The 72,089-nt window shown below is 43.7% G+C and overlaps 3 protein-coding genes across 6 annotated transcripts in view; all 3 read right to left on the reverse strand.

Annotated features, from left to right (window-relative positions):
* Window positions 1–26,593: 26,593 nt before the first annotated feature.
* Window positions 26,594–31,297, reverse strand: LOC139548198 (small ribosomal subunit protein mS23-like). Of its 2 annotated transcripts, XM_071357702.1 has the most exons (6): window positions 31,074–31,296; window positions 30,561–30,740; window positions 30,395–30,472; window positions 30,178–30,301; window positions 27,199–27,390; window positions 26,594–27,061 (listed from the first exon to the last, which is right to left on the reverse strand). In XM_071357702.1, exons 1-5 carry the CDS (start codon window positions 31,115–31,117, stop codon window positions 27,253–27,255), a joined length of 564 nt encoding a protein of 187 aa, XP_071213803.1. In that variant the 5' UTR covers window positions 31,118–31,296; the 3' UTR covers window positions 26,594–27,061; window positions 27,199–27,252. The 2 variants fall into 2 exon arrangements, with proteins under 2 accessions (XP_071213803.1, XP_071213804.1); XM_071357703.1 differs by lacking the exon at window positions 30,395–30,472 and having other exon boundaries at window positions 31,074–31,297.
* Window positions 31,298–32,004: 707 nt separating this feature from the next.
* LOC139548187 (nitric oxide synthase, inducible-like) lies at window positions 32,005–42,224 on the reverse strand. 3 transcript variants are annotated; one of them, XM_071357667.1, is made up of 21 exons: window positions 41,990–42,224; window positions 38,838–38,979; window positions 38,555–38,694; window positions 37,768–37,942; window positions 37,446–37,547; window positions 37,001–37,195; window positions 36,785–36,867; window positions 36,446–36,590; window positions 36,072–36,176; window positions 35,920–35,969; window positions 35,409–35,583; window positions 35,032–35,164; window positions 34,823–34,901; window positions 34,501–34,691; window positions 34,200–34,369; window positions 33,767–33,977; window positions 33,498–33,585; window positions 33,230–33,346; window positions 32,994–33,142; window positions 32,630–32,824; window positions 32,005–32,486 (listed from the first exon to the last, which is right to left on the reverse strand). In XM_071357667.1, exons 1-18 carry the CDS (start codon window positions 42,043–42,045, stop codon window positions 33,244–33,246), a joined length of 2,343 nt encoding a protein of 780 aa, XP_071213768.1. In that variant the 5' UTR covers window positions 42,046–42,224; the 3' UTR covers window positions 32,005–32,486; window positions 32,630–32,824; window positions 32,994–33,142; window positions 33,230–33,243. The 3 variants fall into 3 exon arrangements, with proteins under 3 accessions (XP_071213768.1, XP_071213769.1, XP_071213770.1); XM_071357668.1 differs by having other exon boundaries at window positions 41,911–41,996; XM_071357669.1 differs by lacking the exons at window positions 32,005–32,486; window positions 32,630–32,824; window positions 32,994–33,142; window positions 33,230–33,346; window positions 33,498–33,585 and having other exon boundaries at window positions 33,865–34,000.
* A 22,912-nt stretch (window positions 42,225–65,136) lies between these two features.
* LOC139548196 (serine/threonine-protein kinase NLK-like) overlaps window positions 65,137–72,089 on the reverse strand; it is a 168,632-nt gene continuing 161,679 nt past the window's right edge. The window contains exons 8-11 of the mRNA XM_071357700.1: window positions 72,064–72,089; window positions 70,707–70,905; window positions 69,125–69,218; window positions 65,137–68,553 (exon numbers count right to left, since the gene is read on the reverse strand). The exon at window positions 72,064–72,089 is cut by the window's right edge and continues 61 nt beyond it. Of these exons, the coding sequence (XP_071213801.1) occupies window positions 68,499–68,553; window positions 69,125–69,218; window positions 70,707–70,905; window positions 72,064–72,089 (374 nt within the window). The 3' untranslated portion in view covers window positions 65,137–68,498. The remainder of the gene's footprint in view (window positions 68,554–69,124; window positions 69,219–70,706; window positions 70,906–72,063) is intronic.

Genomic DNA, 72,089 nt, shown 5'->3' on the forward strand with positions numbered 1-72,089 from the left:
CCCCAACTTTGGGGAGAAGGCTGTGATGAACACACACAAAGGCCTGGCAACTTTATCTCACAATACATCTCAAGATTTAAATCTCCAATGCCTTAAGGAGCAAATCAAATCAAAATAACATTTTATTAGTCACATGCGCCGAATACAACAGGTGTAGACCTTACAGTAAAATGCTTACTTATGAGCCCTTAACCAATAACGCAGTTTAAAAAAACAATAGAAAAATATATATATATATTATTACAGATAAGAATAAGAAATAAAAGTAACAAGTAATTAAAGGGCAGCAGTAACATAACAATAGCGAGACTATATACAGGGGGGTACCGGTACAGGGTCAATGTGCGAGGGCACCGGTTAGTTGTGGTAATATGTACATGTGGGTAGAGTTATTACAGTGACTATGGATAGATGATAACAATAGAGAGCAGCAGCGTGGAAAAGAGGGGGGGCAATGGAAATAGTCTGGGTAGCCATTTGATTAGGTGCTCAGGAGTCTTATGGCTTGGGGGTAGAAGCTGTTTAGAAGCCTCTTGGATCTAGACTTGGCGCTCCGGTACCGCTTGCCGTGTGGTAGCAGAGAGAACAAGGTGGCTGGAGTCTGACAATTTTTAGGGCCTTCCTCTGACACCGCCTGGTATAGAGGTCCTGGATGGCAGGGAGCTTGGCCCAGTGATGCACTGGGCCGTTCGCGCTACCCTCTGTAGTGCCTTGCGGTTGGAGGCCGAGCAGTTGCCAGGCAGTGATGCACCCAGTCAGGATGCTCTCGATGGTGCAGCTGTAGAACCCTTTGAGGATCTGAGGACCCATGCCAAATCTTTTCAGTCTCCTGAGAGGGAATAGGTTGTGTCGTGCCCTCTTCACAACTGTCTTGGTGTGGTTGGACCATGTTAGTTTGTTGGTGATGTGGACACTAAGGAACTTGAAACTCTCAACCTGCTCCACTGCAGCCCTGTCGATGAGAATGGGGGTGTGCTTGGGTCCTCTTTTCCTGTAATCCACAATCATTTTAAGGTTTTACTCACATCGGCTGTGGAGAGCTTGATCACACTGTCTTCCAGAACAGCTGGTGCTCTCGTGCATGTTTCAGTGCCATTTGCATCGAAGCGAGCATAGAAGTAGTTTAGCTCGTCTGGTAGGCTCGTGTCACTGGGCAGCTCTCGGCTGTGCTTCCCTAGTCTGTAATGGTTTGCAAGCCCTCTCACATCCGACGAGCACCAGAGCCGGTGTAGTACGATTCGATCTTAGTCCTGTATTGACGCTTTGTCTGTTTGATGGTTCGTCGGAGGGCATAGTGGGATTTCTTATATGCTTCCGGGTTAGAGTCCCGCTCCTTGAAAGCGGCAGCTCTACCCTTTAGCTCAGTGCGGATGTGGCCTGTAAACCATGGCTTCTGGTTGGGGTATGTACGTACGGTCATTGTGGCAACGACGTCTTCAATGCACTTATTGATGAAGCCAATGACTGATGTGGTGTACTCCTCAATGCCATCGGAGGAATCCCGGAACATATTTAAAATTTGTACTAGCAAAACAGTTTTGTAGCTTAGCATCTGCTTCATCTGACCACTTTTTTATTGATCTAGTCACTGGTGCTTGCTGCTTAAATTTTTGCTTGTAAGCAGGAATCAGGAGAATAGAATTATGGTTTTATTTTCCAAATGGAGGGTGAAGGAGAGCTTTGTCTGCGTCTCTGTGTGTGGGGTAAAGGTGGTCCAGAGTTTTTTCCCCTCTGGATGCACATTTAACATGCTGATAGAAATGGATTTAAGTTTCCCTGCATTAAAGTCCCTGGCTACTAGGAGCGCCGCCTCTGAGTGAGCGTTTGCTTATGGCGGAATACAGCTTATTCAATACTGTCTTAGTGCCAGCCTCTGACAGTGGTGGCATGTAAACAGCTACGAAAAATACAGATGCAAACTCCCTAGGCAGATAGTGTGGTCTACAGCTTATCATGAGATACTCTACCTCAGGCGAGCAATAGCTAGAGACTTCCTTAGATATCGTGCACCAGCTGTTATTTACAAAAATACATAGCCCGCCGCCCCTTGTCTTACCAGACGCCGCTGTTCTATCCTGCCGGTACAGCGTATAACCAGCCAGCTGTATGTCGATAGTGTCGTCATTCAGCTACAACTCCGTGAAGCATAAGATATTACAGTTTTGAATGTCCCATTGGTAGTTTAATTTTGCGCTTAGGTCATCTATTTTATTCTCCAAAGATGGAAGGAAGTGGGGGTTTATTCGATCGCCTACTAATTCTCAGAAGGCAGCACGCCCTTTGGTCCCTTTTTCTCCGCCTCCTCTTCATGCAAATCACGGGGCTCTGGGCCTATTCCTGAGAAACCAGTATATCGTTCGCGTCGGAAAAAAAGGATTCTGCCAGTCCGTGGTGAGTAATCGCAGTCCTGATGTTCAGAAGTTATTTTTGGTCATAAGAGACAGTAGCAGCAACATTATGTACAAAATAAGTTACAAAAAACGTAAATAAACGAACGAAAAAACACAAATCGGTTGGGGACATGTAAAACGTCTGCCGCCTTCTCCGGCGCCATTTTTATGGGTTAGGGGGAAAGAGAAAGGTGAACACATGGCAAAACAGGAAGATGCGTGTTAAGCAGTTTGCATCAATAAGCTTTTATGGGGAAATAGTAAATCAGGAGCATGACCATTAAAGGAAATTGATCAGACAGGAAGACATACATACAGCCCTTACACTCTGATTAAACAACGGGTGTATAGCACATTTCACACATTGTTTATGTGTATGTACAAAAATGTTTGCCACGTCTCCTATAGGGGAGAGACTATCTTCCAAAAAATTTCAGTCCTTATTATGTTCATAAAACTGCACTCTGTTCACTTGTGTGCTTGTGCATGGCTCATTACAGTTGGATAACAATGTTGAACCAATTTCTATGTCCTGTCCAGGGGTGAGTTTGGAAGCTGCAATCATCTAAACAGTCAGGATGCCATTCAATCTTGACCTTTAACAGGCTCTAGCGAAATAAATTAAATACTTGGTAATAATTTTGTCCCAATGCTGTTAATCGAGGACAAAAGAGGAAAAAGTAGTTGGGTAGAGAACTCTCTCCCACCCAGGAAACAAAGTGGAGCAGTGTCATCAGAAAATCTCCCTGTCGTGTCCTTGAGGAATTGATCAGTCGTGGAGGAAAGGATGGAGCGCAGGAATGAGAAAGAGGACAGGAGACTAAAAAAAAAGACAGAGGAAGAATGGATCCAGACGAGGCCTCATTATTTATTTAAAACTATAATTATTAAGGGCTGCTTTATCGCCGCCTTCCTTCTCTGGTTTGAATTTTTTATGTTATTCATGAGAGAGAAAAAAAAACTTTAGAAAAATCTTCCGTTTATTACTGCGGCACAACACTGTCGCATTACTTATGAGATGATTACTGTGCTGGAGCCCCCAACTGTACACCAACCAACACTGTATTTGGGAACACACAGGAGCAGACCTGAAAGTGCTAGCTACCTCTCAGGAATAGACAAGCGGGCGATGGAAGACTTCTGTATCATCCCTCCAAGGTTATTATTACCCAATTCAATGAGGCCGAGGCTTCACAACAAGGGCAGAAATAACTATTGCCCTTCCTCTGTAGAAGAAAAGAAAAAAGAACTGAGACGCCGGCCAGCATGCATGTTAAAAAATAAATAGTATTTTATCTCATAGCGGGAGTTTAGCAGGAACAATCTCATCCGCAGCCAAGTGAGACAGGCCATATTAAAGATTCTCATTACTGGGCCTCTCAGAGTGGCCCATCCCCACCAGAGACGGCCGGACAGCCTCTTGACAAACATTAATATGGAATGAAAGTTGAAGGATGTATTCTCTGCTGCCACGTGGAGGGGAACGGTGGGCTTTACTGGGAGACCCAAGCCCGTTATTGACAGCTCCCCAGGGGCAAAAAATTGTCTGGCCAGCCCAAGCTGTGAAGGTGTTATCATATTAATGGGTTGGCCTCGGTTGCATCACAGAAGTAGGCCACATGGCTCTCAACAGGGAAAAGGCCATCCCAGAGATTGGCAACTTTCTCATCCCACTGGCCACATACTCCATCCCTGTACCCACTGGCTATTCACTACTACCCCATCACTGTACCCACTGGCTATTCACTACTACCCCATCCCTGTACCCACTGGCTATTCACTACTACCCCATCCCTGTACCCTCTGGCTATTCACTACTACCCCATCCCTGTACCCACTGGCTATTCACTACTACCCCATCACTGTACCCACTGGCTATTCACTACTACCCCATCCCTGTACCCACTGGCTATTCCATCCCTGTACCCACTGGCTATTCACTACTACCCCATCACTGTACACACTGGCTATTCACTACTACCCCATCCCTGTACCCACTGGCTATTCACTACTACCCCATCCCTGTACCCACTGGCTATTCACTACTACCCCATCCCTGTACCCACTGGCTATTCAATACTACCCCATCCCTGTACCCACTGGCCATTCACTGCTACCCCATCCCTGTACCCACTGGCTATTCACTGCTACCCCATCACTGTACCCACTGGCTATTCAATACTACCCCATCCCTGTACCCACTGGCCATTCACTGCTACCCCATCCCTGTACCCACTGGCTATTCACTGCTACCCCATCCCTGTACCGACTGGCTATTCACTACTACTCCATCCCTGTACCCACTGGCTATTCACTACTACCCCATCCCTGTACCCACTGGCTATTCACTACTACCCCATCCCTGTACCCACTGGCTATTCACTACTACCCCATCCCTGTACCCACTGGCTATTCACTACTACCCCATCACTGTACACACTGGCTATTCACTACTACCCCATCACTGTACACACTGGATATTCACTACTACCCCATCCCTGTACCCACTGGCCATTCACTGCTACCCCATCCCCGTACCCACTGGCTATTCACTGCTACCCCATCACTGTACCCACTGGCTATTCAATACTACCCCATCCCTGTACCCACTGGCCATTCACTGCTACCCCATCCCTGTACCCACTGGCTATTCAATACTACCCCATCACTGTACCCACTGGCTATTCACTACTACTCCATCCCTGTACACACTGGCTATTCACTACTACCCCATCCCTGTACCCACTGGCTATTCACTACTACCCCATCACTGTACACACTGGCTATTCACTACTACCCTATCCCTGTACCCACTGGCTATTCACTACTACTCCATCCCTGTACCCACTGGCTATTCCATCCCTGTACTCACTGGCTATTCACTACTACCCCATCACTGTACCCACTGGCTATTCACGACTACCCCATCACTGTACCCACTGGCTATTCACTACTACCCCATCCCTGTACCCACTGGCTATTCACTACTACCCCATCCCTGTACCCACTGGCTATTCCATCCCTGTACTCACTGGCTATTCACTACTACCCCATCACTGTACCCACTGGCTATTCACGACTACCCCATCACTGTACCCACTGGCTATTCACTACTACCCCATCCCTGTACCCACTGGCTATTCACTACTACCCCATCCCTGTACCCACTGGCTATTCCATCCCTGTACTCACAGGCTATTCACTACTACCCCATCACTGTACCCACTGGCTATTCACGACTACCCCATCACTGTACCCACTGGCTATTCACTGCTACCTCATCCCTGTACCCACTGGCTATTCCAACCCTGTACTCACAGGCTATTCACTACTACCCCATCACTGTACCCACTGGCTATTCACGACTACCCCATCACTGTACCCACTGGCTATTCACTGCTACCTCATCCCTGTACCCACTGGCTATTCCAACCCTGTACTCACAGGCTATTCCCAACTACCCCATCACTGTACTCACTGGCTATTCACTGCTACCCCATCACTGTACCCACTGGCTATTCCATCCATGTACCCACTGGCTATTCACTACTACCCCATCCCTGTACTCACTGGCTATTCACTACTACCCCATCCCTGTACCGACTGGCTATTCCATCCCTGTACCCACTGGCTATTCACTACTACCCCATCCCTGTACTCACTGGCTATTCACTACTACCCCATCCCTGTACTCACTGGCTATTCACTAGTACTCCATCCCTGTACTCACTGGCTATTCACTGCTACCCCAGCCCTGTACTAACTGGCTATTCACTACTACCCCATCCCTGTACCCACTGGCTATTCCATCCCTGTACCCACTGGCTATTCCATCCCTGTACCCACTGGCTATTCCATCCCTGTACCCACTGGCTATTCACTACTACCCCATCACTGTACCCACTGGCTATTCACTACCACTCCACCCCTGTACCCACTGGCCATTCACTGTTACCCCATCCCTGTATTCACTACTACCCCATCCCTGTACTCACTGGCTATTCACTACTACCCCATCACTGTATCCACTGGCTATTCACTACTACTCTATCCCTGTACCCACTGGCTATTCCATCCCCGTACCCACTGGCTATTCACTACCACTCCATCACTGTACCCACTGGCTATTCACTACTACCCCATCACTGTACCCACTGGCTATTCACTACCACTCCATCCCTGTACCCACTGGCTATTCACTGCTACCCCATCCCTGTACCCACTGGCTATTCACTACTACTCCATCCCTGTACCCACTGGCTATTCCATCCCTGTACCCACTGGCTCTTCCATCCCTGTACCCACTGGCTATTCCATCCCTGTACCCACTGGCTATTCACTACTACCCCATCACTGTACCCACTGGCTATTCACTACCACTCCATCCCTGTACCCACTGGCTATTCACTGCTACCCCATCCCTGTACCCACTGGCTATTCACTACTACTCCATCCCTGTACCCACTGGCTATTCACTACTACTCCATCCCTGTACCCACTGGCTATTCCATCACTGTACCCACTGGCCATTCACTGCTACTCCATCCCTGTACCCACTGGCCATTCACTGCTACTCCATCCCTGTACCCACTGGCCATTCACTGCTACTCCATCCCTGTACCCACTGGCCATTCACTGCTACTCCATCACTGTACCCACTGGCCATTCACTGCTACCCCATCCCTGTACCCACTGGCTATTCACTGCTACCCCATCCTTGTACCCACTGGCCATTCACTACTACTCCATCCCTGTACCCACTGGCCATTCACTACTACTCCATCACTGTACCCACTACTACCCCATCCCTGTACTCACTGGCTATTCACTGCTATTCCATCCCTGTACCCACTGGCTATTCAATACTACTCCAACACTGTACCCACTGGCCATTCACTACTACTCCATCCCTGTACCCACTGGCTATTCCATCCCTGTACCCACTGGCTATTCCATCCCTGTACCCACTGGCTATTCCATCCCTGTACCCACTGGCTATTCCATCCCTGTACCCACTGGCTATTCCATCCCTGTACCCACTGGCTATTCCATCCCTGTACCCACTGGCTATTCCATCCCTGTACCCACTGGCTATTCCATCCCTGTACCCACTGGCTATTCCATCCCTGTACCCACTGGCTATTCACTACCACCCCATCACTGTACCCACTGGCCATTCACTACTACGCCATCACTGTACCCACTGGCTATTCACTACTACTCCATCCCTGTACCCACTGGCTATTCCATCCCTGTACCCACTGGCTATTCACTACTACCCCATCACTGTACCCACTGGCTATTCACTACCACTCCATCCCTGTACCCACTGGCTATTCCATCCCTGTACCCACTGGCTATTCCATCCCTGTACCCACTTGCTATTCCATCCCTGTACCCACTGGCTATTCACTACTACTCCATCCCTGTACCCACTGGCTATTCCATCCCTGTACCCACTGGCCATTCACTGCTACTCCATCCCTGTACCCACTGGCCATTCACTGCTACTCCAACCCTGTACCCACTGGCCATTCACTGCTACTCCATCCCTGTACCCACTGGCCATTCACTGCTACTCCATCCCTGTACCCACTGGCCATTCACTGCTACCCCATCCCTGTACCCACTGGCTATTCACTGCTACCCCATCCTTGTACCCACTGGCCATTCACTACTACTCCATCACTGTACCCACTGGCTATTCACTACTACTCCATCACTGTACCCACTGGCCATTCACTGCTACCCCATCCCTGTACCCACTGGCTATTCACTGCTACCCTATCCCTGTACCCACTGGCCATTCACTACTACTCCATCACTGTACCCACTACTACCCCATCCCTGTACTCACTGGCTATTCACTACTACCCCATCCCTGTACCCACTGGCTACCCCATCCCTGTACCCACTGGCTATTCACTGCTACCCCATCCCTGTACTCACTGGCTATTCACTACTACTCCATCCCTGTACCCACTAGCCATTCACTACTACCCCATCCCTGTACCCACTGGCCATTCACTGCTACCCCATCCCTGTACCCACTGGCTATTCACTGGCTATTCCATCCCTGTACTCACTTGCCATTCACTACTACCCCATCCCTGTACCCACTGGCTACCCCATCCCTGTACCCACTGGCTATCCCATCCCTGTACCCACTGGCTATCCCATCCCTGTACCCACTGGCTATCCCATCCCTGTACCCACTGGCTATCCCATCCCTGTACCCACTGGCTATTCACTGCTACCCCATCCCTGTACTCACTGGCTATTCACTGCTACCCCATCCCTGTGCTCACTGGCTATTCACTGCTACCCCATCCCTGTACTCACTGGCTATTCACTGCTACCCCATCTCTGTACTCACTGGCCCACCCTGTATACTCACCAGGGATGTAGAGGTATAAAAATAAATTGGTGGGTAAACCCTAATACAAAAAACATGTTTATAGTATTAAGTGAGAAACTGCTATTCCAAAAATAAAATGTGATTAATCTGAGTTAACTTGAGTTTACTATACTATACCACTGATTTTCACATGGGGATTATCTTCAATGACGGGTAGAGCCGGCAGGGACAGAGAGATGATAGAGACAGAATAGAGACATACCCCTTTCTACCGCCATTCAGAAATGACATTTGCTAAAGTTACGACAAGTAGACTAGCAGGCATTTATCAAATCTGCACTGCTAAGATTTGAAGGAAAAGACAAGCATATAATTGATATTCACTGAGCGTTGCTGTGTAGTTCATCTCAGAAATAGCGAGAGGCTAGCTCAGACATGGGCAAACTACGGCCCGCGGGCCACATACGGCCCGTTAGGCTTTTTAATCCGGCCCGCCGAACTTGTCCAAATTATAGTAAAAACCTCCTTTTTTTCCCCTTTCCCTGCAATGCCCACGTTTCCCCAATAGATGGCGCACTCAAAACACATTGACCGTTGTTGGAGTGGCGCGTATTTCTCTTTATTTCACTTTAATTTTCACTTCGTTTCACGTCACCATTAAGCGAGAATTGCCACAACAAAACTAACTCCAGACTTTGATGCACTGGCAAAAAAGGGAGACCAACAACACTGTTCCCACTGAAATGGTGAGTTTTTCTGCTGTGTTATGAAAAAATGCATATGGAAAGTTTGGAAGTGCGTCTTTTAATTAAGAGCAATGCGCATTTACGCACAGCAGCGGTACAGTAGCTTTATTAACACGCTGCACATCGCTCTTAATTTAAATTTAAATTTTCAGCTGCAGGTAGGATATTTAATACAGCCTATGTCTGTGTGCTTGGCAACGATACACGTGTACTGTTTGCGCGTGAAGGCGAGGGCGTCCGTGGCGAGTTTGTAGAGCGCGCGGTCAGGACAATCCATCCATGATTTTGCGGAGTTTAACACAAGTAGATATTATTGAGCTTGAGTATTTCGTTGTGTAATAATATGTTTTGAATGTTGAAAGTGATTCCATTTTTCAATAAATGTTGATTTCTTTAACTTTGCACCTTCGATTGAAACTTATTAAAAACAGACGCAATCTTGATAAATCACAGTGCGTATGTTATTTTAATCTATTTACATTTCCTCATCCCGGTATCTGCGAAATAGTATGTAAATGCCATATCTTGCATATTCCTTGAGACAAATGTATTAACTGATAAGGGCTATTTTTCACATTTGAAAGACAGTTAATAAATTGGGTTGTAGTGTTCTTACTGTGCTATGAGGTTTGCACACACTACATTTAATGCTTTAGTATATCCGGCCCAAACACTCCCTCCAAATTCTCCTGGCCCGGCCCCTCTGTCAAATTTTAGAACCCATTGTGGCCCGCGAGTCAAAAAGTTTGCCCACCCCTGGGCTAGCTGCTCCTCTTCCTCTCCACCGTGACCCATAGGGTGGGGATACAGTATATTTGAAGAAGAACCCTCCAGAGCCAAGAGGTCCTTGTAGACAAAAAGCAGACCTGACCATGGTATTTAAACAAATCTAGTCCGGATCTTTAGCCTCTTTATCTGCTGGGAAGGAAGGGTCTCTCACCACAGCCTGACCACTCATGGCACAACTAAATTAGGGGCACTGAGGGGAAACACACAATAAACACACACACCCACACACAGAGCTCGCTCGCTCAGCAGGACAAGCCATGGCTGGCTACTGCTTTTCACTGCAGCTTTGTGGAGAGAAGTAGGTGCTTGTAGGAGCCCCTCAGAGGTAACATCAAATCCCTTCCCAGTCAGAGGAGTGGGAGACCTGGAGCAGGTCTGGGTGTACTTTTAGCTGCGATGCCAGAGGCAGCAGCTGCACTCTTTACTTGCGCTTATGGCATCAATATAAATGACAGATAATTAATTTTGTGACAATGTGACAATTAAATTAGTCTCAGCAAAACAACATAATGGCGATTTGTTATGCTCTAGAGAGCAATAACACACCAATCATAATCAGCAGCTATGGCTGCACAGAAATCTGCATGTTGTTGCAAACACAATTCAATTTCCCATTTAAATTTTCCTCCCACGCAAACTAGATCTAACTCTGGTTAAATATATTACACAATTTGGCCTCCCAGGTGGCGCAGCGGCCTAAGGCGCTGTATCACAGTGCTTGAGGTGTCACTACAGACCTGGGTTTGATCCCAGGCTGTGTCACAGCTGGCTGTGACAGGGAGACCCATGAGGCAGCGCACAATTGGCCCAGCACCGTCTGGTATAGGAGGGCTTGGCCGGCTGGGATTTCCTTGTCCCATCGTGCTCTAGCAACTCCGTGTGGTGAGCTGGGCACCTGCAAGCTGGACGGTGTTTCCTCCAACACATTGGTGCGGCTGGCTTCCGGGTTAAGCGAGCAGTGTGTCAAGAAGCAGTTGTGTTTCGGGGGATGCATGGCTCTCGACATTTGCCTCTCCCAAGTCTGTAGGGGAGTTGCACCAATGGGACAAGACTAACTACCAATTGGATATCACAAAAAAGGGGTAAAAAAATGGGGGGGGAAGGGCTAGTTGGGACTGTGTGAATAAAGTTAAGTTGATGATGTTGTTGTGTACGAGGGGAGAGCTAGTTATTGAGAAATAAAGCAGTAAGATCTGTATAACTTTGATCTCACTTTATCAAGAACAAAATAGAACACAAACTGTGCTTTTGGCTTTGAAATGGTTACAGCTCTGGACAAACAGCAATTACCTGACAAGGGAGGATGTGATGTTATCCAAACTGAAAATGTGCACACATAACTTCACGAAGGCTTCAATTAAAATGTGTCTCTGTATAAAGGCTTGGCACACAGTGCCGTCTGACAAAGAGAACAAAGAGCCCAGTGGTGTATTGTTAAAGAAATGTCAACATCGAGTCTGGCAGCAATACACTGTAACAGTTCCCTTAAAAACAGTCCTTCTCTGGTGCTGCTTCTTAACTCATTACAGCAGTCAGCTCCCATTCTTCCCTCCCCGCTGTCTCCTGCTTATAGCCTCCAGCCAGCTCCCATTCCTTCCTCCCCGCTGTCTCCTGCTTATAGCCTCCAGTCAGCTCCCATTCTTCCCTCCCCGCTGTCTCCTGCTTATAGCCTCCAGCCAGCTCCCATTCTTCCCTCCCCGCTGTCTCCTGCTTATAGCCTCCAGCCAGCTCCCATTCCTCCCTCCCCGCTGTCTCCTGCTTATAGCCTCCAGCCAGCTCCCATTCTTCCCTCCCCGCTGTCTCCTGCTTATAGCCTCCAGCCAGCTCCCATTCTTCCCTCCCCGCTGTCTCCTGCTTATAGCCTCCAGCCAGCTCCCATTCCTCCCTCCCCGCTGTCTCCTGCTTATAGCCTCCAGTCAGCTGTAGCTACTGTCAAAGGCTCTTGCTGCTACAGTCCGGTTACTTGCTTATTATTTGCCCAAAGTTCGCTGTGTGCAAATGTGGCAGTTAACGGATGAACTTATTAGTAGTGATCATAGACAGGCAGGGAGGGGAGGGGCTGCATGCTGTGGTTTGGGGAGATGTGTGTGTGTGTGTGTGTGTGTGTGTGTGTGTGTGTGTGTGTGTGTGTGTGTACAGTTGTGCTCTGGCCCTCCAGGGTGTGATGATACCCCAGGTTAGAGTGTCTTAGAGCCACCAGGCATGGTGCTACATTATATATCCCAAGCTGCCCTCTCTCCACCACCAGGCATGGTGCTACATTATATATCCCAAGCTGCCCTCTCTCCACCACCAGGCATGGTGCTACATTATATATCCCAAGCTGTCCTCTCTCCACCACCAGGCATGGTGCTACATTATATACCCCAAGCTGCCCTCTCTCCACCACCAGGCATGGTGCTACATTATATATCCCAAGCTGCCCTCTCTCCACCACCAGGCATGGTGCTACATTATATATCCCAAGCTGCCCTCTCTCCACCACCAGGCATGGTGCTACATTATATATCCCAAGCTGCCCTCTCTCCACCACCAGGCATGGTGCTACATTATATATCCCAAGCTGCCCTCTCTCCACCACCAGGCATGGTGCTACATTATATATCCCAAGCTGCCCTCTCTCCACCACCAGGCATGGTGCTACATTATATACCCCAAGCTGCCCTCTCTCCACCACCAGGCATGGTGCTACATTATATATCCCAAGCTGCCCTCTCTCCACCACCAGGCATGGTGCTACATTATATATCCCAAGCTGCCCTCTCTCCACCACCAGGCATGGTGCTACATTATATATCCCAAGCTGCCCTCTCTCCACCACCAGGCATGGTGCTACATTATATATCCCAAGCTGCCCTCTCTCCACCACCAGGCATGGTGCTACATTATATATCCCAAGCTGCCCTCTCTCCACCACCAGGCATGGTGCTACATTATATACCCCAAGCTGCCCTCTCTCCACCACCAGGCATGGTGCTACATTATATATCCCAAGCTGCCCTCTCTCCACCACCAGGCATGGTGCTACATTATATATCCCAAGCTGCCCTCTCTCCACCACCAGGCATGGTGCTACATTATATATCCCAAGCTGCCCTCTCTCCACCACCAGGCATGGTGCTACATTATATATCCCAAGCTGCCCTCTCTCCACCACCAGGCATGGTGCTACATTATATATCCCAAGCTGCCCTCTCTCCACCACCAGGCATGGTGCTACATTATATATCCCAAGCTGCCCTCTCTCCACCACCAGGCATGGTGCTACATTATATATCCCAAGCTGCCCTCTCTCCACCACCAGGCATGGTGCTACATTATATACCCCAAGCTGCCCTCTCTCCACCACCAGGCATGGTGCTACATTATATACCCCAAGCTGCCCTCTCTCCACCACCAGGCATGGTGCTACATTATATATCCCAAGCTGCCCTCTCTCCACCACCAGGCATGGTGCTACATTATATATCCCAAGCTGCCCTCTCTCCACCACCAGGCATGGTGCTACATTATATATCCCAAGCTGTCCTCTCTCCACCACCAGGCATGGTGCTACAGTATATACCCCAAGCTGCCCTCTCTCCACCACCAGGCATGGTGCTACATTATATATCCCAAGCTGCCCTCACTCCACCACCAGGCACAGTATATACCCCAAGCTGCACTCTCTCCACCACCTCCTGCCTGCTCCATCTGTCAATAGTGCCTTTTCCATCATTATTTAGAAAAACACACTTTTGCAGAAGGTAAGCGCAGAGAGAGACGTGGCTAAATGAGAGACTTTAATGTGCTGCATGGGCCTCGAGAGCTCTCCAGGCCTGGTCCTTTTCAAGCTTAATCGTGAGCTCTGATGAGATTTTAAAAAGCGAGCTTAAGCTGTTGTATGCAATTTACGCTTATTAGGAGGCCATTTCACAAGGATTAATTATCTGGCCAATTATTTTGAATTGTATCATGTGAAAGGTGCTGTAGGAGACAGGGGCGAGGGAACAGCCTGGGGCGGAGCCCAGAGTGAGCCTGTGCATTTTAATGCCGTCTGAAATTAACAAGCCTGCAGAGCAAATTACATTGACCTGGATCACACACACGTCAACAGTGAGGAGGCAGAACCCGGCAGGAAACCTTTTAACCCTTTACCCGGCCATGGACACAGTCAGCCTGCCAATTTTACTTGCAGACAGACATGAATAGGGAGAGACATAGTCTACCAACACCACTGCTTGAGTTTAACAGTTTTTAATATTAATTTTCAAAGAAGAAAATCGTGCAAAATGCACCTTTAAATGTCTACATGGCACAACACTCATATAAACTTCTGACGAAGATCTCCAATGAAAAGATGCACAAGCCACGGGGAAAGAGAACTGCGAAGAAATTGTACTTTAAGACCAGCGGTACAAGAAGCATGCCCTTGTTTGTTTGGAACTTGTCCTTGAGTTATGGGAATTTGGTCTCACGCTTAGACTCCCAGCACAGAGAAATAAATAAACAATAAATAAAACAAACAGACAAGCAGGTTCCAATCAATACCCTGACCAGTACACCGGTATAACAGCCTTTCTTCCAAGCCACCCGCCCGAGCTGCTTGCGGAGGAGTAAGACAAACAGGGTTTGTGAAAAGGGCTCCAACACCCAGTGGAGCCAGCCTGCCATTGATTATGGTGATGTCCTTTACCGTCCGGACGCCTCGCTCTGCCACCACCCAGACAGACGGAGACGAACCAGACCAGAGGTCCACTGTTTGTCTTCAGACACTGCTTGCTTGCAGAATGATATGAATAAGCATTCAACATTTTTTTAAAGGGACACTTCACCCAAATCACATAATGCATTGAACTATGGATAATTGGTTCAAACCACAAAGGAAGCACCTCCTTTACACACGTGGTCTTAATCCTGGTGTATACTAATCTCATTAAGGTATTTATCAATGAGCAGATGGAAATATCCCAGATTGTGTTTTTTAATATATCAATAACCCAGACAGATGGACACCTGTCTAAAATTGTACCACAGACAGCCACAGAGTGGAGGCTCTGAATTGAACTTCTCAGCTCTTTGACTGGCTGGCTCTCTGGGCTGGAGTGTGTGTGACTACTGTATCTGCATAATACATCCTGTGGCATTTGCCACGGCTGGCGTAGGAGGGGGATGAAGGGAGCAGGCGGCTGCCAGTCATCCAGCGCTCAGTGTGACATTTGTTCCTCTTCAGTTGTCATGGGTACTCGCTGATGTGTTCACACTCCCGTTTTATCTGGGTTTTGGTTGGAGGGGGCAAGACACCGCAAATCTAACCCCTTAAAATGCTCATATAACCCAGTCTCCCTCCTCTCCCTCCCTCCGAGCAACCGTTACGCTCCTCTGAATTTACTACTTTCACGCCTCTTATTGTCTAATTCCATCTGCACCTGGGCCTCATGATGAGACTTCAGCTCTGACGCTAGCCAACCACACACTACCAGCAACTTAACTCCCATTGTAAGACAAGGGTCTAAACATGAAGACAGAGACAGATATACAAATGCACCCAAACACACAAAGAGTTAATTTAAGTATGTCCCTCATATGTCCAATTAAAGAAAGCTGCCATTATGAGTTTTGTTTTTCCCACCCACTTTACCCATTTTTCACTGGTAAAAATACACATTAATTTAATTGCATTCAACATAGATTTTGTTACTGTCCATCGATTCTACTAATGGATTAGTGCTTGCTTGAACAACTAGACTGATGTGGACAAGGGTGGTATTGGACATGTCAAAGATGAATGCTTCCCAGTTGCCAAGTAGGAGATGGTTGCTGCACTCAATCAACGTGATGTGTGCACATAGAGCCAGGGCAGTAGCACTAAGGAAGTGAGAGAATGCTCTCCACACACTGCAAAAACAAGACTTTAAAACGCAATTCATATTCTTTTACATATCGCATAGTGGTTTTGTAAAAAATAACAATTTAATTCAGGTGCGGGTTTTAGCCAGGTCAAGCAAACCGTTCAGGCTGACAGTATGATTCAAGCCCACCCAGTTTCCCAGTTGGCCTAATGTAACCTAATCTAATTAATTGAACACAGAACGTTACCGTGCTAAGTGACTGTGTCAGTCTCTATTATCCTTGGAAACTTAGTGGCTAATCCCAGAAGCTAGTCATTTTGCATGTTCATGTACGGTATGTGGTTAGAGTGTTGGACTAGTAACCGAAAGGTTGCAAGATCGAATCCCCAAGCTGACAAGGTAAAAACCTGTTGTTCTGCCCCTGAACAAGGCAGTTAACCCACTGTTCCTAGGCCGTCATTGAAAACAAGAATTTGCCTAGTTACATAAAGGTAAAAAAAAAAGAAGATTCTCATGCATTTAGATTAATGCAAAATGTTTTGGACACTGATTACCACCAACGATGAAACAGCCTACAGGGATGAGGTGAGAGTTCTGGATGGGTGGTGCCAGGAAAATAATCTCTCCCTCAATGTCAACTAAAGGAAGTAGCTGATAATGGACTACAGGAGACAGCAGAGAAAGCACGCGCCACATCCACAGGACCGCAGTAGAGAGGGTCAAAAGCTTCAAGTTTCTCAGTGTGCACATCATCGACACCCTGAAATGGTCCCTTCACACAGACCGTGTGGTGAAGGCGGCGCAACAATGCCTCTTCAACCTCGGGAGGCTGAAGAAATTCGAGTTGGCCCCCGAGACCCTCACGGATTTCTACAATTGCACCATTGAGAGCATCCTGTCGGACTGTATCACCGCCTGGTATGGCAATTACACCGTCCGCTACCGTAGGGCTCTCCAGAGGGTGGTGTGGTCAGCGTAACGCATCACCCAGAGTAACAAGAAGGCCAAGAAGATCACCAATGACCGAGCCACAGCCTGTTCAGCCCGCTACCATCTAGAAAGGTGAAGACATTACAGGTGCATCAAAGCTGGGCCCGAGAAACAACTTCTATCTCCAGGCCATCAGACTGTTAAACAGTCACCACTAGCCAGCCTCCACCCAGTACCCTGCCCAGAACCGTAATCATCGCTGACTCTGTTATAAAGGAGTAATAAAGACCAGGTTTATTCATTTGTTGGAATAAAAATGTTTTACTTAAAAAAAATAAGAAAATTGATATATCAGGCACGCAGCACCCGTACTTCCTGCGGCTATGCTCTCTGACAGAGGAGTTATGGTGCCTTGGGGAAAGAAATGTAATGGATGGATGACTGGAGAAAATGACCTTACAAAAGGATGTTGCGACTGAAGTAAACTGAGAAAAAGCTGTATTTTCAAGGAGGATGTCTTAAAATGCCTGCTATACATACACAAATGACAGGCATGCTCTCCCACATTAGACATTTTGTGAACCCTTCTCCCTTGCAAAGTACTTGTACTGTGAGTAAGGTGACAAAAGAAGTGACAGATTGATAAATCACATGTCTTCCTTTTTCTCCTATGTATTATATATTTACTAAATCCAAACTGAGTCACAGGTAGGGGGAGGAAAACCAAGGCCTTGTAAAAAATATTGACAAGATCATTTAAATAGGAAGAACGCTGGAACAAGCATCTGCCCTTCAATTTGCCACAGATGACAATTACTCACTGAACTGTGTTGTGTATGTGCGTGTGCATGGGTGGACCCCAAAAAGGGAGAAATACTCCGTGTATGATTGGGGTGCCACCCAGTGGCTGAGAAAGCTCTCACTTTCAATCTCTCTCTACAATGGGCGAAATCCTCATAGCCCGGGGTTATTATTCAACAATGACATTTCTCAGCCAATCAATATCTCATCATTGGAGTCGACACAGCCAGAGGGGTATACTACGAAGCAAGCTAGATCTAATCAGGGTTTTCTAACCCTAGCCAGCTTCAGTTGGCTTCCCATTCCAGCTCAGGCTTCATTTGTACTATGTTGGCGGATTTTGCATGTCAACCTGCCGCTAACTCTAGCAGGTTTGTAGCTGCGCGTGGATGTTGCACGTGGCTAGTCAAATGCTAGTTAATTTGTCCCGGAATTAAAATAAAATAAAAGTTCTTAAATTCAGCAGGCTATTGTGTGAAATAATTAAAAAAGTGCCGTATTTATGTTATTACTTTGGTGTGGTTATCAATGCACAGCACATTTTTTCACCCCCATTGATCAAATAATTGTATTAATACTACCATTTTAATGTGCATGGAGTAAATGTGTAATGTGATAGTATTTTAACACCCCAAAACACATTTGATTAATAAAATATTTAAATCAGTGGTCTTCCTCAAATTAAGTGGATGATTACGCAACCTTTGCAAGAGTGTGGCATATTGTAACCACTGGGACGCACAGCAGTGGGAGAGCGGGAGATCCCAGCTCAATGCAATCCCAGTTCAAAAATATCTTCTGTTGAATCTGACAATTCATCTTGATGGTTGTACAGTCGTCTCAAATAAAACTGTGAAGGACCTCGGCGTTACTCTGGACCCTGATCTCTCTTTTGGCGAATATATCAAGACTGTTTCAAGGACAGCTTTTTTCCATCTACGTAACATTGCACAAATCAGAAACTTTGTCCAAAAATGTGAAAAATTTATCCACGCTTATAGGTTAAATAGACTAAATAGACTTCAGTTAGTGCTAAACACGGCTGCTAGAATCTTGACTAGAACCCAAAAATGTGATCATATTACTCCCGTGCTAGCCTGTCTACACTGGCTTCCTGTTAAGGCAAGGCCTGATGTCAAGGTTTTACTGCTAACCTACAAAGCATTACATGGGCTTGCACCCACCTATCTTTCCGATTTGGTCCTGCCATACATACCTACAAGTACTCTACGGTCACAAGACGCAGGCCTCCTTACTGTCCCTAGAATTTTTAAGCAAGCAGCTGGAGGCAGGGCTTTCTCCTAAAGAGCTCAATTTTTATGGAATGGTCTGCCTATCCATGTGAGAGACGCAGACTCTGTCTCAACCTTTAAGTCTTTATTGAAGACTCATCTCTTCAGTAGGTCCTATGATTGAGTGTAGTCTAGTCCAGGAGTATGAAGGTGAACGGAAAGGCTCTGGAGCAACGAACCGCCCTTGCTGTCTCTGCCTGGCCGGTTCCCTTCTTTCCACTGGGATTCTCTGCCTCTAACCCTATTACAGGGGCTGAGTCACTGGCTTACTGGTGCTCTTCCATGCCGTCCCTAGGAGGGGTGCGTCACTTGAGTGGGTTGAGTCACTGACGTGATCTTTCTGTTCGGGTTGGCACCCCCCTCGGGTTGTGTCGTGGCGGCGCTCTTTGTGGGCTATACTCGGCCTTGTCTCAGGATGGTAGTTTGGTGGTTGAAGATATCCCTCTAGTGGTGTGGGGGCTGTGCTTTGGCAAAGTGGGTGGGGTTATATCGTATCGTCGGACGGGGCCACAGTGTCTCCCGACCCCTCCTGTATTTATGCTGCAGTAGTTGGTGTGTCGGGGGGCTAGGGTCAGTTTGTTATATCTGGAGTATTTATCCTGTCTTGTCCTGTGTGAATTTAAGTATGTTCTCTCTAATTATCTTTCTCTCGGAAGACCTGAGCCCTAGGACCATGCCTCAGGACTACCTGGCCTGATGACTCCTTGCTGTCCCCAGTACACCAGGCCGTGCTGCTGCTCCTGTTTCAACTGTTCTGCCTGCGGCTATGGAACCCTGACCTGTTCACCGGACGTGCTACCTGTCCCAGACCTAATGCTTTCGACTCTCTAGAGACAGCAGGAGCGGTAGAGATACTCTGTATGATCGGCTATGAAAAGCCAGCTGACATTTACTCCTGAGGTGCTGACTTGTTGCACCCTCGACAACCACTGTGATTATTATTTGACCCTGCTGGTCATCTATGAACATCTTGGCCATGTTCTGTTATAATCTCCACCCAGCACAGCCAGAAGAGGACTGGCCACCACTCATAGCCTGTTCCTCTCTAGGTTTCTTCCCAGGTTCTGGCCTTTCTAGGGAGTTTTTCCTAGCCCCTGTGCTTCTACACCTGCATTGCTTGCTGTTTGGGGTTTTAGGCTGGGTTTCTGTACAGCACTTTGTGACATCAGCTGATGTAAGAAGGGCTTCATAAATACATTTGATTGAATGGACGATAGTTGTATACTGCGGTTAACTTGATTTAACAACTTATGTTTTAAAGAACAGTTTTCTTTAGTATTTCTTAGAAGAGATACAACAGGAGGGAATCTGATTGAGGCTAATTGGTCTTCAACTCACGGCTCAAACACTTCATTCAAGATAAATGTAGTTGGCCCCGAGTTAAGATCTGACCTGTCCCAGATCAGGTTAAGGATTCGTTGCTAAGGAAATATTTACCTGCCTCCAACTAGGCCACTTTCGTGTTACCGGTTATCCCAAGTTGAACTCAGGAGTTAACCAAAGTTACCTGCTAACTCTTCAAACTACAACCATACTTTAGGGCTCTGACTATTGGTCCAAGAAAAAGTGAGCGTGTGCTGCCGACACACTCCAGTCAGTGTGTGGATGTTTTCCTGTACACGCAGAAGTCAGTCGGTCCACAAACAGAAGCAAATAACTTTAATTAGGCTTGCCATTTGAGTCCAATTTGATGACCGCTGAAATTGGCTGTTTGAACGCCTATTTTTATATGTTTACATACCCTTTTTATTTGCAAGATTAACATATGACTGCATTGACTATGAACTGTTGTATGTTATAATTGCCCAGCCCAAATCAATAGCTCTTCCAGGTAAAACTACACATCAAGTGAAACACTGTCAAACTTTAGGCTGTTTAAGGTGGAAAAGGATCTTATGATAAGGACATGACTACTGGGTATGTAGGATATCAAATGTAAAAAATAAAACATGACATTCAAAAAATATTTAAACTCCCTCACCCCACTGTCTTGCAAATTGTGATCCAGTTATCCTCCAAAGTAACTGACAAGCCAGGCTTTATCGTAAGCAATAGAAAGGCAAAACAATGAAGGCAGTTTCAGACACCGACTGTATAACGCCAACGAGATGAGATCGCTTTGTGACAGCACTGCCAGTGAGCAGGAAGATAAAGACAGTTTCAGACACCGACTGTATAACGCCAACGAGATGAGATCGCTTTGTGACAGCACTGCCAGTGAGCAGGAAGATAAAGACAGTTTCAGACACCGACTGTATAACGCCAACGAGATGAGATCGCTTTGTGACAGCACTGCCAGTGAGCAGGAAGATAAAGACAGTTTCAGACACCGACTGTATAACGCCAACGAGATGAGATCGCTTTGTGACAGCACTGCCAGTGAGCAGGAAGATAAAGACAGAGTGAGAGAAAGCATTGAAGAGAAAGTTCAATTTACATTTCATTTCGACCCATTTATGAATATGGAAAAATGTAAATAGCCATTGAATGAATTATTGAACATTCTATTGTATATAGGCTATGGTACAGTATATACAGTGACACTACAGCCCCTTACAAACCAGAATTAAAAACATATTCAACTATATATATTTTACACAACCAAGGCTACCCAACATTTTAAGGAGAAAATACATTGTTACATATTTAATGAATTCAGTTTTATTTTCTAACACTGATCACATTTGACAACCAACCAGGTGCCAGGTGTAAACAAGTAAGAATAGTTGTGGTTACATACAGTGCCTTCAGAAAGTATTCAGACTCCTTGACTTTTTCCACATTTTGTTACAGCCTTGTTCTATAATGAAAAAAAATAATATCCTCAATCTACATACAACACCCCAAAATGACAAACAAAAACAGGTTTAGAATTGTTTGCAAATGTAGTAAAAAAAATACCTTATTTACATAAACTATTCAGACCCTTTGCTCTGAGACTAGAAATTGAGCTCAGTTGCATCCCGTTTCCATTGATCATCCTTGAGATGTTTCTACAACTTGATTGATGTCCACCAGTGGTAAATTCAATTGATTGGACATGATTTGGAAAGGCACACACCTGTCTATATAAGGTCTCATGTCAGAGCAAAAACAAAGCCATGAGGTCGAAGGAATTGTCCGTAGAGCTCCGAGACAGGATTGTGTCGAGGCACAGATCTGGGGAAGGGTACCAAAAACACAGTTGCCTAAATCATTCTTAAATAGAAGTTTGGAACCACCAAACACTCTTCCTAGAGCTGGCTGCTAGGCCAAACTGAGCAATCGGGGGAGAAGGGCCTTGGTCAGGGAGGTGACCAAGAACCTGATGGTCACTCAGAGCTCTAGAGTTCCTCTGTAGGGATGGGAGAATCTTACAGAAGGACAACCGTCACTGCAGCACTCCACCAATCAAGAATTTGTGGTGGAGTGTCCAGACGGAAGACACTCTCCAAACGGGCTGTCATGTGCCCTTTTTACTGTTTGCCAAAATGCACCTAAAGACACTCAAACCACAAGAAACAAGATTCTCTGGTCTGATGAAACCAAGACTGAACTCTTTGGCCTGAACGCCAAGCGTCACGTCTGGAGGAAACCTGGCACCATCACTACGGTGAAGCATGATGGTGGCAGCATCATGCTGTGGGGGTGTTTTTCAGCAGCAGGGACTGGGAGACTAGTCAGGATCGAGGCAAAGAGAACGGAGCAAAGTACTGGAGAGACCCTTGATGAAAACCTGCTCCAGAGTGCTCAGGACCTCACTGGGGCGAAGGTTTACCTTCCAACAGGACAACGACTACACACAAAGCCAAGACAACGCAGGAGTGGCTTCAGGACAAGTCTCTGAATGTCCATGAGTGTCCCAGCCAGAGCCCGGACTTGAACCTGACCGAACATCTCTGGAGACCTGAAAATAGCTGTGCAGCAACGCTCCCCATCCAACCTGACAGCGCTTGAGAGGATCTTCAGAGAAAAATGGGAAACACCCCAAATACAGGTGTGCCAAGCTTGTAGCTTCATACCCAAGAAGACTCGAGGCTGTAATTGTTGCCAAAGGTGCTTCAACAAAGTACGAGTAAAGGATCTGAATACTTATGTAAATGTGATATTTCAATTAATTCTAACTTAGTTTTTTATTAGAAAAAAAATCTAAACCTGTTTTTGCTTTGTATTGTATTGTATGTAGATAGATTTTTTCCCTCAATGTAATACATTTTAGAATAAGGCTATAACCTAACAAAACTTGGAAAAAGTCAAGGGGTCGGAAAACTTTGAAAGCACTGTATAAACAGAACATCGCCCTCAAGCAGAATTCTCACCCAAACACTTTTCACTTAAAGATTAATTCTGTATCTAGTCTCTCCTCCACAGCTTCTTTAGAAAACTATGCCAGAAGCAGTAAATTGTTATCCACACTCACACTCCAATGACAGAGAGAATGGCATTTTGATCAATTAAATTTCAGTCCATGCTCAATTGGAATCATTTGTATACAGAGATCCTGGCCAGAAGCCTGGCAGAAAAAAATGTATTACCTGCCTGAAAATACCTTTTGAAAGGAAATATTGAGAAATCTTGTGGCTGCTGCCAAGAAGCCATCTACTGCCAGACAGTGTTTCTCTAGTTTCTCTAGTTTCATTGTATTAATTCCGTCTTAACACAATGGTTGCTCTCCGCATTTCTCCACCTGGAACTTACAAACTCAACCATACAACACATACAGAAATCATGTCAGAATATTCAGTAGGCTACAGTTGAAGTCGAAAGTTTACACACACTTAGGTTTGAGTCATTAAAACTCGTTTTTCAACCACTCCACAAATTTCTTGTTAACAAACTATAGTTTTGGCAAGTCGGTTAGGACATCTACTTTGTGCATGACACAATTGTTGGAAAAATTACTTTGTGAATTATAAGTGAAATAATCTGTGTATCACAATTCCAGTGGGTCAGAAGATTACATACACTAAGTTGACCATGCCTTTAAACAGCTTGGAAAATTCCAGAAAATGATGTCATGGCTTTAGAAGCTTCTGATAGGCTAATTGACATTTGAGTCAATTGGAGGTGTACCTGTGGATGTATTTCAAGGCCTACCTTCAAAATCAGTGCCTCTTTGCTTGACACCATGGGAAAATCAAAAGAAATCAGTCAAGACCTCAGGAAAAAAAAAATTGTAGACCACAAGTCTGGTTTATCTTTGGGAGCAATTTCCAAACGCCTGAAGGTACCACGTTCATCTGTACAAACAATAGTACGCACGCATGAACACCATGGGACCACGCAGCTGGCCTACCGCTCAGGAAGGAGACACGTTCTGTCTCCTAGAGATGAACGTACTTTAGTGCGAAAAGTGCAAATCAATCCCAGAACAGCAAAGGACCTTGTGAAGATGCTGGAGGAAACGGGTACAAAAGTATCTATATCCACAGTAAAACGAGTCCTATATCGACATAACCTGAAAGGCTGCTCAGCAAGGAAGAAGCCACTGCTCCAAAACTGCCATAAAAAAGGCAGACTACGGTTTGCAACTGCACATGGGGACAAAGATCGTACTTTTTGGAGAAATGTCCTCTGGTCTGATGAAACAAAAATAAAACTGTTTGGCCATAATGATCATCGTTATGTTTGGAGGAAAAAAAGAGGGAGGCTTGCAACATCAAGACATCAGTCAGGAAGTTAAAGCTTGGTCGCAAATGGGTCTTCCAAATATACAATGACCTCAAGCATACTTCTAAAGTTGTTGCAAAATGGCTTAGGACAACAAAGTCAAGGTATTGGAGTGGCCATCAAAGCCCTGACCTCAATCCCCTAGAAAATGTGGGCAGAACTGAAAAAAGCGTGTGCGAGCAAGGAGGCCTACAAACCGGACTCAGTTACACCAGCTCTGTCAAGAGGAATGGGCCAAAATTCACCCAACTTATTGTGAGAAACTTGTGGAAGGCTACCCGAAACATTTGACCCAAGTTAAATAATTTAAAAGGCAATGCTACCAAATACTAATTGAGTGTATGTGAACTTCTGACCCACTGGAAATGTGATGGAAAAAATAAATCACTACTATTATCCTGACGTTTCACATTCTTAAAATAAAGTGGTGATCCAAACTGACCTAAAACCATTTTTACTGGGATTAAATGTCAGGAATTGTGAAACTGAGTTTAAATGTATTTGGCTAAGGTGTATGTAATCTTCCAACTTCAACTGTATATGCTCACCCACACCTCTACAGAAACTATATTATTTAACCCTTAAGATAAAGGAAAACAGTGCAAAATCACATCTTTGAGGTTTTGCCAACACACCCAACTGAGTGTCCGTTTCTCCTCTGAGCCTGTGGATTCGGCAGACAGACAAGGATTGTTTTTCATTCCAAACCCAACTCTCTCCCTCCTTCTGATTCTTTCCCTTCTCTACCTCTCTCCCTGATTCTATCCCTCCTTTCTGTTCATTAGGCCCTCAGACAGTCTAGCCATCCATCCGCCACAGAATTGCTTTCTCTTTGACTGTGTGCAGACAATCACCCATTCCATTACTCTGGTGATATCATTTCTCCTCTCCATGCGAGCGCAGAATAGACTGAGATGGACAGTTCTCTTTTGATAAACAGAAAGACGGCTGATAATGAGAAACACCGCCAAGGTCATCTCTTAGAAAAGATGGTGGAGGAAAGAGGGGGGAACTTTGGAACTGGGAAAACGCTCATGGATGCAAGTTTTTTTCCCAGAGCAAATAACCCTGACCAGTACTTCTCTATATCAAAGCCAAGGCTCTAGATATAAGCACTGTTTAGATTTATTTTCAAATGGCAGTTGAACTGCAGGGCTGCTAGGTCATATAGTGGATCAAAGTCTCTGCAAGCACTGAGAACAGGAAGACTGACGATCATCCTGATTAGAGAGAAGAGAAAAGGTAACCTGCAGAGGTTCTAATAACTGGTTACTTGGTATGTTATTCTGGTGTGCTTTGAGATGTTATTGAATCTGAAATACGCATGGAAATACACACATGCCAAGATTATGTTCAGAACAATATGCAATGTTGGTGTGGTGCTCATTTGAATTGTGGCAGTAGAAACTAATCTTAATTTAAATATAGTTGTGGAGTTTAATTATCAATCGTTCAGTGCATAGGTGTTGATGTCAATCCTTTCCTATCTGGTGGAATACCTTCCACAGATGTTACCTTCCATTTCTTTTAATGTGGCACCTGTGATGCTTATTTACTCATCCCCAGTCGGCTGATGTGGTGGTTATGTGCTCAGTGGTATTTCTCTGTGAAGCAATACGGCATTAATATCTCCATTTCATCCCAGAAGATCAGGCAGCAGACACTGCTGAATTAGACTGTCACAGCAGCAAATGGAGAATGCAATATCAACACTCACTCACAGCTTGCTTGTCTTGCATGAGTGTCCTACAGCGTGACTGAAAGATAAGAGGGTGAGCGACAGAGGAAAAATGGAAGAGAGGCCACATTCTAGAATATATATAATTACTTTAATGATCACTCGGTGCCAATCGATAATCACAGGGGTGGTCTGTCGAAAGTCAAAGCACACTGCAACGTAAGCATCATCTTGCAAGTGAATACTCAAGAGTTCAGTAGGACATACAGTATATAATACACACATTTAATATGCATTTACAGCCTTATGCATAACATCAGTCTTACAAGGTTCCAGACCAGAAATGTACAATAACTTGGAATCCTACACATTACCGGTCAAGAACCTGCAGTCAAGATAGAGGGTTGTGAAAGCTGCCCAGGCCCACCCAGAAATACTGAACAAGAAGTCTTTCTTGTTGATCCATTGTTCAGAAAGTCTGGACTGAGGAGTATCAGTCTGGTGTTGGACAGATACTGAAAGTCCCATTTTAGTCAGTGGAGGTGGATGGGTGGTTCCATCAGTAAAGGCTGCTGAGGGGAGGACGGCTCATAATGCCTGGATCGGAGCAAATGGAATGGCATTAAACACATGGAAACCATGCGTTTGATGTATTTGAGACCATTCCCCTTAATAAGCTCCAGCCATTACCACAAGCCCCCCCCCCCCCCCCCCTCAATTAAGGTGCCACCAACCTCCTGTGAGTTCCATCTAGGTGAAGAGTATGGTTGAAGCCATGTTGCAGAGGCCTACTGTGGAGTCACTGGTGCTTGTGTTGGTGTCTCTTCTCCTGGTGTCTGTGTTTCGCCAGGTGCATCTGTCTGCAGTTCCGCCAGCATGTCAGTCAGCTTCATGCCCAACACTGGATCCCTGGTCTCTGACGCCACCTGCAGGTCAACAGGCAAAAGTGCAGCCATTCTGTTACAAACAGGACTCATGTTTGTAAGTGATTAGTATATACACTATACAGTACCAGTCAAAAGTTGACAGCCCTACTCCTACTTCCTGGGTTTTTCTTTATTTCTACATTGTAGAATAATAGTGAAGACATCAAAACTATGAAATAACACATGGAATCATGTAGTAACCAAAAACTATTTATATTTGAGATTCTTCAAAGTAGCCACCCTTTGCCTTGACAGATTTTAACACTCGTGGCATTCTCTCAACAAGCTTCATGAGGTGCATTTCAATTAACAGGTGTGCCTTGTTAAAAGTTAATTTGTGGAATGTCTTTCCTTAATGCTTTTGAGCCAATCAGTTGTGTTGTGACAAGGAGGGGTGTTATACAGAAGATTTGGTAAAAGACCAAGTCCATATTATGGCAAGAAAAGCTCAAATAAGCAAAGAGAAATGACAGTCCATCATTACTTTAAGACATGAAGGTCAGTCAATCTGTAAAATTTCAAGTTTCTTCAAGTGCAGTCGCAAAAACCATCAAGCGCTATGATGAAACTGGCTCTCATGTTGACCGCCACAGGAAAGGAAGATCCAGAGTTACCTCTGCTGCAGAGGATACGTTCATTGGAGTTACGTCTCAGAAATTGCAGCCCAAATAAATGCTTCAAGTAACAGACGTCTCAACATCAACTGTTCAGAGACTGCGTGAATCAGGCCTTCATGGTCGAATTGCTGCAAAGAAACCACTACTAAAGGACACCAATAAGAAGAGACTTGCTTGGGCCAAGAAACACAAGTAATGGACATTAGACACGTGGAAATCTGTCCTTAGGTCTGATGAGTCCAAATTTGAGATTTATGGTTCCAACTGCCATGTCTTTGTTTGACGCAGAGTAGGTGAACAGATTATCTACGCATGGGTGGCTCCCACCGTGAACCATTGAGGAGGATGTGTGATGGTGCTTTGCTGGTGACACTGTCAGGGATTTATTTAGAATTCAAGGCACACTTAACCAACATGACTACAACAGCATTCTGCAGCAATACGCCGTCCCATCTGGTTTGCGCTTAGTGGGACTATCATTTGTTTTTCAACAGGACAATGACCCAACACTTCCATACTGTGTAAGGGCTATTTGACCAAGAAGGAGAGTGATGGAGTGCTGCATCAGACAACCTGGCATTCACAATCACCCAACCTTAACCCAATTGAGATGGTTTGTGATGAGTTCAACCACAGAGTGAAAGAAAAGCAGGCAACAAGTGTTTAGCATATGTGGGAACTTCTTCAATACTTTTGGAAAAGCATTCCAGGTGAAGCTGGTTGAGAGAATGCCAAGCGTGTACACCGCTGCCATCAAGGCAAAGGGTGGCTACTTTGAAGAATCTCAAATACATTGATTTGTTTAACACTTTTTTTTGGTTACTACATGATTCCATGTGTGTTATTTCATAGTTTTGATGTCTTCACTATTATTCGACAATGTAGAAAATAGTAAAAAAATTAAGAAATACCCTTGAACGAGTAGGTGTTTCCAAACTTTTGACTGTTACTGTATATGCAAAAGTTTTTGGACAACACTTCAAATTAGTAGATTTGACTATTTCAGCCACACCTGTTGCTGTATAAAATTGAGCACCAGCCATGCAATCTCCATAGACAAACATTGGCAGTAGAATGGCCTTACTGAAGAGCTCAGTGACTTTCAACGTGGCACCGTCATAGAACATCACCTTTCCAACAAGTTAGTTCGTCACATTTCTGCCCTGCTAGAGCAGCCACGGTCAACTGTAAGTGCGGTTATTGTGAAGTGGAAACGTCTAGGAACAACAACGGCTCAGCTGCGAAGTGGTAGGCCACACAAGCTCATGGAACAGGGCCGCCGAGTGCTGAAGCGCGTAAAAATCGTCTGTCCTCAGTTGCAACACTCCCTACCGAGTTCCAAACTGTCTCTGGAAACAACATCAGCACAACTGTTAGTTGGGACCTTAATGAAATGGGTTTCCATGGCCGAGCAGCCACACACAAGCCTAAGATCACCATGGGCAATGCCAAGTGTCAGCTGGAGTGGTGTAAAGCTCACCGCCATTGGACTCTGAAGCAGTGGAAACGTGTTCTCTGGAGTGATGAATCACGCCTCACCATCTGGCAGACCGACGGACGAATACGGGTTTGGTGGATGCCAGGAGAATGCTACCTGCCCCAATGCATAGTACCAACTGTACTGGGGCTGTTTTTCATGGTTCGGGCTAGGCCCCTTAGTTCCAGTGAAGGGAAATGTTAACGCTACAGCATACAATGACATTCTAGATGATTCTGTGCTTTCAACTTTGTGGCTACAGTTTGGGGAAGGCCCTATCCTGTTTCAGCATGACAATGCCCCGGTGTACAAAGCGAGATCTATACAGAATTGGTTTGTCGAGATCGGTGTGGAAGAACTTGACTGGACAGCAGAGCCCTGACCTCAATCCCACCCAACACTTTTGGGATGAATTGGAACACCGACTGTGAGCCAGGCCTAATCGCCCAACATCAGAGCCCAACCTCACTAATGCTCTTGTAGCTGAATGGAAGCAAGTCCCCGCAGCAATGTTCCAACATCTAGTGGAAAGCATTTAATACTCCATATTACTGCCCATGATTTTGGAATGAGATGTTCGACGAGTAGGTGTCCACATACTTTGGGTCATGTAGTATGTCTGTTTAGAGTATTTGGAAAACAGGCAGCCAGCATTAAAATGATTGAGTTGTATCATTTGAACAGTCTACTCACCGCAGGTCCACCCCTCCTCCTTAATACTAAGCCCTCAGCAAGGAGAGCTTTCCCAGTCTCCTCAAACAGGGACTGTTTCTCCAGCTCTCCCCAACTCTCTAACTCTGTATACTTCTCCACAAACCTACACAAAGGAAGAAAAAAAACAGGATTCCTCATACAATGCTGTATCCTAAAACTTGACGAACCTATGATCAATGTGATATATTGCCCATACCTTTGGCATGTTGAAACAAAGTTGGATTTAGTGAGATCAAAAGCTCTGGGCCCTGTTCCATACACCTCATAGAATTTCCTGGAACAGAGACCGATGCTGATCAACACATTCCTAACAGCTGTGAATGGCAGTAAAAAGCTTAAGGCAACCCGTTTAATTAGCTTACGCTCTGATTTCATCCTCTCTGTAGAAGATGTCAGGCACAGCCTCTTCTTTCTTCCCATAGATCTTGGCCACTGGTCTGACATAAAGTGGGTCTTTCTTGGGTGGAAAGGCCTTGTATACATCATACCAAATGGGCTTGTCAGACTGTTTGACAACTCCAGAACGCATAAGATCTCTGACTCTGAAAATGAAACCAGTGAGTCACAAGCAAAAATTTAAACAATGGAGCAAATGCATTCTCAATTTCACATGCAACGAGCTAGACTACCTAGCTAACGTTAGAATGTATATTATGCGGAACCATAGCCTTGATAGCATTGACTACCAGTTCAACATCAAATAAAAAATAGCATTGACTACCAGCTCCAACATCAAATAAAATTGTATCTAGTTAACCTTAGCTAGACAACTCTAAAGGGTAAAAAAAAACTAGATAGAATCCTCCAGTAACCTTGAATGACAGAAATTAAGCTGGCTAACGTTAGCTAGCTAGCAACACGACATTTTGACCTACCGCGTGAACACTGTTCCGAATTTTTCAAGTCGACTTCCAGCCATAATGGACTTGAATTTAACTACACTATGCGCGTAAAATGCAGCTATGTAATTATCCAGTAAACTCAAAGATCATAGTTAGCAAACACCAACTACAGGGCCTCTTTTCACGAGCATGGACGACCACCACTTCCGCAAGTTATTTCTGCAGGGATAATCTGCCCCGAAAGCGCATTGTAAAAACAGTGGGTGCGTTCCAGATCATCTACATTTTAAGCGCTGCAGGCACGGATATTCTTCTTCTATAATATCATGGCGGTCAGCAAACAATCATGTAAGTGCATGCCGCCACCTACTATGCTGGAATGTACGCTCAATCATGATCTGCTCAAATCTGAACTACCATGAAAATTAAATAAAAAACATAGAAATTCCTACTAACTTCTACCAGAAACACCAGCCCTGACATTAGGTCCACTTACTACAGGAGCAGCCATGGAAGCTCCATCATTCCACACTGTAGTTACACCAATCTGTCTTACAGCCTCTGCATACGATACATCATGACTAATTAAATATCTCTGAGCCTCTCTAGCCTCTCTCTCTGCACCTAACATCCACCACATGCTGCACTATGTTACCCCCACAATTACAACACTTCACCTTCACATTGCTCCCACATTCACCTTAATCATGTTCCTCTCCACACTTGGCATATATTTTCCTTCCTTTACATTGAACAGCTACATGTTCCATTCTTTGGCATTTAAAACACTTCAATGGGGATGGGACCAATTCTCTGACATTGCAACTAAGGAATCCTATCTGTACTTTCCCAGGCAGAAACTCCTCAAACCTCAGCATCACTGATAGGCTTTTACTTCTTTGACCTTCTTGCGGTCACTGATACTCTGAACCAGAGGCTTGCAAGAAGGCATCAACTACAATGATTATGTAATATTATTTTTATTCAAATTAATACTCACAATGAGTAAAACACATTCGGATTACAAGCATATTCCCATTATGTATAATTCAGATTCAACAATCCCACATTCTGTTATATTGTACAAACACTACATATACTTATCACCTATGCATCTATAATCTATCTTTAATATCATGACGTGAATGTAAATGTTATAATCATCTCTTTGAAATATACTTACAGTGCTTTAAAAAATAAAGTGAAAACAGTGAAATGGGGTACTTTTTCAAGCAGTGGGCCAAAGGATGGCTAGCTGGTTTGTTTGGGACCACCAACAGCTACAAACATGTTCCAAAGTGACAATCCTAATCTATCAACAAAAACAAAAACAGGGCATCACAAGCATAGAGGAAAATGCATGCTATGTGTAGATCTTTCTCCATTCCGATCACCTCACTTTTGAAACTGGGCTCCAAAAATGTCCTCATGGTACCTCTTCTGAATCTTCAAATAAAGAAACAAACATACAAACCATAAAAACATTGTAAAACAATGTCCACTTACTACAGTATTGGAACTAGATTAAAAGGATACATGCCATTCACATTAGTTTTCATATTAGTGATTGAGAGGAAAGGTGAACCAACCTTTAGTTGGGCCAGGTATTCTCCTGCCTGTGTGAGGGTAATGCCAAGCTGGCTGCTCAGAATCTCCTGTACTGCTAGAGTAACTCCCTGGGCCATGTTCACACCCCCGCACACGTAGAAGTGACCCTCCTTCTGGTGCAACACACTCAGTACCTCCCCTGCCATCTTCTCCCTCAGGACATCCTGGACATAGATCTGCGGACACACAGAGGTCAAAGGTTAGGAATAGGAGGCACAGTACAGGGAGATAGGAAAAATGCTACGCTTCAACCTTCACTTGAATCTCAAGCCAATCAGATTCAATCAAGCTTTTCAAGTGCTCACTCAGTACATTATTTATTTCCAAATGACAATGCAACAGTACCTTTGGGTGACCTGGCTGGCGGGAATATGTGGTTGTAACACTCTTCAGGACCCCTTGTCTTCTCATCTCCAGTGTCTCTTCTTTGTATAAATGGTCTGTCTCCAAACTCTGGCAGCCAAACACCAGGCTCATAGGACTTCCAGAGAACCCTGCCAAGACAAAACCATAGCCCTTAAGGTCAGAGATTTTGTATCAACAGACACACAAACAGACATACAGACACACACACACACTACCTGGGTGTTTCATGTCATGTAGCCGTTGTTGCCAGAAGCTTCGGAAGGGCGCAATGCCACTGCCAGCCCCCACCAGAATGACTGGAGTGCTGGGCTCTGCTGGGAGGTGGAACCCACCTGAATTGTAAACAATAACACAATCAGTTAGCTTCACTTGAAATAATAATCTCAATCAATTATACTGGGGATAGGCTACAACCAAGCATTTGGTACAATTGGAGAATGTACCAGCCTACTGACATACAGTATGCTACAGTACGTTCTATACCTGTAGATGAAACATGGTACCAGGTCTCCTTTCTTAATGGTATCCAGCCAGGTGCTGCAGACCCCGTGGTGAAGAGGACCCTGTCCATCTATCGGTAGTACAGAAAAATACAGTACAGTTACTTTCACAGCCAAGAGATAGCAGTTCAAATTCCTTTCAAAGCATTTGATAACTGATGTATTGTAATTTCTAAGTTGAGTCGCCCTGTCCTGTACCTTGGATAAGAATGTTTGCTAAGTGACCAAAATGTAAAATCTAATGTCCTATACCTTGTGTGTGATAGTTGAGCACTGTCAGAGTGAGATGTAGCTCATTGGGGTGGAGCTGAGGGGAGGAGCTGATGGAGTAGAGGCGGGGCTTGAGCAGGGGCAGCTCGCTGAGGAGGAAGGCTGCAGAGGGTTCTAAAGACGGGAACTCCTCCAGGACTTCCAGGAAGTTGGGAACACGGAACATCTTCCAGGTCGTGTACTCCTGAGAGTCCTGACGGCAAATTAAGACAGAAGCTAAATAACGAGAAAAATATCTGTTTATATTATTTTTTGGAAAGTGCATGGTTATATGTATGAAACATAGTATTTTCTTCAATTCTATACAATTCCAAAGGGTGGTAGGTTAAAGGCTTTTCTTTCATGATTTATCTCATTTTTATTTCAAGAGACAATAATGAACACTACAGTAGTCCTTGAGACAAACAGAAGTTACCTTTGCCAAGGTCAGCAGACGCTGGCAGTGCCCCTCCTGTCTTGCCAGCTGAGAGAGCTTGTGGAGGAGGTTCTGACAGGGGGGCGTGGTCACATCCAGGAAGTAGGTGAGCGCCTGAGACAAAGGGCATGCTGGGATGCGTCTGACAGTCTGCCAGTTTTTCTCATCATCTGTTGGGAAATAGAAATGCAGAGTCATTTTAACAGTGTCCATTTTTTGAAGATGATGTCTTCCTAAAAAAAAAAACTGATTTTACCGTGGTTACCTCAATCAGCACCATTATTACTGAATAGTGTTTTACCAAGGCAGGAGTCAGAGCGGTATTCCAGTCGTAGGCACTGGTTGGTTGGGGGTGTATGGGGAAGGAACTTTAGGATTCCAGCCACCAGTTGAGGGAGATTCCCTGGGAAAACACCAACATGGTCTCCTGGAGCAAAGTTCATGACCTCTGCACTTGTCTCCCTCTCCAGCTCCACCAGAATGGTGGACCGGCTAGAAACAAGAATGACAATGCTGAATTAAACCCTGTCAAAATTGAGTCCTGTCAAAAATGTTAAAAGTATTGCACCAATAACAATGCTAGTGGGTAAAAAAAATTGTGTGGCAGATGACAAGAAATTAACCTTGAATGGGGGCTCTGTAGATTCTGTCTCCTCTTCAGTTTCATGGGGAAGACAGTTTTAGAGTGAATGGCTGAAAGTGCTGCGAAAGAGAGGACAGTGAAAATCATCACGTACAACTGGCTGACTGAAATACAAGATTAGTTTATAATGCTTTATAGTGCTACACCAGTCCCTTGTCAAATGTCCATCCCCTGGCCCAGGTGTAGTACCTGTGATGTGGTCCTGGGAGCAGCTCTCCAGTGCTACGCGGTATCTCAGAGGGTCCCAGGCCTCGCAGAGTCGCTCTGCCCCAGGGAGCTGCAGACTCAGCTGTCCCTGGATGTTGAACTCCTTATAGGCATCCTGGAAGCAGAGAAAGCGTGCTTAGGCTCCATTATTAAATACACTATGTAGATCAATATGATATGCAAATGCTTATGAGATTAAAGATCATAACAGGTCTTTTTTGTAATGTTACTTGAGCATATAGTTCACACACCAGGAGTATGTTAATATGTATATTATAAAATACACTGCAAAAATGATCGTCAACACGTAGCTAAGATCCACTTTTAAGCCAGAGAGCCATCCTTCCTTGTCTGCCTACCTTGAGAGCGGTGAGAGCCCAGGCAGAGAAGGCCTCCTCCTGTCCGTTCAGTTCATCCCCCTCTCCAGTGGGCGTCACCCGCTCTGCCCCCAGCTCCTCCAGCTTGGCATCCACGGCATGGGCGAACGCACAGAACTGTGGGTACATCCTCGAGCCCAGTCCAAACACACAGTACCTGGGGGAGGAGAGGGGAGATATGACCAGTTTCAAAACCAAAGAGAGGCGACAGAGACTGTAGTCAAGCCGCCACTTCATCAAATTAGTACATCTTAAAGACATGTACATCACAGGAGGTTGGTAGCACCTAATTGGGGAGGACGGGCTTGTGGTAATGGCTGGAGCAGAATCAGTGGAATGGTATGAAATACATGGTTTCCATGTGTTTGATGCCATTCCATTCGCTCCATTCCAGACAATATTATGAGCTCCCCTCAGCAACCTCCACTAATGTACATGTACAGCACAGTACGGAGAGGGCAATGCAGAGAGAAATGCTTGAGATACTACTTACCTTAACTTGTTCCTGAGATACTGCAAGGAGAAAAGCTGCTTCTTGAAACTCTAGAGAAATAAATATTAACATGTGGTGAATATTTAGACATTACATTTTATAAATGTGGGGGAAAATATTATTGTTAATATCTTCAAAATACAGAAACACACCTCTCCATTTCCAGGGGAGTCTCCATTCCCAAAGGTGCTTGTTACCACAACCAGAAGGCTCTCCTGTTCCATGTCACTGAAGTTATAGTCCTCCATACAGAGCAACTTTGAAGATATACAGAGCAGCTTTAGTTAACTTTGTAATTGTACAACCATTGTACAAGCACATCTACTAGCTAGCTAACTCCCCATTGCTTGTTCTGTAAATGAACTCTAAATGAGCTCAATATAGTCCTCACATACATTTAGGTTCCAATTAAACTAGAGTTTTACATTGATTCACAGTGCTTAACACACACAAATGCCCTGAAGCATATTAGCCTGAGGCAGTAGGCCCCCTATCATCCTTCATAGAGATGAGATGGATCTCCTACCCTGCAGTTGAAGGCACAGTTTAGCATGGAGTTCAGTCTCTGGGCCAATGTCTGTGATTTCCCTGTTTCAGTAGCGTACAGGACAGTGCAACGCACCCTGTTAGCCAGCACTCTGCTCATAAGGGTTGAAGAAAAGAGCGCCGCCCTACAGGAGGGAACCAGCCATGAATGATAATACTTTGTAATGCATTATGAGCATGGTTTAGCTCAACCTCAACCATTATGTGCATTTATAGCTATGTCAATAATATGATTAGGACTGCATTCTAATTTATAACGCATCATGACTGTGTTCATAAAGCATTAAAGATATGGGTGTCATAGTCCATGTAAGATTACCTGGCCACCGCTTTGAAGCTGATCTGTTGCTTCCTCAGGCACTTCTCCCCATTTCTCCAGACATGGGTCGTCCAGGGGTCAGGCTTCAAACAACAACAACAACAACAGTTACAGATGATCATTCAGCAACTGCCCTGTTGCCCTGGTGGAGCTTAACCAGTTGAATGACATAACCTATATACTATGCACAGTACAAGATGGTGTCTCAGTATCTACCTGGTAGTAGAAGAAGGGAGAGAGGATGTAGTTGACCATCTCCTGGTGGAAGACGGGGGTGAGGGAGCCAGACATGGGAGGAACCAGCCAGGCCCAGTCTGCAGGGCAGCCGCCACGCAGCCGGAACTCTGTCTCCATGTGCTTCATGAAGGACTCGGCTGCAGAGTGGTGGTCTGTGATGGTCACCTTGTTCTTCTGCAGCGTACAGAAATGAGACAAAAGGAGTACATTTATCCCAAGGAAAACTCCAGTTGATGGCTGAACAGTTGTAGCATCCTCTGGCTAAATATTATGGGATGGAAGTATCTTATTTTAAATTGTAGGTATTAAAAAAACAAATTATGTAACATAACAACAACAGCAACAACAACAACATAACTTGGGATATCTACTGGGAAAAACATGCCTTTGGATTGGTCCTGTATACATGAAAACCATAGGTTACCTGGAAACTGTATATGACTGCAACATTGATGGTCACCAAGGCCTGGTCCTTCCACAGTGAGGACAGCTTGTGTGTCTCCAGGCCCATCCTGCGACCAACTTCCTGTACGGACGCCAAAACATCTACAATCATTGCATCATTATCAACTCAGCCAGGGTTGTGTTGCAGAGGTATGAAACAAGAAAAAAAGAAATTAAACAGAAAATTATGTTTTTGGTTATTCCAAACGAGGTTTCCTCCTCCATTTCAAAACATGCCCTACTCCTGCTGAGCACGACCCTGTGCTGTAGCCATGGTGAGTACCTGTGAAAGTGAGCCTTACCTCCAAGACGTTATAACGCTGATAGTCACAGAAATCCCTCACACCAATTTCAGTGCCCATGTACCAGCCATTAAAGGGACAGGCTGTGAATTCAAGTCCACCAATCTCCAGCAGCATGTTGGACACCGCAGGCACAGCATACCACTTCAGTCCAAGGTCTTGGAACCACTTATACCTAATGAGGAAAGATCAACACAATATATCTGATAATAATATATAAAAGAGCATGCCCAAAAACACCACCACTAGCATAGATGTGATTAGTTTCTATAGTGAATCATTCAGTCCTCAATGTGACACCTTTTTCATACAGAATGAGTTACGCACACACACAGTTGACGTGCTCACTCTACCAAAGGTGCTTGAAACACTTGACTCAACTCAGTATTGTGTCCAGTGAAACGAATGAAGGACCACTTTGGAGTGGTTAGACATTTAAATAAAAGAAAAGGCTGCAGGTCATTGGGCCCTCCTAGACCTGGCTTTGGGAAACGATTTGGAGAAAGGAATGTGCTGCGTAGTTAACTTCTATAGAGCTCTTCACTCTCTCCTATTCAGCTCTGTTCCTCAAGAGCTCCAGACGGAGGACTTTAAAACCTTTTTTATAGTTCAAGCTCTTGAGCGACTGGGGGCAATGGTTGGATTTTACCCAGGCAGCTACATAAAACATTGATTTAATTAGATAACTCCTACTTAAAAACATCACCATGGCTATGGAGGCCCGATGATCTGAATACTATGTGTCTCTGATGAATCAAATCAATGGCAAATCTAGTATGTCACTCACTGAGGGTGTTCCATGGGAACCTCCAGGATCAGGTGTGGAGGGATTTCATAAAGGTCTGGGTCCTCCCCGTTGACCTGCAGGACTAGTGGCAATACATCGAAGAGGCCGTACTGAGGTTTCCATCCAAGCTGGATACAGATCTTTAAGAACACAGCACAAAAGTAACAGCAACTTTAAAAATGTATATTTTCAAACAAGCACATACAGTATGTGAACCTGTTTGAATGCGTGTTATTGAAATAGCTGGGTGGATCCTGGTGGCTATAGCTACTTTATATAGTACCTCAGTGAATTCTACACTGGATGGGTCTCCCTGGATACTGCCATCAGGCATCTGGTAACCTGCATACTTCACCAACTGGCTGTTCCACACCCGGAAGTCTTGCATGTCTCCCTTTCTCAGAGGGAAGACGGTAATCGCAGACCTGAAATAAATAAGACACAAGAAAGAATAAGATATGTAATAACAGACAAACTGAAATACTCATGGAAGGAGCTTGTGAAACTGGCCCATAACAGAGTGAATGTCCTACAGCAGGGTTCCCCAATAGGCGGCCCTTTGGCAATTTTATTTCCAGAGAAAAAAAATAACAAATTGCCTAATAATTTAGTTTTTGACATAAAATACTAAAATCTAGGAAATCAGCTCAAAGTGATTTTAATTAAAAAACATACGCAATATGCCTCTCCCCCGTATGGGGGGGGGGAGGGGGGGGGGGTAGTTAGGAAGAGTCTAAGGGCCTGTGACTGACAGGGGCCCTAAAAAGGATTAGAACATTAGGTACATTTTTTTCAATATTAAATTATTAACCTATCATCATTAAAATATTATTTTACTTACAATGTACTAATAAAAGTAACGGTCTCTTTTTCTTTTCTTGTTTTTGGCAAAAAGTAAACATCCAGAGAGCCTCTGTATTGCCCCCCCCAAAACGAAAAGAAAGAAAAGAAAGACAGGAGAGAGAAAAGAAAGGGCGACAGTATGTCACCCAATTTTTCACAAAGGAAGGTGGGTGTAGTCCGTGAGTGGTGGAAATTAACCTGATAGCTTAGTCCATAGTGAAATAGGCTGTAGTGTTTACATTTCGCTCCTCTTTTAGCCAACATTTAATCAAGGCAGGCAAACGTTTAGCAAGCTATTCATAATAAATCAGTTGTCCCTCCCCCTGCCTGGTGCCAGGCCCAACAGATGCAGCTTCAGGCTCAGCAGCCTTGTCTCCCCATCCCCATATCCCTGAACCAGCCCTACTCCCAACTGAAGAAGGAGGTGAGCAGCATTGTGTTGAATGACATGTCAGTTGGCATAATTGCAGGTACTGCAATGCATTGAAACAGTAATGTGATTCTCCAGTCAGGAAAAATGGAAGAGATGCAGGCTCTTAGAGATGGATGGGAGTCTCTCCTGTCTGAGGCAACACTGATTGCTATGCAAATGGGTGTTGCACCTCAATTTAGCAAGGAACACAGCCGCCAGAGGAAAAGGAAGAGATTCCATGATGAGACCTCTCAAGAGACAGCTCAGGACAGTGCAGCAACGGTGTTTCAGAACACAGTGTTTTTTTACTGCTATGGACAACATCATAAGTGAATTGGACACTAGGTTCCACACCACTGCAGAAATTGTAGAATACTTTTCTGCTGTTCTGAAAGTTGGGCAGATTAGTGAGGATAAAGTCCCTTCTGTGTGCCAACCACTGATCATGAAGTATTCCAGAGATCTTTCACCTGAGTTTCAAAATGAAGTAAGACACCTGAACACTGTATATGCTGCCACTTTCCCCCCTAACTTGTCCCCTCTTGGTCTCCTGAATGCAATTTGTAAGATGCAGCTGCAAAGCATTTTTGGAGAAGTGTGCATTGCTTTACATATATTTTGCACACTGCCTGTGACTGTTGCTGGTGACGCGAGAGCTTTCAGTAAGCTAAAACTGATAAAAGCAAGAAGGCTCGGCGCTGGGTTCTTGGTGAGTAAGGCTGAGCAAGGGCCAGTGATAACTGTTAAATGTCATGGCTATGGATATTGGGTCACTACACACATGATGCCCACAGACTGAGAACAAGATATATCTCAAAGGAATGGCTGGATTGCCATAAAATTTGTTGTGCACAATCAAGACCAAGTGGAAGAAACCTATTGATTTAGTGACTACCTGACCTTTCCTCTAGCGCCACCTTCAGGCCATTTTCATTTCCATTTTGTTTTCCATTTCCACTTTTACAGCTGCTTATTTTCTAGTTGGTATGTATACTTAGTTAGAAAAATTGGCTGATGATTTTATTATTTTATTTGTTATATCATTCTATAGATGATAATGTTAATTTATTTTAATTGAAGAGGTTAATGTATATTTAAGTTATATTAATTTTAAGTTATAAGAGAATTTTCCATTCAAGAATTTTACCATTAAAATTACATTTAGACTGTAAAAGATTTCTTATAGACGGGTGTTTCAGTTGTTTGGTCTTTTTGATTTATTTATTTTATTTCACTTTTATATAACCAGGTAGGCTAGTTGAGAACAAGTTCTCATTTATAACTGCAACCTGGCCAAGATAATGGCCTATCAATAATCAGATCAGTAGCATGAACAGGCCAACCAGATCAGTAACATCATTTGCATGACCATACCAACTTCATCCCCAGGCTGGATGGGCGAGATGCCCAAAACCCTGCCCCCCTCCCCTTTATGATGGAGCACATCACCTGAGGTATGCCTAATTTAATCTGGTTAGGTTCCAACACATTGTTTAGCAATCCCCATTTTAGAACAACAACATTGCATTCACACAGATCAATATGCAGTGTACAAACTATTTATAACTATGTTCCGGCCCCCGACCATCCCTTCAAGGAAAAATCAGCCTATAGCTGAATGTAATTGTGGATCCCTGACCTACAGTATTGTTCTCACGGAGTAAAGGGTTGAAGGTCCAAGTCAAGTGCAATAAATAACGCATGAGACAGGAGTATTAGTAGAATTACTTTTACATTGGTGCATTTACATTTTAGTATTTTAGCAGACGTTGTTATCCAGAGCGACTAACAGTTAGTGAGTGATTTACAGTTAGTGGGACAAATCTGTAGTTTACATTTGACACATTTCTAACTTCATACAGGGTTGATCCTTACTCAGAGTTTTCTGCCCTCTGCCTCATTACCTCATACTTCTCTATCCTTTCCTGTTTCACAAAGAATGCTGCAGTAGTTAGGCTACCTCAGAAAGTAGGGCTGTTGGTCACCTAGGCCTAGATTCAGTCTGTGTCGAAGCGTGATTTAAATCGAAAGGCAATCTTCCCGCATTCGCAGAGACTGCATTCACGTAAACACTGCATATGATCTCTCAATTGAAAATTACCTTATAGTTTCAATCGCGCTATAACGCAGATGTTTGGATTGAAACTAGTCCCTGCTCTTTGTCCCAACTCTTTGTTTACCTTATGCTTCCTCCATTTGTGGCAAACTGTAAGTGTTCGCACAGAGACTTGAACATATCCTGAGTAGTCTTGCACTTTCTGGCATCAAACACCTGCAGAACAAATCAAGAAACATGTTGGTGAGTATTGGTTAAGTGGGACACCTAGCAAAGCTTTATATGTGTACAATAACATAACAAAAAAGCAATGCCTGTGTGTTAGTGAGGAAGTATGTGATGATAAAAAATGTATTCAATGGGCGTGACGTCATTGTGGGCGTGGCATCCCGTGTAATGACATGTCTCTAAAGTCATAATGGTAAGTAAAATGACATAGGCTTCTGAGATAAATAATGTTAAGCTTATAAAAAATTAAGAAAGGATATTCAGCTTTTCATTACAACATATTTTGTAAATGTAAATCAAAATGACTGTAAATGGTTATTTTACTACTCACCTTTTTAGAATATTTGCCTACTGCCAAACTGGGACACCCTGTTACTGTCAAACTGGGACACTCTAGGCCATTTTAAGGCATTATGAAATACATGTTGTTTTCTTAACAGAAATACATTTTCTAAATAGGATCAAATGTTCAATTACATTTTCCTCAAATCTGCTATCATCTAGCTTGCAAGCAAAAGCTATCATTGCTGCATTTTACTTGGAAAGATATTACCTAACCAACATAAAAAATCCTAGCTAGCTATATTCATAACCATACAACTAATATGATGACTAAAAAAGTGTATTTTACTGACGCTGGTGAAAATAAAACAGTCATTAACATGTTTGAGGGGTGAGGTCTTAATGGTTTCATTCTACAAAATGTCCACTAGAGTGTAGTTTGAAGCTGGTGTACAAAACCGAAAGTAAAAGACAAAAAGAAGACAAAAAAAGAACTGGAAACATTACAATAGCGCACATAGAACAGATCTACCACTTCTTAGACTTGCTTTCAGGTAGAATGATGGATCTATAACTCACATTTCTATGTGAATTTGGTCGGGTTGCCCAAAAAGTTACATATTGCCACTTTAATGTTCCACAAAATTACATAAAGAATGTTTTAATACATTTCATTTGTAAGAATAATTGAAGTTTATTATAAAAATATAGAAATTTCTCATATACTCTAATTTAGCTTTCTTTACAATAAAGAATGAAGTGTCCCACTTTGACTATCAAGGTGTCCCAATTTGCCAGTATCTACAGAAAAAATGTGGTCTCAGGACAATTTGTGTTTGAAGAAGAGCCATCCATCCTGTGTTATATTGTTTGGGTAGACTGGAATGAAAACAATGCCTTCTAATAATTTTTATTGAATATGTTATTAGTTATTGGTGGTTTTTAGATAAACTACTAATGCCATGTTTTAGTCCGCTGGAGAAAGCGAGTCGTGCTCGCTGGGCTACATCAGGCTGTTAGGGACGCAGTGGGACATTTGAAGCAGAGGTCTTAATAGTTGGATTGGAAACGTTCTTTGACAGTTTCTGATTACTGTTGCTGGGTTTTATAGTTTAGGTAACACCAGTTAATTTGAGCATTAAGTTAATGTATTCTAACATTATAATCTGTTTCCATTACGTGGAACAATGTCCAGTCATTAAAGTGGATTGCAGTTTGAGTTTGAGTTTATTTTATTTTTACAGTCACAGTGGACATTAATTAACGTTTCAGTTAAAAGTGCCGGTTTTAGCCAGAGGGCTAATTTTCAACTGCAGTCCCTGGGCAGGTTATTAAAAACAATTACAATAACAATACAGACAATCAATGAGCAGTGAGCATACGCAGAGCGACATAGAACAAGTAACACGTAGCACGCAAAAAGCAACTAAACAAAATACATAAAAGTGTTTCCACACTTTACCAGCTACAGACAACATGGAAAGCATACCAAGGTCTATACCATGGTCCAAACATACCAAGACAGTAGTGAAGAAGGCACGACAAAACCTTTTCCCCAACAGGAGACTGAAGAGATTTGGCATGGGTCCTCAGATCCTCAAAAGGTTCAACAGCTGCACCATCGAGAGCATCCTGACGGCTGCATCATCGCCTGGTATGGCAACTGCTCGGCATCTAACCGTAAGGCTACATAGGATAGTGTGAACGGCCCAGTACATCACTGCGGCCAAGCTTCCTGCTATCCAGGACCTATATAATAGGCGGTGTCATAGGAAAGGCCATAAAATTGTCAGAGACTCCTGTCACCCAAGTTATAGACTTTTTTCTTTGCTACCGCACGACAAGTGGTACCAGAGCGCCAAGTCTAGGACCAAAAGGCTAGCTCAACAGCTTCTACCCCCAAGCCATAAGACTGCTGAACAAATTAATAAAATCACCCCCGAACAATTTACATTGACCCCCCCCTTTTGTACCCTGCTGCTACTCACTGTTTGTTTGTCATCTAAGCATAGTCACTTCACCCCCACCTACATGTACAGATTACCTCAACTAGCCTGTAACCCCGCACACTGACTCGGTACCCGTGCACCCTGTATATAGCCTCGTTATTGTTATTCCTGTTGTGTTACTTTTTATTATTACTTTTCATTTTAGTTTACTTGGTAAAAATGTTCTTAACTCTTCTTGAACTGCACTGTCGGTTAAGGGCTTTTAAGTAAGCATTTCACGGTAAAGTCTACACTTGTTGTATTCGGCGCATGTGACAAATAAAGTTTGATTTGATTTGATTTGAAAGCGGTAATACACAGCTAGGGAAATGTTCACTAGTCTGATTGGCCTCTAGTCATGGGAAGCTCTCACAGAGAAAGCAGATTGACTAAAGGTGCTTTTCCTTAAGGGAACTATACAGTCACCTCTCATAGCAGACCTTGTAGATCTGCTGCCATAGGTTTGGGTTTTCTGTTTAACAAAAGTACTGAGTGGAGGGGGAGCCAGGCCATTTAGGATCTTGAATACAAGACATGCGTCGGTGTATTGCACAAGATTTTTCCAACTCAGGAGCTCATGCTTCCTGAGGATGCAACAGTGATGATGGCTAATTGGGCTTCCAATCAAGCACCCTGAGAGCCTGTTTGTAGACAGACTGAATGGGCTTTAATGTTGTACAGCAAGCTTGGGCCCAACTAGTCAAGCAGTATGTTAAGTGGGGGAGTATCATAGATTTGAAGTACAGTTTTGCTTCCTCTGTAGTCAAACAATTTCGTATATATCGGAAATTAGCTAGGTTGAATTTGGTTATTTGAGTTACCTTTTTCACCTGCTTTTTAAAAGAGAGGTTGGAGTCAAATATGATGCCAAGGTACTTAAAATCGGATACCAGCTGGAGCTTCTCCCCTGACACATAGACATCTGGCTCAGTGGCATCAGTTGCCCTCTTTGTGAGGAACATGCAGACTGGATTTTTAACATTGAGACGTGAACATGAGTCACTGAGCAACTTTGTAACCTGGACCATTACAGTAGTGAGTTCTTGTGCAGCTTGTTGTTTGCTCTTTGCATGCACATACACTACCGTTCAAAAGTTTGGGGTCACTTAGAAATGTCCTTGTTTTCCATGAAACATACATGAAATGAGTTGCAAAATGAATAGGAAATATAGTCAAGATGTTGACAAGGTTCTAAATAATGATTTTTAATTGAAATAATAATTGTCCTTCAAACTTTGCTATCGTCAAAGAATCCTCCATTTGCAGCAATTACAGCATTGCAGACCTTTGGCATTCTAGTTGTCAATTTGTTGAGGTAATCTGAAGAGATTTCACCCCATGCTTCCTGAAGCACCTCCCACAAGTTGGATTCTGCTTGATGGGCACTTCTTACTTACCATATGGTCAAGTTGCTCCCACAACAGCTCAATAGGGTTGAGATCCGGTGATTGTGCTGGCCACTCCATTATAGACAGAATACCAGCTGACTGCTTCTTCCCTAAATAGTTCTTGCATAGTTTGGAGCTGTGCTTTGGGTCATTGTCCTGTTGTAGGAGGAAATTGGCTCCAATTAAGTGCCGTCCACGGGGTATGGCGTTGCAAAATGGAGTGATAGCCTTCCTTCTTCAAGATCCCTTTTACCCTGTGCAAATCTCCCACTTTACCACCACCAAAGCACCCCCAGACCATCACATTGCCTCCACCATGCTTGACAGATGGCGTCAAGCACTCCTCCAGCATCTTTTCATTTTTTCTGCGTCTCACGAATATTCTTCTTTGTGATCCAAACACCTCAAACTTAGATTTGTCTGTCCATAACACTTTTTTCCAGTCTTCCTCTGTCCAGTGTCTGTGTTCTTTTGCCCATCTTAATCTTTTCCTTTTATTGGCCAGTCTGAGATATGGCGTTTTCTTTGCAACTCTGCCTAGAAGGCCAGCATCCCGGAGTCGCCTCTTCACTGTTGACGTTGAGACTGGTGTTTTGCAGGTACTATTTAATGAAGCTGCCAGTTGAGGACTTGTGAGGCGTCTGTTTCTCAAACTAGACACTGTAATGTACTTGTCCTCTTGCTCAGTTGTGCACCGGGGCCTCCCACTCTCTTTTCTATTCTGGTTAGAGCCCGTTTGCGCTGTTCTGTGAAGGGAGTAGTACACAGCGTTGTACGAGATCTTCAGTTTCTTGGCAATTTCTCGCATGGAATAGCCTTCATTTCTCATAACAAGAATAGACTGATGAGTTTCAGAAGAAAGTTATTTGTTTCTGGCCATTTTGAGCCTGTAATCGAACCCACAAATGCTGATGCTCCAGATACGCAACAAGTCTAAAGAAGGCCAGTTGTATTGCTTCTTTAATCAGTTTTCAGCTGTGCTAACATAATTGCAAAAGGGTTTTCTAATGATCAATTAGCCTTTTAAAATGATAAACTTGGATTAGCTAACACAACTTGCCATTGGAACACAAGCCTATGTAGATATTCCATTAAAAATCAGCCGTTTACAACTACAATAGTCATTTACAACATTAACAATGTCTACACTGTATTTCTGATCAATTTGATGTTATTTTAATGGAACGGTAGTGCAGTGTAGTGGAGTTCTTAAGCTATTTAGAATGGTATCATGTTGGGGGTTAAGACAATGGGATGATTCTGTAAGGTGTTCCAGAAAGCATATTTTCATAAAGTGTCCCACTTTACCAATAATCATCCTCATCAATCATTAGGCTAACCTACACATAGAACATTACACATATGCCCATGTGCATGCATGAAAAACACATACAAGAATATAATAGATACTGATATTGATTCCTAATAGATAATGAGAAACGGAAATGTATCTTCTGCCTTGTAGTATGTTTTCTTACTTGTAAATTGGACCACTGAATCCTGCCGATGCATCTTGGGGCGTTCCTCCATGCTTGTCGAGCACCAAACACTAATTCGTCCATAGTCAGCGAATAGGTTCCTGTGGAACCTATCTCCATAGCAACTTCCTCCAATCTGGCAAGGTGGTGTTCAATTTTGGAGCTATGCATTTGGGATTAAATTAGGGTATGTGTAAATTATTGAAAACAAACAAATCATAAAATAGAGGGAATTTACATTTTTCCCATTGCAAAACTTTTGTAAGGCCCACATAGATGCTTCATAAATGATCTATAAGCAAATTTGTACAATAGGCTATAAAGGTTAACTGGCTTAAATATTTTCCCATACTGTCATAATTTATGAAGGCTCTAAGAATACATTGTACAGAAAAGGCTTTATAAAGGCTCATAAATGAAGTACAGAAAATATAGGCTACAATCAATAAATGCCTAAAAGGCATTAAACAATATTGCAATTTTAAGCAACACTGTGTCTTTTACATATTCTGCACTTGGGGTGAACAATTTTGGAATAATAATAGTCATCGTCTTTAGAGAAGTATTACACTTAGGCCTATTACTTACATTTTGAAGGATTTGTAGTATTGGTTGATTAGGTCGATCGCCTGAGGTAGGATCTCAAGGGGAGTATCTTTGGGACAGCGCATTAGAGCCTTGGGAGTCATGACAGAACCTTCACAAACTTGTGATGTACATTGTTGGTTCTGCATATGAAATAAAATAAGACCGTTTAAATTAAAATGTATTGCTTTATTTTATAGTGTTCAATCTTTACTGAAATAGAAAACACTCGAATTGAGGCGCAGCTTCATAATTTGAGCAAAAAAGCCAAGCAAATAAGTTGCGGTATGGTACCACGCCACACACAAAGCATCATAAACTGTAAATGCACCTTAACTGCCTGGTGGTGCAGCATATCATTGAGACTTGAGCCATCCTTCACGTTACGCACAGGTATAGACAACGGACATCTGCTTGCTCTTGTTTCCCACTATGGGATGAACATAGAGGAGAAACGGGTTTAACATATGTCGCTTGCTTTTAGCACATTTTCTAATATTATTTCAGCTGTAATCTGAATTCGTACCTTCTTTGGTTTAGTCTGGAGAGCTATTTTGGTTTCATCATCTTGAAGCACCATCTCCGTAATTGTAAAATAAATGCAGTTCATTATCATATATGGAAATGCCATTTATCTAAATAATTTAAACATTTGTAGCCTATTAGATCGAAATGTAAGTGCTTATAGGCTATTTTGCTTTGAGTAAAATCATTTTGAATTCCTTGGTAACAAACAAACATGAATATTTAGTTTAATTAAAAATGTTAAAGTTAAAATGTGCTCAATAGCCTTCAGTGTTGTGGCGTAAACTCTTTAAAACGATCGAATTCCAATTATATAATATCCCAGTATTTACTCTTACCTTGAGTTAGGTGAGACATGCATCAATTCCTCTCTGAAACCTTTCCTCCTGAGATTTTTCAATTTATACCTGCCTGTAGCGAAACATGGGCAGGCTTCTAGGAAAATTCCCTGGTTGTGTTCCAGGTAGGTATGCTAAAATTAATTACAATTAACATTTTTGTGGCCAACCGGTTTCAGTTGTTTGGTCTGCCAAGAATCAGATCAGTAGCATGACCAGGCCAACTAGACCAGTAACTACTGCAGTCCAGAGGTTTTCCAGGAGTGTGGAGTGCTATACGTGCTATACGTGCTATACGTAACATTATGGGAAACAAGACAGCTTCCTGCACTGTAAAAAATATTGTGCCCTCTTTACATAAAAAACGCAGGTTACTATTTGCATCAGCTCTTTAAGTAAATCCAACAAGGAGGATCTCTTAAGTATAATATATTTCGCTTTTAGTGTATTACAAACTCAAATATATTAAATGCAAACAACTAACTGGATCTCAAAAATTCCTTTCATTCAACTTAATTTTATCAGGTTCTGTAATGCGTCTGTGTGTAGGCCACAATAACGGACCGCAATACAATAAACAATCACTCACAAACAAACATGGGGGAACAGAGGGTAAATAATGAACAAGTAATTGGGGAATTGAAACAAGGTGTGTAAGACAAGGACAAAACAAATGGAAAATGAAAAGTCGATCGGCGATGGTTAGAAGGCCGGTGACGTCGACTGCCAAACGCCGCCCGAACAAGGAGAGGGACCGACTTCGGAGGAAGTCGTGACAGGTTCAGATTTTTTTTGGGGGGGGGATCTTTTTAAGTTCTTCAAGTCCCAGAACTAATGTTATAAGTTTGATATGCTTAATGTAATCAGTTACATAACTAATATTGTAAGTTTAATTTGCTGAATTTACTCAGTATCGTAATTGAAAACATAATGTTAACTTTCACTGCTATGCGGATGACACACAGCTGTACATTTCAATGAAACATGGTGAAGCCCCAAAATTGCCCTCGCTAGAAGCCTGTGTTTCAGACATAAGGAAGTGGATGGCTGAAAACGTTCTACTTTTAAACTCGGACAAAACAGAGATGCTTGTTCTAGGTCCCAAGAAATAAAGAGATATTCTGTTAAATCTGACAATTAATCTTGATGGTTGTAAAGTAGTCTCAAATAAAACTGTGAAGGACCTCCGGCGTTACACTGGACCCTGATCTCTCTTTTGACGAACATATCAAGACTGTTTCAAGGACAGCTTTGTTCCATCTACGTAACATTGCAAAAATCAGAAGTTTTCTGTCCAAAAATGATGCATGCTTTTGTTACTTCTAGGTTAGACTACTGCAATGCTCTACTTTCCGGCTACCCGGATAAAGCACTAAATAAACTTCAGTTAGTGCTAAATACGGCTGCTAGAATCCTGACTAGAACCAAGAAATTTGATCATATTACTCCAGTGCTAGCTTCCCTACACTGGCTTCCTGTTAAGGCAAGGGCTGATTTCAAAGTTTTACTGTTAACCTATAAAGCGTTACATGGGCTTGCTCCTACCTATCTTTCCGAGTTGGTCCTGCCGTACATACCTACACGTACGCTACGGTCACAAGACGCAGGCCTCCTAATTGTCCCTAGAATTTCTAAGCAAACAGCTGGAGGCAGGGGTTTCTCCTATAGATCTCCATTTTTATGGAATAGTCTGCCTACCCATGTGAGAGACGCAGACTCGGTCTCAACCTTTAAGTCTTTACTGAAGACTTATCTCTTCAGTAGGTCATATGATTGAGTGTAGTCTGGCCCAGGAGTGTGAAGGTGAACGGAAAGGCTCTGGAGCAACGAACCGCCCTTGCTGTCTCTGCCTGGCCGGTTCCCCTCTCTCCACTGGGATGCTCTGCCTCTAACCCTATTACAGGGGCTGAGTCACTGGCTTACTGGTGCTCTTTTATGCCGTCCCTAGGAGGGGTGCGTCACTTGAGTGGGTTGAGTTACTGAGGTGATCTTCCTGTCTGGGTTGGCACCCCACCTTGGTTTGTGCTGTGGTGGAGATCTTTGTGGGCTATACTCGGCCTTGTCTCAGGATGGTAAGTTGGTGGTTGAAGATATCCCTCTAGTGGTGTGGGGGCTGTGCTTTGGCAAAGTGGGTGGGGTTATATCCTTCCTGTTTGGCCCTGTCCGGGGGTATCTTCGGATGGGGCCACAGTGTCTCCTGACCCCTCCTGTCTCAGCCTCCAGTATTTATGCTGCAGTAGTTTATGTTTCGGGGGGCTAGGGTCAGTTTGTTATATCTGGAGTACTTCTCCTGTCTTATCCGGTGTCCTGTGTGAATTTAAGTATGCTCTCTCTAATTCTCTCTTTTTCTCTTTGTTTCTCTCGGAGGACCTGAGCCCTAGGACCATGCGTCAGGACTACCGGGCATGATGACTCCTTGCTGTCCCCAGTCCACCTGGCCTTGCTGCTGTTCCAGTTTCAACTGTTCTGCCTGCGGCTATGGAACCCTGACCTGTCCACCGGACGTGCTACTTGTCCCAGACCTGCTGTTTTCAACTCTCTAGAGACCGCAGGAGCGGTAGAGATACTCTTAATGATCGGCTATGAAAAGCCAACTAACATTTACTCCTGATTATTATTTACATTTACATTTAAGTCATTTAGCAGACGCTCTTATCCAGAGCGACTTACAAATTGGTGCATTCACCTTATGATATCCAGTGGAACAACCACTTTACAATAGTGCATCTAACTCTTTTAAGGGGGGGGGGTTAGAAGGATTACTTTATCCTATCCTAGGTATTCCTTAAAGAGGTGGGGTTTCAGGTGTCTCCGGAAGGTGGTGATTGACTCCGCTGACCTGGCGTCGTGAGGGAGTTTGTTCCACCATTGGGGTGCCAGAGCAGCGAACAGTTTTGACTGGGCTGAGCGGGAACTGTACTTCCTCAGAGGTAGGGAGGCGAGCAGGCCAGAGGTGGATGAACGCAGTGCCCTTGTTTGGGTGTAGGGCCTGATCAGAGCCTGAAGGTACGGAGGTGCCGTTCCCCTCACAGCTCCGTAGGCAAGCACCATGGTCTTGTAGCGGATGCGAGCTTCAACTGGAAGCCAGTGGAGAGAGCGGAGGAGCGGGGTGACGTGAGAGAACTTGGGAAAGTTGAACACCAGACGGGCTGCGGCGTTCTGGATGAGTTGTAGGGGTTTAATGGCACAGGCAGGGAGCCCAGCCAACAGCGAGTTGCAGTAATCCAGACGGGAGATGACAAGTGCCTGGATTAGGACCTGCGCCGCTTCCTGCGTGAGGCAGGGTCGTACTCTGCGAATGTTGTAGAGCATGAACCTACAGGAACGGGTCACCGCCTTGATGTTAGTTGAGAACGACAGGGTGTTGTCCAGGATCACGCCAAGGTTCTTAGCACTCTGGGAGGAGGACACAATGGAGTTGTCAACCGTGATGGCGAGATCATGGAACGGGCAGTCCTTCCCCGGGAGGAAGAGCAGCTCCGTCTTGCCGAGGTTCAGCTTGAGGTGGTGATCCGTCATCCACACTGATATGTCTGCCAGACATGCAGAGATGCGATTCACCACCTGGTTATCAGAGGGGGGAAAGGAGAAGATTAATTGTGTGTCGTCTGCATAGCAATGATAGGAGAGACCATGTGAGGATATGACAGAGCCAAGTGACTTGGTGTATAGCGAGAATAGGAGAGGGCCTAGAACAGAGCCCTGGGGGACACCAGTGGTGAGAGCACGTGGTGCGGAGACAGATTCTCGCCACGCCACCTGGTAGGAGCGACCTGTCAGGTAGGACGCAATCCAAGCGTGGGCCGCGCCGGAGATGCCCAGCTCGGAGAGGGTGGAGAGGAGGATCTGATGGTTCACAGTATCAAAGGCAGCCGATAGGTCTAGAAGGATGAGAGCAGAGGAGAGAGAGTTAGCTTTAGCAGTGCGGAGCGCCTCCGTGACACAGAGAAGAGCAGTCTCAGTTGAATGACTAGTCTTGAAACCTGACTGATTTGGATCAAGAAGGTCATTCTGAGAGAGATAGCAGGAGAGCTGGCCAAGGACGGCACGTTCAAGAGTTTTGGAGAGAAAAGAAAGAAGGGATACTGGTCTGTAGTTGTTGACATCGGAGGGATCGAGTGTAGGTTTTTTCAGAAGGGGTGCAACTCTCGCTCTCTTGAAGACGGAAGGGACGTAGCCAGCGGTCAAGGATGAGTTGATGAGCGAGGTGAGGTAAGGGAGAAGGTCTCCGGAAATGGTCTGGAGAAGAGAGGAGGGGATAGGGTCAAGCGGGCAGGTTGTTGGGCGGCCGGCCGTCACAAGACGCGAGATTTCATCTGGAGAGAGAGGGGAGAAAGAGGTCAAAGCACAGGGTAGGGCAGTGTGAGCAGAACCAGCGGTGTCGTTTGACTTAGCAAACGAGGATCGGATGTCGTCGACCTTCTTTTCAAAATGGTTGACGAAGTCATCAGCAGAGAGGGAGGAGGGGGGAGGAGGGGGAGGAGGATTCAGGAGGGAGGAGAAGGTGGCAAAGAGCTTCCTAGGGTTAGAGGCAGATGCTTGGAATTTAGAGTGGTAGAAATTGGCTTTAGCAGCAGAGACAGAAGAGGAGAATGTAGAGAGGAGGGAGTGAAAGGATGCCAGGTCCGCAGGGAGGCGAGTTTTCCTCCATTTCCGCTCGGCTGCCCGGAGCCCTGTTCTGTGAGCTCGCAATGAGTCGTCGAGCCACGGAGCAGGAGGGGAGGACCGAGCCGGCCTGGAGGATAGGGGACATAGAGAGTCAAAGGATGCAGAAAGGGAGGAGAGGAGGGTTGAGGAGGCAGAATCAGGAGATAGGTTGGAGAAGGTTTGAGCAGAGGGAAGAGATGATAGGATGGAAGAGGAGAGAGTAGCGGGGGAGAGAGAGCGAAGGTTGGGACGGCGCGATACCATCCGAGTAGGGGCAGTGTGGGAAGTGTTGGATGAGAGCGAGAGGGAAAAGGATACAAGGTAGTGGTCGGAGACTTGGAGGGGAGTTGCAATGAGATTAGTGGAAGAACAGCATCTAGTAAAGATGAGGTCAAGCGTATTGCCTGCCTTGTGAGTAGGGGGGGAAGGTGAGAGGGTGAGGTCAAAAGAGGAGAGGAGTGGAAAGAAGGAGGCAGAGAGGAATGAGTCAAAGGTAGACGTGGGGAGGTTAAAGTCACCCAGAACTGTGAGAGGTGAGCCATCCTCAGGAAAGGAACTTATCAGGGCGTCAAGCTCATTGATGAACTCTCCAAGGGAACCTGGAGGGCGATAAATGATAAGGATGTTAAGCTTGAAAGGGCTGGTAACTGTGACAGCATGGAATTCAAAGGAGGCGATAGACAGATGGGTCAGGGGAGAAAGAGAGAATGTCCACTTGGGAGAGATGAGGATCCCAGTGCCACCACCCCGCTGACCAGAAGCTCTCGGGGTGTGTGAGAACACGTGGGCAGACGAGGAGAGAGCAGTAGGAGTAGCAGTGTTATCAGTGGTAATCCATGTTTCCGTCAGTGCCAAGAAGTCGAGGGACTGGAGGGAAGCATAGGCTGAGATGAACTCTGCCTTGTTGGCCGCAGATCGGCAGTTCCAGAGGCTGCCTGAGACCTGGAACTCCACGTGGGTCGTGCGCGCTGGGACCACCAGGTTAGAGTAGCAGCGGCCACGCGGTGTGAAGCGTTTGTATGGTCTGTGCAGAGAGGAGAGAACAGGGATAGACAGACACATAGTTGACAGGCTACAGAAGAGGCTACGCTAATGCAAAGGAGATTGGAATGACAAGTGGACTACACGTCTCGAATGTTCAGAAAGTTAAGCTTACGTTGCAAAAAATCTTATTGACTAAAATGATATAGTACTGCTGGCTGGTGAAATAGGCTAGCTAGCAGTGGCTGCGTTGTTGACTTTGTTTGAAAGTGTAGCTGGCTAGGTAACCTCTAACTGGCTAGGTAACCTCGACAATTACTCTAGACTACACAATTATCTTGGATACAAAGACGGCTATGTAGCCAGCTAAGATCAAACAAATCAAACTGTTGTACTGTAATGAAATGAAATGTAATACTACCTGTGGAGCAAAGCGGAATGCAACTACTCGCTCCAACCCGGAAGTGCGTATCGTAGAGGGAGAGGCAATAGAAGTGTTGTTTCTTGTATTATTGTCTTTTGTGTCTTTAGAGGACTGCTTCACCTTAATGTCCCCTTTCCCTTTTCTTCTGTCCTTATTTTGTCCCACTTTGTCCCTTCTTTGTCCCTTCTTCTCTTCTGCCAACTAGACACTCCTTGTTAGCTAGCTAGCTTCTTCCAGGAATGTCCCTAGCAACTGCCTAGCAACAGGTAAACAACTTAGCTAGCTAAGAAAACGGTATAATTTTATGAAGAATTGTTACTTTTTCAAAAGCCTTTCTTCTTTGTTTGCTGCTTGTTTGGTCTCCTATTCAGTTTGCAGTTTTCTTTTGATTTTTTCCGATGTACTTTACTCTAAAAAAACATTTAAATTTCAATATTTGTAGGAGCTCATCTTTTCAGCTGCTGCTGCTTAATTTGGAACTCCGGATATTATTTGACCATGCTGGTCATTTATGAACATTTGAACATCTTGGCCATGTTCTGTTATAATCTCCACCCGGCACAGCCAGAAGAGGACTGGCCACCCCTCATAGCCTGGTTCCTCTCTAGGTTTCTTCCTAGGTTTTGGCCTTTCTAGGGAGTTTTTCCTAGCCGCCGCGCTTCTACACCTGCATTGCTGTTTGGGGTTTTAGGCTGGGTTTCTGTACAGCACTTCGAGATATTAGCTGATGTACGAAGGGCTATATAAAATAAACTTGATTTGATTTGATTGATATTCTATGTTTTATCTATAAATGTTTTTGCTCAGTTACTCCTGGTACTCAGGTTAGTCAAATGTATTTAAATTGGGTTCCTACTACTCAAATAAATACTCACAACTATACTTAAAAAGCTGATGCAAATAGTTACCTCAATATATTTGGGATAATTTACAAACCAATATGTATTTCTATACAAGGGAATATGCAAAAAGAAACAACAGTGTTCAAATTCAAACTTCAACACCTTTATTTTGAATAAATGAAATGTTATAATTTCTTCAAACTTCAATCTCAAATTGCCCCTTAAACCCTACTCCTTAGGCATTTGTGGAGAGCTCATTATTGTGTCATCTGTAAGCATTCTGGGTATAACTACACCTTGCCCCCTTAGGTAAAGTTACATCCAGATAGCTTGAATCTGACTACACATTATTTGAGATCTTCACAACTGCATAAGGTTTAGGTGATAGTTTGGGATTAGCACTTTGACCTCACATCTTGTACAGTTTGGCAAGAATTCTCTGGTGGTCTGTGTGCCCCTTAACAACAAAGCGATATTTCAACAGAAACGTAAATTAACGATTTGTCTTAATAGACTTTACACAAAGCACAATATGAATTATAGCTCAAATACAACCTCATTCAAACTGTTTTAGATTAATCAAAACATGGGTTTTCAAAACATACATTGCACATATTGTTACAAAATATGTGCAAAATTGTCCCTTAAACCTGACTCCATATGCACTAGTGAAGCCCGTATGGACATATGATTTTGACAGGTATAAGCATTCTGGGTATAACTCCACCTTGCCTCTTTAGGTAAAGTTACATCCAGATAGTTTGTACCTGACAAATAATCTCAGATATCCGCTAGTGCATATGGAGTTCATTTTTAAACAAAGCTGTTTTTTAAACAGGAATTGACAATGTCTCTTATGACTTCACATGACAAAGAGCATTTTGTGAACTGTAGCTCCTATACCACCTAGCAACTAGCTTTTCAGTTTACTGAGGAGGGTTTAGACCACAGTTTGAGCGGCCCTTTGACAGTTCTCATAGATATCTTTAGATATCTCTGAAAACAAGTAACTTCATCTTTAGAGCTTCGACCCGTGGAGAGGTCCTGCGATCATCAAGTTCCAAGAATACTTTTTGGATCACCTCAAAGGTATATTTCAGTTCTTTGGGGTACCTTAGATTTTAGCCATAGATGAGGCCCATAAGCAAGGTACATGACTGTAACACTGTGAATACCAGCCAGGACCTCTGCTCCTTCGATGCAGATCCCATGCTCTATATTCCGGTGCAGATCCTTCACAGTGAACACCTTCATCACATGCTGAACGAGGTCCTCTCGAATCATGGTGTAGTCAGCATCCTGAGTGAAAAAAAATAAGAAACAACAGACTAGGCTACTAGATTGACTGTGCAACTTGAGAGGAGAGAGAGGGAAAGAAAGGAAGATACCGCATTTAGAGATAAATAAGGATACAAAAAGAAAAACCTTTACCTTGTATTCTGTGATAAGGTCTTCAACCCTCTCGCCGAGGTATATGATCAGGCCACGGATCACACTGTTTCTTCCTTCCTGGATGGTGTTGCACTGTAAGATGATGTTATACAAATAATTGCATTTAATACCGGAAACGAAATACATACAGTATAACCTATATACTATTGTAAAGGTGTTACTGTGCATACCCCGTACAGAACTTCAAGAATTGTCTGCATGTCTGCCTTTACAGCTCCTCCTTTTGACTTAAACAAGTACAATAGTTTTGGGGTATATTCATCCAAATCAAATTTTATTGGTCACTTACACATGATTAGCAGATGTTATTGCGGGTGTAGTGAAATGTTTGCGCTTCTAGCTCCTACAGTGCAGTAATATCTAACAAATTACACAACATATACCAGTGGAGGCTCCTCAGAGGAGGAAGAAGAGGACCATCCTCCTCAGTGAAATTTCAAACAAATAAAAATAGTGAAACATTAAAAACGTTATCCTTTTTCGATTAAAACTATACTAAATATATTAATATGTCACCAAATAATTGATTAAAATACACGGTTTTGCAATGAATGTCTATAGAAACTTCAACAGCACTCTCTGGGGTAGCACCATGGTGTAGCCGGAGGACAGCTAGCTTCTGTCCTCCTCTGGGTACTGTGAGAGAAATGACAAGATTATGTTATAATACTTTTATTGCATCAAATGGTTGTTTTATGCAACATAATAGAGGGTTCTTATAACTCTATTGTGTCTGTGTGAACTAAAGGTGGGCCTCTGGGAGATTTAACACTGACAGAAGATTTATGATGTCTTTGGGCAATACTGCATTCCAGAGCATGAGTTAATGTTTCTGTTCTATAAGGTACCAGGGAGAGATGGCTCGGGGCCAGACACTGGTTTCTACACAATGAGAATCGTTTTTACAGCAGATACTGTCTGCTGTGAATTATAAGTATGTTTCATACAAATCTTAACCTTGTGACCCATTCAATACATCTGTCTCTGTCTCTCCTCATTTGATAGTAAAGAAATTAACTACCACATTTGGCAATGGGGATGTGAATTTTCACTGACGACCTGGGTAAATCGTACACGAGGGATCCCTCAATCTTGGGAACTCAGGGAGATCGCACTTCGGGAATCGAGCAGATGGACCCAACCATGATCAGAAAGACAACGAGCCGAGTGGATACTACATCCCAAACTTTTGTTTTAAAGGAAGAGGTGAGCGAAACATGCAAAGTCGAGTTTTTAAGAGAAGCCTCTGTTACGTAGGCTCTGAATGTGTACTCCTGTGTGAGGGGGGCACCTTGGAAGCGTAAACAGGCTGAGTCAGTGGAGGATTGCTCATAGAGTTAGTCAACTCAATGGCACCAATCATTGGTCAGTTGCGGGTGACCTATAGCCGTCCTGATACTAAATTGATCACAGTGGGGATTGGTGCGTTCTGTAGGGGTGAGGGGCCAGGGTGACTGTGGGTTCTGTGTGGCGCACGGTACCTGGTGAAACCCTATTGGAAAGACCTCATTCTGAAAAGTGTCTGTGTGACCGTCTAAGTGACGCTCAGAAGTGGTGAATTCCAATTATTTTAAATGTGCTCGCTAGGTATGCCCTGGGTTTGCTCATTTAGAGTTAAAACTTCTTATGGATAGGGGGCAGCATTTTCAAGTTTGGATGAAAAGCGTGCCCAGAGTAAACTGCCTCCTACTCAGTCCCAGATGCTAATATATGCATATTAGTATTAGTATTGGATAGAAAACACTCTGAAGTTTCTAAAACTGTTTGAATGAGGGCTGTGAGTATAACAGAACTCATATGGCAGGCAAAAACCTGAGAAAAAATCCAAACAGGAAGTGGGAAATCTGAGGTTTGTAGTTTTTAAACTCAGCCCCATTGAATATACAGTGGGATATGGGTAATGTTGCACTTCCTAAGGCTTCCACTAGATGTCAACCGTTTTTAGAACGTTGTTTGATGCTTCTACTATGAAGATGGGCTGAATGAGAGGGGAATGAGTCAGAGGTCTGCCAGCAGCCTCGGTCTCAGTCACGCGCATTCACATGAGAGGTAGCTCTAGTTCCATTGCTTTTCTACAGATAATGGAATTCTCCAGTTGGGATATTATTGAACATTTATGATAAAAACATCCTAAAGATTGATTCTATACATCGTTTGATTTGTTTCTACGACCAGTAATATAACTTTTTGGAATTTTCGTCTGACATTTCCTCTGGACTTGCCCGCGCCTCGTGAGTTTCGATTTGTTTACTAAACACCCTAACAAAAGGAGGAATTTGGCCATAAATGATGGACTTTATGGAACAAATCAAACATTTATTGTGGAACGTGGATTCCTGGGAGTGCATTCAGACGAAGATCATCAAAGGTAAGTGAATATTTATAATGCTATTTCTGACTTATGTTGACTCCAACATGGCGGATATTTCTTTTGGCTGGTTTGGGCTCTGAGCTCCGTGTTTAGATTATTGCATGGTATGCTTTTTCCGTTTAGTTAAAAAAAAATCTGACACAGTGGTTGCATTAAGGAGACGTTTATCTAAAGTTCCATGCATAACACTTGAATTTTCATCAACATTTATAATGAGTATTTCTGTGAATTGATGTGGCTCTCTGCAAAATCACCGCATATTTTGGAACTACTGAACATAACACGGCAATGTAAAATTAGATTTTTGGATATAAATATGCACTTTATCGAACAAAACATACATGTATTGTGTAACATGAAGTCCTATGAGTGTCATCTGATGAAGATCATCAAAGGTTAGTGATTCATTTTATCTATTTTTGTGCTTTTTGTGACTCCTCTCTTTGGCTGGAAAAATGGCTGGGGTTTTCTGTGACTTGGTGGTGACCTAACATGATCGTTTGTGGAGCTTTCGCTGTAAAGCATTTTTGAAATCAGACACTGTGGCTGGATTAACTTCTTATGGCTGCAGGGGCAGTATTGAGTAGCTTGGATGAAAGGTGCACAGAGGTGCCCAGAGTAAGCGGCCAACTCCTCAGTCATAGTTGCTAATATATGCATATTATTAGTAGTATTGGATAGAAAACAATCTGAAGTTTCTAAAACTGTTTGAACTATGTCTGTGAGTATAACAGAACTCATATGGCAGGCAAAAACCTGAAAAAAAATCCAAACAGGAAGTGGAAATTCTGAGGCTGGTGGATTTTCAACCAAGATCCCATTGAAATCACAGCGAGATATGATTTAGTTTGCACTTCCTACGGCTTCCACTCGATGTCAACAGTCTGTAGAACTTTGTATGATGACTCTACTGTGAAGGGGGGCCGAATGAGAGGAGAATTAGTCACGTCTGCCATGAGGTGACCATTCTTTGACCATGCGCGTTCACATGAGAGGGAGCTCCGTTCCATCGCTCATCTGAAGTCAATGTAATTCTCCGGTTGGAACGTTATTCAAGATTTATGTTAACAACATTCTAAAGATTGATTCAATACATCGTTTGACATGTTTCTACTGACTGTTACGGAACTTTTGGACATTTCGTCAGGTTTTAGTGAACGCGCTTCATGACTTTGGAATTGTTTACCTAACGCGCTAACAAAAGTAGCTAATGGGACATAAATAACGGACATTATCGAACAAATCAAGCATTTATTGTGGACTTGGGATTCCTGGGAGGGCATTCTGATCATCAAAGGTAAGGGAATAGATCATCAAAGGTAAGGGAATATTTATCATGTAATTTCTGGTTTCTGTTGACTCCAACATGGCGGCTAATTTGACTATTGTTCTGAGCGCCGTCTCAGATTATTGCATGGTTTGCTTATATAGGCTATGCAATTGCATGAGAAAACAGAGTTTTGATGGCCTCTATTAAAAAAGAGGATCCCATCAGCTTATATTTATTTCTCAACTTTCCTAATTTTAAGCACATTGCTTCTCTTTACAACATGAGTATAGCATACAGTGGGGAGAAGAAGTATTTGATACACTGTCGATTTTGCAGGTTTTCCTACTTACAAAGCATGTAGAGGTCTGTAATTGTTATCATAGGTACACTTCAACTGTGAGAGACGGAATCTAAATTAAAAATCCAGAAAATCACATTGTATGATTTTTAAGTAATTAATTTGCATTTTATTGCATGACATAAGTATTTGATACATCAGAAAAGCAGAACTTAATATTTGGTACAGAAACCTTTGTTTGCAATTACAGAGATCATACGTTTCCTGTAGTTCTTGACCAGGTTTGCACACACTGCAGCAGGGATTTTGGCCCACTCCTCCATTCAAGACCTTCTCCAGATCCTTAAGGTTTCGGGGCTGTCGCTGGGCAATACGGACTTTCAGCTCCCTCCAAAGATTTTCTAATGGGTTCAGGTCTGGAGACTGGCTAGGCCACTCCAGGACCTTGAGATGCTTCTTACGGAGCCACTCCTTAGTTGCCCTGGCTGTGTGTTTTGGGTCATTGTCATGCTGGAAGACCCAGCCACGACCCATCTTCAACGCTCTTACTGAGGGAAGAAGGTTGTTGGCCAAGATCTTGCGATACATGGCCCCATCCATCCTCCCCTCAATATGGTGCAGTCGTCCTGTCCCCTTTGCAGAAAAGCATCCCAAAGAATGATGTTTCCACCTCCACGCTTCACGGTTGGGATGGTGTTCTTGGGGTTGTACTCATCCTTCTTCTTCCTCCAAACATGGCGAGTGGAGTTTAGACCAAAAAGCTCTATTTTTGTCTCATCAGACCACATGACCTTCTCCCATTCCTCCTCTGGATCATCCAGATGGTCAATGGCAAACTTCAGACGGGCCTGGACATGCGCTGGCTTGAGCAGGGGGACCTTGCGTGCGCTGCAGGATTCTAATCCATACCGGCGTAGTGTGTTACTAATCGTTTTCTTTGAGACTGTGGTCCCAGCTCTCTTCAGGTCATTGACCAGGTCCTGCCGTGTAGTTCTGGGCTGATCCCTCACCTTCCTCACGATCATTGATGCCCCACGAGGTGAGATCTTGCATGGAACCCCAGACCGAGGGTGATTGACCGTCATCTTGAACTTCTTCCATTTTTTAATAATTGCGCCAACAGTTGTTGCCTTCTCACCAAGCTGCTTGCCTATTGTCCTGTAGCCCATCCCAGCCTTGTGCAGGTCTACAATTTTATCCCTGATGTCCTTACACAGCTCTCTGGTCTTGGCCCTTGTGGAGAGGTTGGAGTCTGTTTGATTGAGTGTGTGGACAGGTGTCTTTTATACAGGTAACGAGTTCAAACAGGTGCAGTTAATACAGGTAATGAGTGGAGAACAGGAGGGCTTCTTAAAAAAAAACTAACAGGTCTGTGAGAGCCGGAATTCTTACTGGTTGGTAGGTGATCAAATACTTATGTCATGCAATAAAATGCAAATTAATTACTTAAAAATCATACAATGTGATTTTCTGGATTTTTGTTTTAGATTCCGTCTCTCACAGTTGAAGTGTACCTATGATAAAAATTACAGACCTCTACATGCTTTGTAAGTAGGAAAACCTGCAAAATCGGCAGTGTTTCAAATACTTATTCTCCCCACTGTATCTGGCTGGCATGAAAATGAACCACGGGAAAAGCATCCTCCATTCACTATTTAAGTGCATAGATGATGTATCTTTTTCCCCTGTTCCGAGACAGGTGCATTATAATGGTACATTCTAAATCAAAACTAATTTCACACATTTATTATATGTAAAGACAATATTAAATCAAGAATAGTCGGATGGGTGACAATATTATTACTTGTCCATTTTGTACTATCACGTGATGGTGCCCAGCACGTGTAGTAAGCGAAAATCAGAGCACGCCTTTTTTCCGACTTAAAATCATAGTTGCACACCTCATGTAGCCTAGCCCATAGTCCTATATGTTTTGACAAGGTTTGTATCACAACTAAAGTGGACAAATAACTTCTCAAATTAAGCACATTATCCGCTTTACAACCGGCGTAGAGCCTAACTGGCATACACAGAGTTTCAAGTTTGGGAAAGAGAATTTCCACCATAAAAAGATCACCTTTATAATAAAGCACTACATGCATAATTGCATTTGCGGTCACTTTTGAGAATGGTGTTTTCCCGCTAATTGATTGCATTTTGGAACAGTCGCGCTTATTACCTACTGTCGTGTGCGCATTGCTGCATTTCTAACATGAAGAAATAGCCTTAGTTTATCAACATTTTAAACTAAACGTTCTGATCTGTTGCATCAGCCTCATTGATTTTAAAATGATCTTTTGAGGCGAGTGGTTGTATTAATTTGGGATCTATCGCATCCCACAATTGTCCCAGAGTATGTTTGGAATATTTCTTTCTCGCACAGAAGGACAAGTTGATCAATAGAATACGTCAATTTTTGTACTTAAGGCGATAGTAGTTGACATACAATGCATTCGGGAAGTATTCAGAATCCTTCACTTCTTCCACATTTTGTTACATTCTTATTCTAAAGTGGATTAAATAGTCCCCCCCCTCATCAATCTACACAACTCCCCATAATGACAAAGCAAAAACAGGTTTAGACATTTTTGCAAATGTATAAAACAAAAATGAAATATCACATTTACATAAGCATTCAGACCCTTTACTCAGCACCACCTTTGGTAGCTATTATAGCCTCGGGTCTTCTTGGGTGTGACGCTACAAGCTTGGCACACCTGTATTTGTGGAGTTTCTACCATTGTTCTCTGCAGATCCTCTCAAGCTGTCAGGTTGGATGGGGAGCGTCGCTGCACAGCTTTTTTTCAGGTCGCTCCAGGGAGATTCGATCAGGTTCAAGTCCGGGCTCTGGCTGGGCCATTCCAGGATATTCAGAGACTTGTCCCAAAGCCACTCCTGCGTTGTCTTGGCTGTGTGCTTAGGGTTGTTGTCCTGTTGGAAGGTGAACCGTCACCCCAGTCTGAGGTCCTGAGTGCTCTGGAACAGGTTTTCATCAAGGATCTCTCTGTACTTTGCTCCGTTCATCTTTCCCTCGATCCTGACTAGTGTCTGCCGCTGAAAAACATCCCCACAGCATGATACTGCCACCACCATGCTTCACCGTAGGGATGGTGCCAGGTTTCCACCAGACGTGACGCTTAACATTCAGACCAAAGAGTTCACTCTTGGTTTCATCAGACCAGAGAATCTTGTTTCTCATGGTCCGAGAGTCCTTTAGGTGCCTTTTGGCAAACTTCAAGCGGGCTGTCATGTGCCTTTTACTGAGAAGTGGCTTCCGCAAAGGCCTGATTGGTGGAGTGATGCAGAGATGGTTGTCCTTCTGGAAGATTCTTCCATCTCCACAGAGGAACTCTGGACCTCTGTCAGAGTGACCATTGGGATATCTCCCTGACCAAGGGGCCCTTCTCCCCCAATTGCTGAGTTTGGCCAGTGGTTTCAAACTTCTCCCATTTAAGAATGATGGAGGCCACTGTTCTTGGGGACCTTCAATGTTTTGGTAACCTTCCCCAGATCTGTACCTCAACACAATCCTGTCTCGGACCTCATGGCTTGGTTTTTGCTCTGACATGCACTGTCAACTGTGGGACCTTATATAGACAGGTGTGTGTCTTTTCAAATCATGTCCAATCATTTGAATTTACCACAGGTGAACTCCAATCAAGTTGTAGAAACATCTCAAGGATGATCAATGGAAACAGGATTCACCTGAGGTCAATTCCGAGTCTCATAGCAAAGGGTCTGAATACTTATGTAAATAACGTATTTCAGTAAAAAAATTATACATTTGCAAAAATTTCTAATAACCTGTTTTCACTTGTCATCATGGGGTATTGTGTGTAGACTGAACAGGAACATTTTAGAATAAGGCTGTAACGTAACAAAAATGGGGAAAAAGTGAAAGGGTCTGAATACTTTCCAAAGGCACTGTATATCATAACACTCACTCATCAAGTCTTACATTCCTACATTCCATTACTTTTCTCTAAAAACAATTTGACCAACGGAAGGAAGCTGGTGACCAGTTTGACCATATCATAGCCTAGAATTTAAAAATCTCCTACTTGTGGATTTATTTGCCCCTTTAGGTAGGGTTCATCATTTGAGCTATAAAAAAAATATGATGGTCTTGTATCCTTCAGACTTACTCAATGAATAAGCAACTATAGATTCAAACAATGTTCAACATTCTTTATTTTTCTTAAGGAATTGTATTCATTTACTGTTACAGATATATCATAGACATTAAGGGCTGTTGTCGTTGGACTTGTTGCATAGAGCACCTTTAATATGGACAATAATTGAGATTCTGTCTATATTGATGTACACTTGCCCTCAGTGGAATATACCATGGTAAAATCCAATGTGAAAGCAATGCGATTTGATTGTATATCACGTGCTCGCGTTTTTTGGAAATGCTTAGACTGTTAAAGATAATGTCCTCCACTGGGTGGCAGTAAAAGTCCTGAAATAATCACACAATTTTACATTTTAGTCATTTAGCAGATGCTCTTATCCAGAGCGACTTACAGTAAGTTGTAAATCAAACCCACAACCCTGGCGTTGCAAGCTCCACGCTCTACCAACTGAGCCATACGGGACCACCCATTCAACCAGGATGAAATCAGACATTATGTATAATACATGATCTACATACTCTACGCAACAGTCTAGGTCTATAATGAAGCAGGAAGAAGAATAAAAGCCACAGCACTGACGTTCTTTAAATGTCACATTTAATGAGTTTCACCACTGTACTTCAAATCTACACTTTTAGAAACCGGCCATTTTTCCCAACACACACGTGAGTACATCCGAGGAGTCAATTCCGGTCTCAACTTCACATTGGCTTTAAGGTCCTTGTAAGCAGAGCTTTATAGATATATTTATCGTAAATTGTATTCAAATTACATTACCTCTGAGTATAAACTTCAAATGTCTTATAAAATGTGTGACAGCACAAGTAGTATCTATCCAAATTTTGCCCAAATATCAGTTGCAGGTTCAAGTTAGTCTGCGTTATTTTTTGTACACGTTTAAAATGAGCATCAGTGGGTTTTTGTACTTAATTACAACACAAAATCTCTTGACGAAAAGATACTAGCATCTTCACATACATATTACACAGGGAAACGGGGGGGGGGGGGGTTATAGCCTATCAAATGTATGACTCAATGTCAACTAACAGTCTGTAATTGCTTGGCTATTGATAGGGTTTTTAATACAATGACATGATAGGATGCAACCCACCTCTGGCAAATTTTTTATCGTTTTTCAAATGAGTGAAGAAGAAACTTGCACGTGTTTTATTTATTTCAATATAAAAGCTGGAAGGGACATTCAAGTTTTATTTTTAAATCTCCACATGAAATGATAAACTTGTGGAGGTAGACAAACCAAGTAATTGAGCTCAAGAGGTAGAGACCAACATTGTGATTCCTTTATATACATATAAACACAATAGTAAAGTGTTTCTCTAAGGTAAAAGAAATAATAATATAATAATAATAGTAGTATAATAATAATAAGAAAAAAGCCTTCTACTTCAATATAGCCACAGCTCTGCAGTACACACAAGACACAATTAACATAATTGGTTATGTGTTTTTTCATTTGTTTTCTGAATAATTTTTGTTTTGGATTATTTTTGTCTTCTACACACTCTAGTACAGGGGAAAACAAATTAAAGACCAAATAAAATATATACATTTATATGCAAGTCTCAAAAATAAAATAAAATGCACAGCCCTAAAAATGTGCAGGCTAATACACCTTCTATACAGCAGTATTGTTTTGAGTTTTAATTTCTTTGTTTTTTTCCTCCATTGTAGATTTAGTTTTAAATCTATTCGTTTTTTTATGTATTTACATATCATATTCTGTGGATCATGAGAAAGCGTGCCATAGAATGTTGACTGAAAGAACTAAAAAATAATAATCAAAAAATATATTAAATTGTTTTCTTCTGAGAGTTTATTTTATTGGCGTAGGTGTGGGTAACATGAAATATCGCTTTGGGGAGTGAGGTTTAAAGTAGACCTAATATATCTGTTTGACACCATTCCCTTGATAAGGTGACAAACCCTCACCAAAGCAACTCACTGTAGTTAGTTAAACATTCTCATTCGCATGTGACAGGACACACGTATAAGCAACCCTACAGAAATGAATGAATGTCTTCAAGGAATGGCAACATCCCCTCGTATCATCAAACATCTATTTTTTTAAATCTTGGTTTCGCTTTCTCTTTAGAATAATTGTATTATTTTGGTTTGGCTGATCTTCGTATTATTTTGCTTGTCTGTCTTCAACTAGGTATGTATTGACAGAACATGGACAGTGTATGGTAGGACTATAGATTCAGCAGACATGGCAGGGGAACCAGTGAATGTCTGTATCCTTTATACTCTTAACATGCCTGTTCATATGGTACAGTATGTCTAACAGCAGATTACTTGAATTCGGTCTCTCAGAGTCTCCAGAGAGAAAATGCAACGACCAAGTAGCACCCCAACATGGCCTTCTTGTTACTGTAGCACAAAACCTGTGCAGAATCCCACAATATCAATATGTACCCTAAACTACTGCCTCTCTGTCCCCCGTCATGCTACAGTACTTCAGCTCTCAGTGGCTCTTCGCACTAATAGTCTATTCTTTGAAGCAACCACATTCCAGGGTTACCTCATTTTACCCAGCTAATACTGACACAGTGCCATACTTCCACATGCCCACATTTGGGTTAGGTGTGCGAGTGGGTGTGCCGTGTGAGGGGTTCTCGCCATATGTATCGCAACCAAATGGCATGCAGAGCACACATCTCTTCACAAATACTGACTTCTAACCCGGGAGACAGCAGGCATAGAACATACAGCAATGGAGCAGAATTTTTTTTAACAAAAAAACAAACAATGAAACCCTCTGACTATACTGTTTAACAGTACACCACAAATAAATAAAAAGCTTTATCTCTAATTGAACGCTATGATTTCTCGGGGGGGGGGGATTAGCTAGCGTGAGTAGGTACAGTCTTAAATCTCGTTCTATACATAAAACAACACCCATTCCGGACCCCGTCTCCCTCCTTTAATAAATAAGTGACGACGATGCGTGTATGGAAGTGGATGGGAGCTGTGCGTTGCCCTCTGGGACTGCAGGCAGAGACTACGAGGACTCTCTGTAGCATACTGCCTCTGTCTCATCCCTGGCTTTACACACACTTTCAAGCACACAAGGGTGGCTCTTATACCACCTCTGCACAATGTTTGTATGCACATGTGTGTGTGCATTCATTAGTGGGTTTGCATCTACAGAGCAGTGTGGGTATACACTTGTATACATAGCACACCCTAAAAGTCCCTCCATAACCCAGTCAGCAGTGGTTGGGTTCATTTTAAAACTTCATAGTTAGTATTACAGTACACACACAGTGGACATTGCTAGTCCTAGACTCCAGTGAAATGCTACGCAGGTTGGGGTTTCTTCTTCTTGTCCTCAGTAGTCCAGCGTGGGCCATGGGCAGGGTCGTGGCCCAGACAGCAGCTATTCCCACACCAGGGGGGACGGGGGCATCTCAGAGGGCTGGGCCACAGTGGAACTGTCAGGGAGAGAGAGAGAGACAGCGAGGGAGATGAGCGAAAGAAAGAACAAAAGAGGACACAGAGAGATGAGGGGACAGGGAGAGATGGAAAGGTATGGTCAGTCACTGGCACTGTCGCAGCACCACTTTCTGTTTAGTGAGCAGCATGCATCTACTGCAGAGGAAAAAGCAATTAACTAATGCACCAAATCCTTAACAATAACTCTCAGGATGTTGGCTGGATGGAGGCAGGAGTGAAACTCACAAATCAGATATTTTAGGCCGGGTAATAACAAACTGCAAGGAGAAAGACACTTTTATTGGCTGCCAGTGAGCAAAGCTGGCCAATGGAATGGACTGTTACTGTTCTTGTTGTGACACAGAAGGACACAGGTACCAAGGTGTGGCAGGTAGATCAGGTAAGAGAAAGGAAGCTGACATGCTCACAGGACCAGGTCAAGGTGGGTAAATGTCATCTAACAAGCTATCAAGTTTCTAAGAAGTGGTTAGCTTTCAAACTAGCTCAATTGCAAAAATCCAAACAATGAGGAATCCAGTTTTATCCACCGGCAGAGGCCTCTAGTCTTACCTGATAAAGCTTTTGAAAGCGGCTGACTGGGGGTTGATGCAGAGCGGCACTCTGTTCCCCTTCTGCTGCTCCAGGATGAACTGGTGAATGATCTCTGTGGAAGACAGAGACAGGCTCAAGGAGACGAACCCAACACAGTCTTTACAGTTACACTGAGTTTCACAGTAAGGTTTTTAACCGGGGTTGACTAATTGTATCATACAGTATTTACTGCTTGTTTGAAATTAGGTAAAGATCTATTTCAAAGTGTGGATCTTCACTTAGAAATAACCCGGGTATGTATTTTGAAATCCCGTGGTAAAATGGTAGTCTGATTCAGAGGGGTTAAGTTAAATGCAGAAGACACATTTCAGTTGAATGCATTGTACAACTGACTAGGTATCCCCCTTTCCCTTTTAGTTGCATTACAATGATCTACTGATTACTTAGCTTCATTGGGATTCATTAAAACAAGCTTTGTTGCCTAGCTACGACTTAGGACCAGGTAAATGGTTGAAATAAGTACCAGGCAGGAAGGAAGAGGAAAGGGAGGGAGAAGTAGGATGAGGGAGAAGGAGGAGGGAGGAAGGCCAGGTTTATTTCGACCATCCACCAGAGTAAGCCTGCGTTTAGAAGACATCCTCACTAATATCTGCTGACAGAACAGGCCACCACTGATCTGGCTCTCCCCGCAGAGAGAGAGAGAGAGGAGGGAGGGAGGGTGAGGAAGAGATAGGCCGAGAGAGAACAAACATCTAAACGAGAGGGAGTGCTTCTAGGGATGTGACTAAAGGCGTCAGCAAGCTTCAGTTTAACTGGCGCCTAGCCGAACTCTGCAAGTGTACCGAACAAGTGTGCTCGCATACTCCCTTAAAAGACCTTCACTTGAAAAAATAAAAAAAATATGCAATAGTACTGTTTATCCATTTTGAGACGCCATAGCCAGTATATACTTCCTCAAAATAGTCCGTATTAACTCAAGAAATCTGTCATTAATTTTGACGTTTTTGCAGAGGAGATTTCGCAATTTTACATCTAACTAAGATGTTTGGTGCAGTATTTCTCAATTAAAAGATACGCATCAAAACAAGTCGTCTCTCATTGTATGACAACAAAGACTATTGAAGAATCCCTACTGTTGACCAATCAATGACAAAGGGGCGTAGACTTCGGCTACAGACTTATGTTGTCATAGTATATGCACAAACTCTTCCGAACTGTTTCGGCTGGGAAGCATGAGGACGCCTTAACATACAGAGGCATGATCTGCACATGGTCTCAGGGCTGATTGGATTAAATTAGGACCTCAAGTGTCTGTAAAGCTGCCAGTTTCACAATAATTGTGGTACGAGGTTAAGTTGGGATAAGTCTTTCACCATGTAAGCAATGGATGAATGTCTATTTACCACCCATTGAACCCATTAGCTTTAGCTAAAGCTGCCTCTCTTTGCAAACCCAGTGGAAAAACATAACCCGGTGACATGAAGGGAATAACAATGGATGAGCTAGATAGGCCTAAAACAGAGGATAAAACAATAAAAACAAAAAAGGCCCAATTCCCACAGCAAAACTCTGCACTCTGCTGGTTGGTGGACAGACTCACCTTTGACCTGTCTGACGGAGGTCAGATTCTTCTCGAAGCCATCGTCAAACTTGGGTGTGGTGACGGGCTCGAAGTCGCTGGTGTAGACGCGACCAGAGGAGGTGGTGTAGCAGCACTTACACATGCAGGTGTGGTACCTCAGTCGGCCCTCGTCCAGGTAGGGGTGGGCCAGGGCATCCTTCGCTGAGATCCGCTTCGACTGGGGGAGGGCCAAACACACACTGATGTACACAGACTACACACACTGATGGAATACATACAGGACTATGAAATCCCTCCAAATCAAATGGTATGTTTAATAAAGTGTTTGCAGTCTCTCATAAACAGCAGGCTACTGCACATTTTGAGGACACCCCACATTAAAACTAGACCTTGGAATCAAATCAAATCAGCCTCAACTGAATAACCAACTGACTAGTCAGCAATATCCCACTGACAGGTGCCAGACTTTAAAACGAAGGGGGAGAAAAACTTCCCTCTGGTCTGAATAAAGATGTCCGAAAAGAAAGGTCTGCTTATTTCCACATTACAGATATCCATGAGACAACCCTGTATTCAGTAGGCCTCGATAACTCAATGTTTTTGGCCCCCATTATTACCATGTGTCAGACTCCTATTAATCTGTTAGTGACAGAGCTTCATCTTATTTCCCCAAGCAGTCGGGGAGAGAAGACGGCAAAGTGGGTCGGGGAGAGAAGACGGCAAAGTTAATCAACCTCCCTTTGTTTATAATTCAGTGAATAAGCGTCAACGGGTCAACATAGGGGTTGGACTTGGGAGACATTTGCATTGGGGGAAGGGAACAGTTTTACATGCTGGCTGTCCATCACCCTGGATTGGCCACTGGCCAGAGGTGAAAGCCTGCCATTGAAGGAAATTTCATTCAATCCAAAGTTGGATTGTTGATTACAGTCAGTGACAATAGTGTCTAGGGTTACCATCACCTTCCCCATGTTCCCTTTGTTCAGAATCGACACCCTAGGATGTTGAATTCATATCCTGCCAATGTGTATTGCAGTTGACTGTACTGAAGTGATGCAAAAACTGTCTGTGTAACATAAGGTATACTCGTACGTTTTAGGAAAATAATGATTCAGTCAGAAAGCCAAAAAGCTGCTTCAGTCTGTGTAAGTAGGAGCCAAAACTCTTGAGTAGAGTATTTTTTTTTACATCTCTACATATGGTGTCCAATCTGCAGGCCATTTAGCCATTGAACCATTACTTGTAATGACGAGATTATTTTTGTTTATTTTCTTTGGTTAGGCAGAAATTGCATCCTATTACTGTGGAGTATAATGGTCTGTTTCCCAACAGGCAGTCAGGCGCACGCACGCACGCACGCACGCACACTACTCACCGGATCGAACACAAGCATCCTGCACA

This window comes from Salvelinus alpinus, chromosome 21, assembly GCF_045679555.1.
Source record: "Salvelinus alpinus chromosome 21, SLU_Salpinus.1, whole genome shotgun sequence".
Lineage (NCBI taxonomy): Eukaryota > Metazoa > Chordata > Actinopteri > Salmoniformes > Salmonidae > Salvelinus > Salvelinus alpinus.

Excerpts from the sequence above, each read along its gene's own strand:
- LOC139548198 (XM_071357702.1), bottom strand. The coding sequence starts at position 31,117 with ATGGCTGGAAGTCGACTTGAAAAATTCGGAACAGTGTTCACGCG. Across the intron at positions 30,473-30,560 it reads AGAGAGGATGAAATCAGAGC|GAAATTCTATGAGGTGTATG; the intron begins GTAAGCTAATTA and ends TCTCTGTTCCAG. Across the intron at positions 30,302-30,394 it reads TTTGTTTCAACATGCCAAAG|GTTTGTGGAGAAGTATACAG; the intron begins GTATGGGCAATA and ends TCCTTTGTGTAG.
- LOC139548187 (XM_071357667.1), bottom strand. The coding sequence starts at position 42,045 with ATGTTCAAGTCTCTGTGCGAACACTTACAGTTTGCCACAAATGGAGGA. Across the intron at positions 37,196-37,445 it reads CAGTCATATACAGTTTCCAG|AAGAACAAGGTGACCATCAC; the intron begins GTAACCTATGGT and ends TGTACGCTGCAG. Across the intron at positions 35,165-35,408 it reads GGGCTCTCACCGCTCTCAAG|GATGCCTATAAGGAGTTCAA; the intron begins GTAGGCAGACAA and ends CTCTGCTTCCAG.